Source organism: Eschrichtius robustus, chromosome X (assembly GCF_028021215.1).
Source record: "Eschrichtius robustus isolate mEscRob2 chromosome X, mEscRob2.pri, whole genome shotgun sequence".
Taxonomy (NCBI): domain Eukaryota; kingdom Metazoa; phylum Chordata; class Mammalia; order Artiodactyla; family Eschrichtiidae; genus Eschrichtius; species Eschrichtius robustus.
The window spans coordinates 132,649,960-132,722,048 of NC_090845.1; the positions used below are offsets into that span (position 1 = coordinate 132,649,960).

General features: G+C 43.5%; 1 protein-coding gene across 1 annotated transcript; it reads left to right on the top strand.

The window, feature by feature from the left end:
* The first annotated feature begins 3,559 nt into the window (after nucleotides 1-3,559).
* PASD1 (PAS domain containing repressor 1) lies at nucleotides 3,560-53,372 on the top strand. The gene is made up of 11 exons (XM_068532714.1): nucleotides 3,560-3,650; nucleotides 6,116-6,243; nucleotides 8,575-8,657; nucleotides 32,405-32,477; nucleotides 41,253-41,376; nucleotides 43,970-44,079; nucleotides 48,284-48,466; nucleotides 48,819-49,016; nucleotides 49,368-49,633; nucleotides 51,213-51,474; nucleotides 53,247-53,372. Exons 1-11 carry the CDS (start codon nucleotides 3,560-3,562, stop codon nucleotides 53,370-53,372), a joined length of 1,644 nt encoding a protein of 547 aa, XP_068388815.1.
* Nucleotides 53,373-72,089: the final 18,717 nt, after the last annotated feature.

Genomic DNA, 72,089 nt, shown 5'->3' on the forward strand with positions numbered 1-72,089 from the left:
ATTGAAAAAGTTAAGTTGAATGAAAAATATCTTTTTCTTTTGGGAAGTCAGTTTCTTACTCTGTGACTTTCATTGTCAAAATCTGTTGCCTGGAACTTCCCTGGCGGTCCAGTAGTTAAGACTCCGTGCTTCCACTACAGGGGACAAGGGTTCAATCCCTGGTCGGGGAACTAAGACCCCACATGCTGTGTGGCATGGCCAAGAAAAAAAAATCTATTTCCTGTTAATTTCATGTTTTCTTTGCTAAATTAGGGTTATATTTCTGCCCTGAATTGAGCCAAGACTTTTCTTGATAGAGACAGGATCCATCTGCTAATTTGAGCATTGGCCAGCTTGTAGGCTGGCTTCTACAAATGGGCCATAAAAATATATTTCTGAATTTTGACTGTAGATTATTAATATTAATCAATTAAAAATCATTTGAATTTGTGGTTCATCAACCAAAGCCATAATTAAGCTACAAAGAGTACTTTGTTTATTATTTTGTTCCTATCACATTAAAAACTCATTACTTAAAGGCTGATATTCAGTTTATTCATGTGTCACCATACTTCAACTATGTGGTACAGTATTGTTCACTCATTCAACTAATATTTATTGGGTGCTCACTTGTGCCAAGCTGTGTTCTAGGTGTTGAGGATGTGGCAGTGAGTAAGACGGCCAAAGTCTCTGTTCTAATGCAACTTACATTTTATTGTGGGAGACAGATAATGAATAGATAAATATATACATGTGACTATGATGTCAGGTAATGATAAGTGGTATGAAAAAAAACACAGGAAGAGAATGTCAGGGAATTGATGCTATTTAAAATACTTTTGAGTAGAGACTTGAATGAAGTAAGGGAGAAAGTCATTGCAAATATCTGGGAAAGAGTGTTTCACATTGAATGAAGAGCAAGCTTAAGGGCCCCAAGATGACTGTTTGCTTGCTGTATTTGAACATGAGCAAGGAGTTCAGTGTACTTGGAATGCAGTGAGCAAGAGGGAGGGTAGGAGAGGCTAAGGTCAATAGGCAGCAAAGAGCCAGAACATAGAGCTGTCAAGGACGTTGGAAGTATACTTTGGCTTTCACTCTGAATCACTTGGGTAGCCAGTGGAAAATGTTGAGCAGAGGAATAACTTGATCTGACTTACGTTTTAAATTGATGACTCTAGCTGCTCTGTGGAGAATGGAGTGGGAGCAAGGGTGTGGCAAAGATAGATGCAGGGAGACCACTGAAGGCTATTGCAGGATCCAGGATAAAAATGATGGCTTAAACCAAGTGCTGAGAAGTGGACCGATTCTATATGTATTTTGAAGGTAGAACCAACAGAGTTTGCTGATGGACTGGATTTGGGGCTTGAGAGAAAAAAAGCAAGTCAAGGACAAACATGTGGGTAAATGGTGGTACCATTTACTGAATTGGGGAAGACTGAGAGAAGAGCATGTTTGTGAGGGGAAAATATCTGGTGCACTTGTTTTGGATGTCCTTTTATTTTTATTTTATTTTTAAAAAATTTATTTATTTTATTTATTTTATTTTTGGCTGCATTGGGTCTTCTTTGCTCTGCGCATGGGCTTTCTCTAGTTGTGGCGAGCGGGGGCTACTCTTCGTTGCGGTGCACGGGCTTCTCATTGCGGTGGCTTCTCTTGCTGCAGAGCACAGGCTCTGGGCGCGTGGGCTTCAGTAGTTGTGGCACGCAGGCTCAGTAGTTGTGGCTCGCAGGCTCTAGAGCTCAGGCTCAGTAGTTGTGGTGCACGGGCTTAGTTGCTCCACAGCATGTGGGACCTTCCTGGACCAGGGATCGAACCCATGTCCCCTGCATTGTCAGGCAGACTCTTAACCACTGTGCCAGCAGGGAAGCCCTATTTTGGATGTCTTAAAATTGAAATCCTATCAGACATCCAAGTTTAGTTATCAAGGTGAGTTCAGGGAGAAGTCTGGACTGGAGGTGAGAAGTTGGTAGTCATTAACAGTTAGATGGTGTTTGGTGAGGTGGAACTGGAAGAGACCACAGGAGACAGGATAGTAAGAGAAGAGGTCCAATGACCAGGCCCTGAGCACTCTTGGGCCAAGTGGCCAGGAAGAGGAGAAAGATCTAGCAAAGAAACTGTGAAGGAGTAGCCTTTGAAGCAGAAGGATATCCATATGTGTATGGTGTCCTGGAAGCCAAGTAAACAGAGTATTTCAAGCATGAAGGAGAGGTCAGTTGTATCAAATGCTGAGATGTTAGGCAAGATGAGGGTTGAAATCGACTATTGAATTTGGCAATATGGACGTCATTGGTAACCAGAAAAGTGGAGTGGTTAGGATAAAAATCAGATTAGTGTGGTTTTAAGGGAGAGTGAGAGGCGAAGAAATGAGAGACAGCAAGTATAGTTCCTTTCAATGATTTTTGTTCTAAAGTGGACCAGAGAAGTAGTTAGAGATGGAGGAGAGGATGTAGTGTCAAGGAAGATTTTGGATTTTTGTGTTGTTCCTGTTTTTAAGATGGCAGATATTATAGCATTTCTGATTTAGCATTTGTGTGCTAAGGGAAAGACCCAGCAGAAAGGGAAAGCTTAAAGATGTGGGGGGTAGGGGGAGAATTTCTGAAATGATGTCCTTGAATAGTCGAGAGAGGATGAAGGACAGTGCACTAGACTTAGGTAGAAGCTTATTTGGTGCAATAGGAGAGAAAGCAGGTCTCTGGCCACAGGAGCAGATAGGTCGGTAAGATTTGGTGCAGGGAGATATTGACATTTCCTTCTCCCTTTGTTTTTAATTGAAATAAGAAATGAGATCCTAGCTGAATATGAGGAGGGTGGCAGGGGAGGGGGCGGTTTTGCAGGTTTGAAGGAGGAGAAGGCAAGAAATAGTCATATTGAAGAGTAGAAGAGTGAATTATCTAGGGAAATGTGGAATGATTTCTAGGCAGAGCTGAGTGCCCATTTAAAATAATACACAGTATGGATGTGGGGTTTTCTCCATACACATTCAGTTGCTTGGGGGAAGGTACAGGGTAGATGAAGAGTTGAAATTAAGCAGAGTTGGGATTTTCCCAGGCAAATAAGAGCTCATGGCAGTGATCAGAATGATCGACTATGGCATCTGAACTGGGTAAGGAGGGATGTGACAATTTGAAGGAGAGATAATGTTCAGTGAAAACTGGATGCGAATGGACTGGAGGTCTCAGTGGGTGGGATAATTGTTGGAGAGGTGGGGTACTTGCATGAGCGCACTGCAGAGGTAGGTGGTGATGGTCATAGAATGGCGTAATGTGAATTGGGACTTTAGAAGTATAACAGGTCTGACTGTAAGATGGCTGACGTGGGGCAGATGATAAGCTTTTTTTTTTTTCTTATTTATTTATTACTTTTTTTAAACATCTTTATTAGAGTATAATTGCTTTACAATGGTGTGTCAGTTTCTGCTTTATAACAAAGTGAATCAGTTATACATATGCATATGTCCCCATATCTCTTCCCTTTTGCATCTCCCTCCCAGATGATAAGCTTAAGTAAGGAGACAGAGGAAGTAAATATAGTAGTACAGATAACAAAATTTATTCCCTCTTTCCCTCTTCAGGATGACATCATGGGTAAAAAATTATTAAGCCTTCTGCCTGATAAAGAGAAAAATGAAGTCTACCAAAAGATTGCTCTCAAACTTCCTTTGCCAAACTCAGGTACAGACTGTTTGTTTCAAATAGTAAGTTCTTAGATTTTAAGAGACAGATAACAATCACTTACAGGAATAATAAAGACATTTCACAAATTATATTTCTAGTATTAAAAAATCTCTCCTCTATTAAATCTTGTTCTTAATCATGAACCCTGATTATTTCAGCTTTTGTATAATTGTATTAGTGTTCTATAAATTATGTTCTAGCTGATACCCAACTCTACAGATACAACATAGATAACTGCAAGTGCTAATGTTCATGAAAAGAAAATAATATTTTTGTAAAATCTAGTCTACGTAAGACAATAATCATGTGAAAGAATCCTGCAGAATATAGTTAAGTACAAATGTAAGCACGTTTTGTATCTGTTTTCTTTTAGTAGGAAAACATATTGATTTTTGCTGTCATTTAAAAAGAGGAGATGCTGAACATGGTAGCAGCCCTGCTTATGAATATGTGAAATTCATCCTGAGTATGAAAGATATTTCTAATGGTAAGCAAAACAGTTTTTAATCTTATCTAGATGGAGTTCATGAATTATGCAGCCCTTCATTGGTAATATAAATGCCTTTCTACTGTTGGTACTCTCACACTCTCTCCTACGCCTATGATCACAGGTTTTGGTGGACCACAGACCTTAATTAAACTTTAAAAAAATTAATAGCAAAATTTACAAGGTGGGGTCATATGGTAACATGGTGGACTGATCTGATAAGGATGGCTCTTTCCTTCTACAAAAAACAAGGAAATTATTGTTAAAACATAATCTAAGAAGGTTATTGCATAGCCAATCTTAAAAGAAAGGGAAATCCATGGGTGCTAGAAATTAAAGGATAAAGTACAAGACCTAGTGATAAGAGGGAGCTAATTTTGTGCTGGGCCTAAGTGAGTTTTAAATCATACATTGGCTCCATTGGCTGGGGTCTGGAGTTCTAACACTCATTCAAGGACCAACACATAAAACCTAGAGACTTAAAATGATCAGTAAAATTCTGTCCACTGGCCTAGAGGAAGAGTAAGCTTGTTATCTCTCTCAGAGTTTGAATGGAAAAAAAATGTGTCATTTACAGGAAATCAAAACCCAAATCTGTGTGTCTTACATGTGGATATGGGATCTGAATTTGTAATTTTTAAGGTTTCAGGAACCGCAAGCTGATAAATTAACATAAACACTGATTTGGGGCCATTAAAAGATCTAGGGCTTGAATCAAAGGTAAATAGCCCAACAAATATGTGAAAAGATGCTCCAACTCACTAGTAAGCAAAGAATGAAAAATTCAGAAACCAACGAGTAGCACTGTACACGCATCAAAATGTAAACAATTAGGAGTGTGAATGATACCAAATATTGGTGAGGATGTGAGAAATGAAAACACTAATACAGTGTCGAGAGGAACGTAAACTCATGAAGCCATCCTGGAAAACAGAGTGAACTGAAGTCAATTATCCTGTAACTCAGCAATCCTATCGCTGGGTGGAAATATCCCAGAGGCGAAGTTGCAGAGAGATCTGTGTCTAAGGGGACATGTTCTTTGTATGTCATAGTGTTGTTCGTGGTAGGAGGGAGGAATGATGCACAGCCTAGGTGCGCATCATTAGGGAAATGGACAAGTAAAATCTGGGGAAATATACAATATGGAAAACTTTGTAGTAGTCAAAAGCAATGAACTCAAAAAAAAAAAAAAAAAAGCAATGAACTCTAGATATACATAGTACAACATGGTTAGACCTTAAAACCGTATTGTTGATTGAGAAACAGAATGAGATCTATAGCACAATGTCACTTTTGTAAATTGTAAAAGCATATAGTACATAGAACCAGACTACATACTTTACAAAGTTATATATTAAATGTGGTAGATGACAGTGGGTACCTGTGGGTGGGGAAGGGACAGAGAGAAGAAAAAAGTAAAAACAAGAGTGGGAATTTTATCTGTGTTCATAATATGCCATGAACTAAGAATATAATTAACTCAGTTCTTTGCCACTGAGGTCTAAAGATATAACAAATGAATGAATGGGTAAATAAATAATGAAAATTAGCTCACACATGGTTGTCTGATATCTTTGTCACGTGCCTTTGGAAACCAAAGGTCAAATACCTTTAAAAAAAACTTGACTACATACACACACAAATTATACACACATTTTTGATGCCCACATGGTCTATGTAAAGAAGGGGAGCTAAACTTTTTTGGAGACTAACATGTCCATTCACAGGGTAAGGACAGAAGACTGACAATCACCCTGAACTCACAAGTATTTCCCAGTAATTACTTCATGTTTTGGTGGAGACCAGGGTGGGGAGGGTGACTGGGAAGGAAGACAGAAAAAATTGGTGGTTCGGAATTCTGAAAATTGTCAGTGGGTTGGCAAACGGCACACTGATAACGGCAGGTGCCCATCCTCTTGTGTAATCGCCCCACCTTTCTATTGGATTGTCACATGTGTATCTCTGTCTCCCTTAGAGCCTTTGGTGCTCTTCCGTAGCTTCTTCCCCAGCCAGTCCTGTGAGTCGTCTGCCACAAATCTTTCTTTGGAGAATCGGTTTTTTCTGGTGGGGACCGTTTGTATCTTCAGGGTTCAAACTCTAAGGGTGAGTATGTTGTGTGAGTGCCTCCCCCATTGTGGCCATGTGGGCTTCCTTTAAAGGGACATGCCCCCTTTGGTCTCTCAGCCGCTGCACGGCACTGCTAAAGCACCTGCTGTGTGCAGAGGGCTGTGTTAGGATACGTGAATGAGAAAAGATCAGCTCCTGTGTTTCAGAAGTTGAACATCTAAGTGGAGATCTGGACATACCCAGAAGAGACGCACACTCATTGACAAATGGTTTTGGTATAATATTAAACAGGTATACAGGGGCTGGGGGTTGGGACATAGTAAGAGAAGTGACCATTTTGGCAGGTGGATAAAGAAAGGCTTCTCTCACCCGGTGAGTTTTGAGGCAGCTCTCCTGCTCGCCCAATGCTCACTTAGTATCTTCCTAATAGAGGACTGACAGTTTCTGTCTCTAAAAAGAAAAATCAGTCTTTAGAATTCATCTGATCAATTCAGGCTAATGAATTATTCACTAAGTAACATACTTAGTAAGCACCTACTATGTGCCAGGCACTGTGCTAGGTGCTGGGGAAACAGGCAATAGACAAGTAATATTGACAAGTGTCATGGAGATGATAAAACAGAATCATGTGCTGATGACTGGTGTGAGTAGGGAGTTCAGCAGAGTGGTCAGGGAAGGTCTCTCTCTGATGACCTGTCTTTTGAACAGAGACCACGAATGATGATAAGGTGCCAACCCAGTGAAGACAGGAAGGCAATTCAGGTAGAGGGTTCAGCAGCTGTAAAAGTCATGAGGTAGTAACTAGCTTGGAGAGTTCCAGGAAACAAGGACCATCATGTGACTAGAAAAAGGTGAAAGAGGGAAGGAGTAGTAGAAAATAAGGTACAAGAGGTAGGCAGGGGCCAGATTATGTACAGCTCTGAGTGGAAAGTAGGAGGATGGCATGATCTGATTTTGTTTTTAAAAGATCAGGTTGGCTGCTGGCTGGGAATGGAGTACAGGGGAACAAGAATGGAAGCAGGTGGAGCTGTGTGAGAGGTGATAGGGGTTGGACTAGGACTGCAGTAACAGAGATAGAAGCTCACCGATTTGGGTGACATTTTGGGGGTAGAGCCCTAAGTCCTTGCTGATGCATTGGAAGTGGGCGGGAGAAGACAGAGAAATGACTCAAGGATGACTCAGCTTTTAGGCCCGAGTAGCTCAGTGGATGGAAGTGCCACCAACTGACTTGAACAAGACTGGGACAGTGTGGATTGGGCAGATGAGGTGGAGGGCATGGGGACAAAATCCAAACGTCTGTTTGAGCCATGTTAATATTGTGATGATGTTGTAACATACAACACATTCAACTGCCTTACAAGAGAGGCCTCTGGATCCAGATTTCACATCTTTCCTTACTAGCTACAGGACCTTACCTAAGTCACTTACATCTTTTAGCCTCAGTTTCTCTTTCTATAAATGGCGATAATAGTACCTCCGTGAGGGTTGTTGTGAAGCACAAATAAGACAGCACCTCTTATCAGGTAAGCACTCAGTAAATATGAGCCTTTACAGTCATGATCGTTGTCATTATTATCATTATTATTGTTATCATTACAATCCAGAGAGGGCAAAAGACCTGCTTTACTTTTCCTCTCAAGTTTAAAATCTGGGCTTTAACTGACCACATTTCAGAAGCTGTGAAGGACCCCTTTACACTCAATTTTAGAATAGTGATCTATGTCATCATTTTTCCAAATTTAAGACAGAAAATTGGTCGAGAGGAAAGCAACTGAAGGAAGCTGCTGGGTCTGATGGCCCCACTCAGTATCCCTCTCCAGCAGCTCTCTGGGATTTCAGCTCTCATATCTGCCATGAGAAGGCAGACATCCCATCTAGAGGGTCACCCCCCACATCTACTTCCTCCTCTGACAAAGAAAAATCTCATCTGACACACCACCCTCACCCTAGGCCCCCTCTTAGCACAGGGATCTCTATTTGTGATCTATGCCAGTTTTTCTCTGGGTTTCTGGGATTTTTGTTCTATACTAGTGGTCATTTTAGAGAACAAATCTCGTGAGAAAAGAGGGCTTTTTGGAGGAAGATTTTGTTCACAGGGTGGCTGTGTAACAGTGGAAGGGCAGTGAACTCAAGAGTTCAACTTTGAAATGGACCTACTTTGATCCTGCATGTACTAGCTGTACGTGCTTGACCAAATCATTCTATCTCTAGAATCCTCAGTTTTCACATCTGTAAAATCAAGTGCCTTTCTCACACTGGTATACAGATGAGTTGGATTTTCAAATTTACTACATCCTACACAAATATGTCAGGTATTTTTACTCTATAAGTACATTTTAAGTATCTAAAATGCCACTTTTTCTGCAGGGCCTTTTCACTGTAAAGGAGTCCAATGAAGATGTTCTGCTGGTCCCAGATTCGGACGAGGAACGTCTACCTGTGGCCCACAGGTGAGAGGCTAATGTTGCCATGAGTAATGGAGACCTAGGGCACAGTTTCATCAAACAAAACTGAAACAAGACAAATCACTATGAATATTTTTCCATCAAAATGAACATTAAAAAAAAACAAACAACTGAATCCAGATGAGCAATCTACTAGTTTGAATTTCCTTTCCCAGCTAGTATAATTCATATTTTTCTAACTGAATATAAATACAAGTGATTGGCTTTCTATAAAAGAAATAAAGCAATAAATAGAGCAACCTTAACTGACACAGACATTTAATTACTTTCAAATTAAGACAATACGTTTACAAACAGACTTGATTGCTTCCTTTTCTTGAAACACTTTAAATGGTAGAAGAACAAATAAGCATTGGGGTAACTGCTATTATGCAGGTGTCCCTCTTTTTTGTGAACCTAATCTATTCTTTAACATTTGTTTGTTAGCAAATTTTCAGAGAACAAAGTGACTAATTCCATTATTTTGAGTGGGAAAAACAAAAATGCATTCCTAACCCACAGGAAAATGCCAACTTGCTAGGTATCACTAAAACCCCTTAATACGACTATTTAATAATCTGCCAAGAATTTCTACAGAATAGAAATTACTTGTAGTACTATCTAATCATTGCATATTTGATAAACTCATTAGTAGGTATTTTGTATGTAGTAAGCCATAATAGTAGACACTGCTCAGTGTAGAATATTGAGAATGGATTACATTTTCCTTCTATATTACAGTGTACATGGATATGTAAATAAATAACAAAACAATACATTAAAGATGAGCGCTAGATGCCAGTAATACTTAGCAAAATAAAATAAACTAGATGATGTTTTGAGAGGCTTCTTCTGATTGAAGGCGTGTTTGTGTGAGGTCTGGTGGGAGGAGGAAGCTGGAGGCTGTGCTGTCTGTTACTCTTTGGTGGGGGGACGAGGTAAGGAAGAAAGAGCTGGTGAAGAAATGAGTTAAACAGGAAATGTCTGAGGTTCATCTGTGTCTGGATCTGAGGAACAGGGGAGAATCTTCCCTTCCTGGCAGGAGAGCTCAGAGGTGTTTGGCTAAGAACCGTTGTCTGAAGCTACACACAGAGCCATGGGATGCAAAACAGAGCTTGAGGTGGCAGTCTGTTTGCATTCCCTTTGCTGGGCGCTCTACAACTCTTGCTAACACGAGACCGAGTTTGTAATTGTGTGTTGAGTGTCACATGTCTGCTCGTGCCACCATCACACTCACTTGCCCCAGCAAGATTTTTTTTTTGCAGAATCTCAATTTCTTGTAAATATTCACCATTGTATTTGTGGTTCATAGGAGTTAGGGACATGTGCACCACCAAGCTTAAGACTAATAGCCATTCAACTCTCTTAATGTGCTTTATCATTCCCAACGGTTCTTGTAGTGTGTGTGCTTCTTTGGGCCTCTTAGGCTTACCCATTTCCCTTATTAGTTCCTCTACTTTATTAGAAGACCTTTTACTGAATAAGGTGAGAGAGAGACATCTATAAAACATAACGTGTTTAAGCAACGTGAACTCTAGGCACTATTCTGTGAGAATACCTGAGGTACAATAGCAGCCCACCATATCCTTTTCACCCAGGAGCACATGACTTAAACATATTCTTGCATGCAACCTAGAACAGATTTGTTTAGTAGGTTTGTGTAGTGAATTTTGTGTAAATTAGCAGATAATTGTAGCAAATCTTCAGAGAGTGAGAGTTCAGAGACAGAGGAGACCTACATTTTATTTTTAAGCAGAACTTAATTGGATGAAAAATATTCTGATGCAGAAAAGAGCCAGTTACTACATCTGTGCCACTTGGTCTTCACACAATACAAGAAAAGTGTTTTCTTAAGGCTTAAAATCATATCCTTTCTAATATAGTAAGAAATTATCATTATTGGGTGAATGCACTACAATTTTATATATTTTAATACTTTCATAAAATATTCCTAGTTTCTTCAAATATTAGACAATGGATTGTTTATCATGCAGACAGTAACATGGAAAAATGACACTTAGGAAACAACTGATGGATTTGATGAAGAAAATTCTGTTTAATTCCAGCCCCCTTCTCTTCCCTCTTATATCCCTCTGCTCTCCTCAACACCATGGCCGCTGTTCTGGCTCCAGCGACCTCAGCTCTCACATGATGGATTGTTGGTGGACCTGACTCGTCCACTAGTCTGAGGTCTATAAAGGAGGGCCAGTCAGCCTCATCCCTGTCTAGCACAGAGCTTGACATTGAGCAGGCAGAAATGAACATCTGCTCAGGGACTGATTGATTGATCCTATCAAAATGGTAATCCATTCCATGCCATGAGACCTCGCAAACATAGTGCAGTATTGTTATAGCTCAGTGCAAACCAGTATTGCATTATTTTTTTTCATAGACTTACTCTTTGTCTTCAGGATATTTTCAGATAACAAGAAGAAGAGATTGTGGCATGTTGGACATTAGTTTGTAGGCACCCTGAGCAGTCGTTGATAACCTGGCTCCCATTTTACAGTCTGAGGGATGGTTAAAAAAGTAATCAGGCACAAAGGTCATAGGGACCTAGAGCTCCCCAGATGCTTCTGGAACTTTCCTTGGTAATTCTCAATGTTCTTTGAAAGGGAAGAAGCATCCTGCTAAGAGGCTTGAAAGCTTTGTCTGTGCTTATGAAAGAAACACAAAGAGGGGAAGTTAAAATGTTTAAAAGAAAGGGTCTGTTTCCATGTAGGATGTCCTGTCCTTGCATGTTTCAGATTTGAGGCTAAAGAACCTTTCATTTCAGGAGAGGGACTCAACAGCTGGGTTTTCCATTAGAGCTACAGATGCACTGGAGTAGAAGGTCTTGCTTGAACATAGAAAGAAGTAAGGAACACTTCAGAGTTGGTGAGGGGCAGGCACAGAATTGAATACCGCGGAGTCCTTTCCCATCTTCCTACTGCTAGAGTCAGAGGAAGCAGCGAGCTACTCTTAGTTTGTATGTATAAGTGAGGCCCAGAGTTCTGTCATAGCATCATCTTAATAGAAATGCATCCTGTACTTGATTCTTCATGATGCGATTTCATGTTTATTGACTTACTCTCCACAAGTCAACAACATAGATTTTAGACCCATTGTAAACATGAGAAAGTGCAGTCGCAGAGGATGTATGATTTTCCCAAAGTCACGCAGTTGGTTAAGCAGTAGAGCTGGAATTGGGACCCAGATTGTCCTGGGCTCGTTTCTCTTAGGACATCAGTTTCAGGAGCTGTGGCTGGTATGGGATTCCAAGGAGAAAACTCAAGAAGTCTTTGGGAAGTACTTGATTGGGGATGTTACTGTGAGAAAACTTTTTTTTCTTTAATTTCATCTTAAATGTAGGGAGAGAGAAGAATTAGTAGGGAAGGCGATCACACTGATTAGCCCTAACGCTTTTTACAAAGATAGTATCTTTTCACCCAAAGGTAGAGTAGACAATACTGGAAAATCAAATGGCAGGTATTTCCGAGAGTTCTAGTAGCTCTTACCTTTGTTTGCAGTCTTTAGAAACTGCTACAGAGTTGGTTCCCCGGGGGGAGACTCCACCTATCAGCAACTGCACCGAAAAGAGTGTTCCTGGCTAATTCCCCTTTCAGCTTGTTTCAGAGACGCGTTATCTTGTACAAAAGTGTGAGGAGAATTTTGCAAGATGCACAGTGGTCCTCATTAGTGAGGTTTTGTTGTACAGAGCCTTGGTACTATTCTGTACTGACTTCATCCCTTATGTCTGCGTCATCTCGACCGGGGGAGGGCCCTGTACCTCACTGTATCACATGCCATTTGGTTTGGTTTCTCTAGCACTAGATATTTAGCTTGCCCAGTCTCATCACTCCAGCCCAATGAAACTTATTCATACAGCAAATATTTAGCACCTACTATGTGGGAGTTTCCGTTCTAGGCTCTGAGGATACAGCAGTGAACAAAAATCCTTATCTTCCTGGGAAGCTTATATTCTAGTGGAGGAGAAAGAAAATCAATCAATAGACCAAAATAGGTTAGATGGTGAGGAGGACTGAAGGAAAATATTAAGCATTGAAGAGAGATAGGGAGGGTTGTAGGGGAAATTAAATTGTATTAGATTTTGCCATATGCAATTGACATTTTATATTGTTTAAGAGATGATGGAATATTGGCAATTTCCAATGGTCAACATAATAGATAGGGTGGCCAGCTAAGGCCTCAACAAGAAGCTGACTTTTTAGTTAACATCTGAAAGGAGTGGAGGAGCAAGCCTTGTGGATTTGGGAGGAAATATTCCAGACAGAAGGAAGAGCAGATGCAAAGCAAAGTCCCTGAGGCAGGAGCACATTGGGAGAGGAGGGCAGAGAGGATTGGAGGATTAGAACCCACAGAACTTGGGGAGGACTCCAGCCAAGACGGTGAGAGCTGCTTTTGGGGAGGAACTGGGAGCACACCAGTTCGCCTCTGCACTGGTGGAGTAGCCCGGAGACGGCCTTGTTAGAGTCATCCGCCGTTAACCAAAGCATGGGATTGGGATTTTTAAAGCTACAATATTTGTTTTTGTTTTTTTCTTAGCTTGGCCAATTACAGGCTGTGTGATCTTAGAGAAGCCTCATTAAGTCTCATGCTCTTTATCTATAAATGGTGAGGATAATTACTGCAGAATGTGCATGACCATGAAATCAGGAAATGAGATCTATCTGTTTTGATAAGTAAATGAAAACTATATGCTTTGTAAAATACTATACAAAGTCAAGTTATTATCAGTTAGGAAGTACTTCCAAATTATAGAATAGTTACAGTTTTTGTTTGAATAGTTAAAATTTAAAACTGTACTCAATCCTGGGAATTCCCTGGTGGTCCAGTGGTTAGGACTCCATGTTTTCACTGCCAAGGGCCCGGGTTCAATCCCTGGTCGGGGAGCTAAGATCCCATAAGCCGCGTGGCCAAAAAAGCAAACAAAAAACCAAAAAAACTACTTAATCCTTACTGAGCTATAAAGACATTATTAAGTGCAAAGGGCTACCTGTGAACCCGGCTTACGGACATGATTTGAAGTCTATGTTTGGTGATTTCTTCAATACTCTTACTACTTTACTGTTAATTTAAGGTTGTTCTCCTTTTCTGTTTCAAGCCAGCATCTTTAAACCTCCATCCTTATGAGACGGTTCTGTATTCATTAACACCCAAATTGTTCCATGAAAAGTGTCCATGCCTCCTCGCTGGGTGGAGGAGGTGTGACCCAGTCTGAACGTGATGGAATTCTCAGCTTGGAGGCCACATGCAGTCAGATGATTCCGGGCCCTCACACCCACCTGGGAGGCACGCTGACAGATAAGGAAAGGAGTTGGGGCTTTCCAGCAGCCTGGTGGCAAAGGAGATAGCCCCTGAGCTATTTAACTTGTCCTATTGTTATGTTCAGGGTCTGGTCCGTAAGAAGGGCAGACATAAAACAAAAGACAGAAGAAGGGGTGCCGTCTCAGGATTCTGGGTTTTAGATTTCATCGTGTTTCTCTGACCTCTAGCCAACCGGTATCCCATCTTCAACTACATAACAAATTATTTTGATCATCTAAAAGCATAAAATCATTAGACAGTCTTATTAGATTTACGATTGATAAGAGTAGTTTCAATGTTAATATTTCTATTTATTTATTTACTTATTTATTTTTGGCTGCGTTGGGTCTTCGTTGCTGCACGCGGGCTTTCTCTAGTTGCGGCGAGTGGGGGCTACTCTTCGTTGCGGTGCGAGGGCTTCTCATTGTAGTGGCTTCTCTTGTTTCGGAACACGGGCTCTAGGCGCGTGGGCTTCGGTAGTTGTGGCTCATGGGCTCTAGAGCGCAGGCTCAGTAATTGTGGCGCACGGGCTTAGTTGCTCCGCGGCATGTGGGATCTTCCTGGACCAGGGCGCGAACCCGTGTCCCCTGCATTGGCAGGCGGATTATTAACCACTGTGCCACCAGGTTAAGTCCCTCAATGTTAATATTTTTTGAAAAGCTCAAAGTAAGTTTTGTACTCCAAACTCATGGAAGCAACCCTGAAATCACTGAGGGTTTAGACCCTAATGAAAAGAAGTCTAATAAATATCAAAGTTTAGAAAAATCTGGGTTGAATTATCTGAGTATTAGCCTATTTAGGAAAAGTAGTTTTGGAGAAATATGCTGGCAGCTGCCTGTTCTACTCAGACAATTAACAATGTAATTTTCTTTTCCTGATGGTATGCATTTGTCATCCTGTAATGAAGATGTCAGGCTGTGTATTAGGTATCTGAAGAAGTGGGATAGGATCCTGCTCTCTTTCAACTTAATACTTTTTGCTTTACCTTTTTTTTTAAATTGAAGTATAGTTGATTTACAAGGTTGTGTTAGTTTCAGGTGTACAACAAAGTGATTCAGTTATGTGTATATATGTATATATTCTTTTTCAGCTTCTTTTTCATTATAGGTTATTACAATATACTGAGTAGAGTTCCCTGTGCTATGCAGTAGGTCCTTGTTGGTTATCTATTTTATATACAGTAGTGTGTATATGTTACTCAAACTCCTAATGCTTTACCTTTTTTTAAATCCCAGGATATTCTTTTGCTTTAGCTCCATTAAACATTCTTTTTTCACTTTTAAACTTTTTATTTCAATCTGACAGGAACTACCATATGCATCCTCCTTTACTCACAACTGTTTGCATTTTGCCCCATTTGTTTTATCATTATTCTCTCCTTCTCTTCCCCCTCTGTCCCACTTCTGCCCTCCCTTTCCCGTCTCTCCCATCTCCTCTCCTCCCCTCTCACCCCCTTTTCTCCCTTCTCTTCCCCTTCTCTTCTTTCTCTCTCTCCCCTCCCCTCTGCCTGATTCATTCATTCATTATTTATTCATTTGTCTATTCAGTGGATTTTAATCTTTTGCTATTATTATTTATTTCAATGCTCTGATTGTCCTAGTATCGACCAGTGACAGCCCCTTCAGTCTGGCTCTTGTGTCATTTTGATACTTCACACCATTCTTGGAGCATTCCTTCCTTTCTGGCACTATGTGATGTTCCGGGTTCGTTTTGTACTATCTCCACCTCAGCCATGAAATCAGCTTGTTCTCTAAGACTTAGTCAAAGGGGAATCCTGGCTTCCTTAAGGGCAGCTATTTAGAAACTCTCGGTGCTACTTGTACTCATAGTTACTGATTTGTTACTGCTTATAGGTGCTTTTCGAACTGGGAAACAAATACACACACAACACACATACTGTATACATAGGCATAAAGATCTATATCTATATTTATTTCCATATCTACCCATCTATATGTACACATACCTTTGTGTAATGTGTCTGTATCAAATAATACATGCCATGACTTCATACCGATACCTCCAATCCTGAGCCAACACTACAAGGCTCATTCCAGTCTTCCCGTTTCCACTTTTGCAACACTCTTTTCCACTAGTCAGAGAGGCTTGGGCTCATTATTCTCCATATATTTACTTACTTGCTCAAGTCAGGAATGCACAGAGAGTAATTGTAGGGTTGCCATGTCATGTCATTGTGAAAAGCGAACCTCCTCAATTAAGTTCATATTGCTTACATTTTTTAAGGTGAAATTTACACACAATGAAAGGCACAGATCTTAAGTATATTTGACAAATGCATAAACCCATGGGACCCACAGTCCTATCAAGACATACAGTATTTTCAACACACTAGATAGCTGTTCTGTACCCCTTCCCTGTTATCCCCACACTTAGAGGCAACCCCTGTTCTGATGTTTTTAACCATAGATTAAATTTTCCTTTACTAGAACGTCATAAAAATGGAACCATATAATATATAGTCTGTTGAGTCTGCCCTTTTAAACTTGGCATAATGTCCCTGAGATGCATCATGTCACATGTATCAGTAGTTCATTCCCTTTTGTTGCTGAGGAATATTCTATTCTATGGATAGACTACAATTTGTTAGGCATTTTTCTTTCAATGAACATTTATGTCTAGTTTGTGGTTACCATGAATAAAGCTGCAATGAACATTCTTTTACAAGTATGTTTGTGGACACTTATTTTCATTTTTAAGTTATTAAACACATTTGTTCAATTATACAGTAAAATTGATTTGTTTTCTCTTGGTGTACAGTTCTGTGTTTTCTAACACATGCATCGATTTGTGTAGCCATGAACGTAGTCAAGATAAAGACCAGTTCTATCACACCTCCAAAAGTTCCTCGTGCTGTCCCTTTATAGTCAGTCCTATCTCATCTCACCCTTAACCCCTGTCAACCACTAATTTATTCTGCAGCCCTATAGTTTTGTCTTTTTGAGAATATCATATAGAGTCATACAGTATATAATCTTTCAAGATTGGCTTCTTTCCCTTAGCATAATTCCTTTGAGATTCATCTGAGTTGTTGCATCAGTAACTGTGTATTGTTGAGTGGCATTTTGTTGTATGGATGTCTCACAGTTTAGTCATTCACCTGTTGAGGGACATCAGAGTTGTTGATGGGTTTTGGCAATTATTAACAAAGCTGCTGTAAACATTCGTGGACGAGTTTTTGGTGTGGACGTACGTTTTTATTTCACTTTTTTAGGGTATTGAATTATGCTTTTAACTTGCATTCCAGGACTTCCCTGGTGGTCCAGTGGTTAAGACTCCACGCTTCCACTGCAGGGGGCACAGGTTTGATCCCTGGTTGGGGAATTGAGATATTGTATGCCACACGGCGTGGCCAAACAAACAAACAAAGAAACAAAAACACTAACTCGCATTCCACTAATGACTAAAGATGTTGAGTATCTTTTCATCATTTGAATGTTCAAATGTCTTGCCTATTTTCAAAATTATGTTGTTTGTTTTCTTGTTATTGAGTTTTGAGAATTCTTTGTATATTCTGGATACAAGTCTTTTGTCAGATATTTAATGTGCGAGTACTTTCTCTAGTCTGTAGCTTCCTTTTTCATTCTATTAACAGTGTTCTTTTGCACAACGAAAGTTTTTAATTTTGAAGGGGGATAATTTTACCATTTTTTTTTTCCTTTGATGGATTCTGCCATGTCATGGTGCCATGTCTAAGAATTAACTGCCAAAGCGAAGGTCACATAGATTTTCTCCTATTTTTTTCTAAAAGTTTTATAGTTTTATATTTGGGTCTATGATCCATTTTGCGTTCATATTTTTATAAAGTGTGAGTTTTAGGTTGAAGTTCATATTTTTTAGCATATGGATGTCCGATTGTTCCAAAGCCATTTGTTGAAATATGATCTGGTCCCTCTTCTGCTCAAAAGCTTTCAATGGTTTCCCCTCGCTCTTAGAAGAAAATCCACAGTCCTTTTGTATGATCTGTAAGGTATGCTGCTGTCATGCCTGTCTAGTCCTCAGATCTCATTTTGTGCCACACTCCCTCTTATCTATCCTGCTCCAGATGCACTGGCCTCTTGTCCTCTGTGAATTCTCCAAGCTCTTTTCCAGTGCAGTGCCTGTGCACATGCTTAGGTCCTCAACCTGAAACACTCTTCAACTCTGCTGTCACGTGGTTGGCATGATACTCTCCTAGGTCCATTTTGAGTTCTCTTCCCATGGCACCCTGCCCTTTTACTTTGTCATGCTTTTTGCAATTTGTAAATGTATAGTTATCTTTGGACTACTTGTTCATTGTCTGGATTCCCCATGAAACTATAAACTCCACAAGGCTGCATTCTCAGTGTCCAGCACTGTGCCTGCCCTCAAAACTTACTGCCTGGTGTGGAGATGGACAAGTAAACCAGAAACGATAATAAAGTCACCATTCCATGGAAATGCCGTCGAACCCCTTTCACTGTACCTCTGTTCCTGTTTTCTGCATGGACTAAAATGTCTCTTCCCTCTGTGCTTTGTATGCTCACACCCTCCTCACCATTCAGGAACCAGTTCATTCCTCCTCTCAGAAGCCCTTCCTGCCACCCAGGTTGGAAGAGCTCTCCCTTCTCTACTTTCTACTTTCCTACTGACACTCTCCACTTTGCCTTGCAATCACAGGGACTGGCTTAGCTCTTCTTCTAGAGAATCAAAAGCTCTAAGAGGGAAGTATCCAAATTGCGTTCAGCTTGTGTCTCCCTCAGTTCAGAGAATAGGTCATCTTCTCCAGTTAACTCACTTTCTGATTTCTAGGAGACAAGCGTGTGATAGGCCGTGTGTCCACCTGGCCACTAGAAGCTAAGGGGTCTAATTTGCAGGATGAAAAAGGAAAAGAAGGCCCAATTTAAAGTCATATCTCATATCTACACAACCAACACTTAGGCCACCAGTGCTTTAATAAGCGGCAAAGACACATAAAAAGTTTTTTTTCTTTAACGTGTGTTGGGACTTGACTGATTTCTGTTGCTTTATTTCCACAACCGGCTCAGTACTAGTCCTATAAAAGTAACAGAAGAAACACACAGAATGTCACCTTTGAGAAATGACTGAGAGAGTGGATTTTAAAGTAGGAAGATTGGGATGCCAAATAAAACAAGGCTGTTTGGCAAAACCTTACCATGAACATATGTCCCCAGGCCCGGCCCTCTGGAGCCACTGGCTGTATTAAAAAGAAGTTGGTCCTGCTCTGTTTTGAGATGTACAAATGTTATGTGTGTTTCCTTCCTTTGAAGTGCTGTGTCAAGGGAGTCATTTTGACTGAACAGTGATGGACTTCAATTATTTTTTTAATTAATTAATTTATTTTGGACTGTGTTGGGTCTTCGTTGCCGCGCGCGGGCTTTCTCTAGTTGCGGCGAGCGGGGGCTACCCTTCGGTGTGGTGCATGGGCTTCTAACTGCGGTGGCTTCTCTTGTTGTGGAGCACAGGCTCTAGGTGCGCGAGCCTCAGTAGTTGTGGCACGTGGGCTCAGTAGTTGTGGCTCATGGGCTCTAGAGCGCAGGCTCAGTAGTTGTGGCGCATGGGCTTAATTGCTCCACGGCATGTGGGATCTTCCCGGACCAGGGCTCGAACCCGTGTCCCCTGCACTGGCAGGCGGATTCTTAACCACTGCACCACCAGGGAAGCCCCGATGAACTTCAATTTCTAAAAAAGTTTTTAGAACATTTCACGGTGGAAGAAATATTTGATAGTAGATCAAAATTTTTGATCATCAAATATTTGATAATATGAAAATAATGACATCTGCAAGTAAATATGGTAGCAGATGAACTATAAAAACACATCTGAGCTGTCAGTTCTAGTCTTTCAAATACTTTGTTCTCTTGGAGTAGGAGATGCATCCGTATAGAACTCTCTGTCCTCTACTGGAAGGCTTGGCCTAATAGGCTTACTAGTTAGTGGGAACAGAGCAAACTCTCTTTATATCTTACCACACAGTGCTGGTCTTAGTATAGTCTCTAGTCTGATTTATGAATTTCTCCTGGAATGAATTTTCCACAAATATATGATGGAGAACTATGTAGCCTTGACATTCATTCTGCCTATGAATGTCTTTAGTGTTAGCAGCTGGCATCCAGGCTGGGTTCCAGGCATGTTCCAGTGACTCACCAACCAACACTATATGTCACCTTCTCTACATTTGAAAGAGGAGTAGACCACAGAACACTAATCAGATTCTAAAGGTGCCTTCTTATTTGCTTAATATTTCTACACTGTTCAGAAGAGGCCAATAACAGCAATATTCTTTTCAAGATGATAAAACCTTGCAAAAAAATATTTTGGTAATTGATGGCCTACCATTATTTTCCTAGCAATAGGGTTTTTGTTTGATTGGTGTTTGTCTGTTTTCTCTTGATTCTTTGACATCAGAGCACTTCTCATCATAGATTACTTGCCCTTTGAGGTACAGGGGACATGAGACTAGGATTCTTACCGTGTTGATGATTTGTATTACTTTCGAAGTGTTATGAATGTTTTGCATTTCTTGTTTTTCCATTCTGGTGAGGAAATACCACTGAATGCCATTAGATGTTTTTCTACTTTTGATGTGTTTGTGGAAAACTGGCGTAACCAAAAAGGCACATTAAAGAAGTTCGCACTGGCCCTTTAGAGAGTGATGTTTTCTATGAAATGGATGGAGTAAGCCTCTGGTGGAAACTTTCCCATTTGGACTCCATCCTTTGTAAAACATCGAAATATATGAGGGTTGGAGCATTTGAGTTTTGTTCCTTTTTAGTTGTGTATGAGTAGTGTTTTGAAGCAAGTCTATTAACATACAACTAAGACAGGGATTGAGTTTTCTTAGCTGTGTGATAAAAGTAATTACCTACCAGATAATTTTAAAAGCGACTCCATATTTTAAATAGTTTAAGCTCAACATTTTGTTTTAAATCTTCATAATCTAATATGTAAAATCATCTGGACTATTCTATATAAGTTCAGTTATATATCAGCTTAGATATATTAGCTTCAGATCAGATATATATCAGCCCACACAAACAGTACGATTTTTAAAGCCCCAAGAATCTATGTCCATGGCTTGAGCAGGAAGAATGGAAGGTGCTATTGGTAAAGTACATTTGGCTTGCAGACCTGATGTCATCCTCTAATGGGCACCAATCCTCTCTGCACTTTGGTCAGGGAGCAGTGAGGGATGTGGTGCTCATAGTAGGGAATCTGAGAGAAGAGCCGAGTATTTTCCCAAGCCATCTTATTTCATTTTCTGCCTGTCTCCCAACACACACACACACACACACACACACACACACACACACACACACACACACACACACACCAAACATTCTCCTGCTCTACCCTTTTTGACCCTGGAGTAATGGGTCAGAAAATGCATATTCTTTTTGCCAGAGCTTGAACCTAAAAACTGCCAGAGCCTTTAATATCAGATAGTCAACAGTATGAATTTCTCTATTGAAGAAGAGTCTGGTAGATTCATATAATGCACTCCTTCTACTCAGAATATCTGAATAAAATATCATATTTTGCCCTCCCTATCAAAAAAAAGAAAGAAAGAGAAACTTTTTGAGACTGAAAATGATCATTTAATCCAAAAATATTTCTGGAAGCAGCCACTCAGAAAGTGTTTGTATATTCAAATTCTAAAATGTTTTTTTTTTTAAAAAAGGGAGGGTGGATTTGTTGTCTCTTTGTTAGCAGGAAACTATAATCTTTAACAATTTCAGATCCTTCAAGATCTTTCCCAAGTGAGAATAGACGGGGCTTCTTTGATGGGACTCTGAGTTTTCCACTGGCTTCCATAGTCATTGGGGGGAAAGAAATCTTTTACCTACTTGTGTTTTTTGAAATTGTGATATGTTTATTCAGTGTCTTTCATTTGGGAGAAGTCATGACCAGCTCCAGGTGAATTCGTCAAAAACAAGTTCTTAAAAAGCTTTCTGCTAAATGGTCAATTTGTCCAGTGGCCAAATTGCCAAAAATTAATTTATCCAAAAATAATCCATAGAATGACCAATGTAAAAAATTTACCCAAATTTATTGATTCATCAAAAAGCATGTCTTAAGAAATACTCTTCCTGAATGTATTTCAAAGATTGAAAACATTTTTCTGAAAGGGACCAGATAGTAAATATTTTAGGCTTTGTAGACTACATAAAGTCTCTATAGCATATTCTTTGTTTGTTTTACAACCTTTTTAAAAAGTAAACATCATTCTTACCTCTTACAAAAACAGGCTGCTGCCAATTTTGGCTCACAGGCTGAGCCCTTATATATTCAAGTAATTTGTATTTTTTCATATGGATGTTATTCTTAATTATATGCAATGACTACATTCTTGAATATATTCAATGACTATATCCTTGTGTTGACCTAAAACAAATAGACTGCCAGATGTTTCTCCAGCAAAGATGCGTTTATTTGGGATCAGCACTGAATTGCAATTCAGGGTCTGCAACCATGACTAGCCACATGCAAGTCCCTGCATATCAAGGAAAGGGGAGCACATTTCTAGAGAGGAAAAGGAAGTTGGGAGGGCCATAGTAAACATAGTCCATGGCTTCTCATTGGCTGAGTCCTTGCCAGGAAATAAAAGGAGTCTTTCTTTTCCTGTTAGGCTCTGTTATTGTCACAGGGCATAACAGGTCTCCTTTCTGGTCTCCCAGTTCTATTTAACTGAGACTTCTGTTTGTTAATTTTTTACATTCTCTGAAAGCATTGCTGATCAAGAGTCGGTTTTTTTAGTTACAGCTACTTTTTGTCCCTCAACGTCAGGAAGGACCTTTCCTGGGTGTAGTGTCTCACGTCAGAGGGAAAGTGCACAGAGTGGACACATTAATTTATTAGTAATGTTAAACCTATTAACATTTGAGTGATAAAGGTGGGTAAGAGGGAGAACTCTCAGACACTTTTTATCTGAAGTCCATATGTTATCAAGATCATAGATATTGAAGATCATCCAAAGCCTTATGCCATCATCAAAGGTTTGGCAACAAACTTCCAACAGGCCTGGTCTGGATATCTTGGGAAAGCTGTGACATCAGATGTTGTATGCTTCAGTTCTGGTAAATCTTTACTTTCAGGTCACCAGATGATGTGCAGATTCAGTCAGGGTTTGATGTTTTCTTTAGGTGTGTCACGTGAATCCAAGAGTCTATTCCTTTCAGTCTGGTGGCACAAGGGTTGGTTAGCAGTACTTCATAGAGGCCTTTCCAGCAAGGTTGAAGAAAGTTCTTCTAGAGTTGTCTTTTCTAATAGATAAAATCTCCACATTGCAAAGTATAACGCTTAAGGTCTTCATTTCCCAAGGGTGCATGGTAAAAAGATTGCTTGAACAAAACATGGATATTTTTAATGGAAACAACTAGGCCTTTGCAGTTTTGGAATATATCTCCTTTTATCCATTGTGAGTTAGAAGAAGCAAGAGCCAAGTGCATTGGGTGTCCTGTGACTATCTCAAAGGGTGAGAGTTTATATTTCCAAAAGGGATGGATCTGAGATTTAGAAGGACCAGCAGCAGTGCTTGTGGCCAAGGTATTTGGAGGGCCTCTACATATTTTGCCAATTGAGTCTTAATAATGCTATTAGTGCATTGGACTAAACCAAAAGATTGAAGGTGGTAAGCACAGAGAAAGTGTTGTAAAACCAGCCAAACAGCACAGACTTGTCAAAGCACCTGGCCAGTAAAATGGGTTCCCCAATCACTATGAAGTTCAAGAGGAGTTTTCCAGGTAAGGATAATCTTTTCCAAAAGAACGTAAGCCACCGAGATAGGAGTAGCCTATCTTCAAGGGAAGGCTTTAGTCCAGTGTGAAAACATACAGACCATGCCTAAAACATGTTTATATCCATCAGATGGAGGAAGTTGTGTGAAATCCATTTGCCAGACCTCGAATGGTCCGTTAGGCAGTTTAAAATGTCCAGGAGCAGTACGAACAGACTTCCCTGGGTTGGACTTAGAACAAGTGGGATAAGTGAAGTGTAGGCACTTTTTGTGACCTTATTGATGTTTCTCCACCAATATTGGTTCCTGAAGACTTATCATTTTGTTATTAGACCAGTTATTTAATCCATGTACAGTGGTGAGCAGTGGGAATTTTAGAGTCTCCAGTAGGACTGGGTCAGTATTTGGTCCAAACCCAGAGCTTTCTCTTTTTATCAAACCAACGACTGTTGAATTTCCAATCTTGTCTTTCCTTTTCTGAGGCCAATTTTGGGGCTTCTCTAGCCAGTTTTTCTAAATTTTCATTTGGGAAAATATCCCTTTGAACCATGACAGAGGTTTGGCTGCTGTTGGTCCTTTGAACGGCAGCAGGCCTTGCAGAAATATCAGCAAGCTGATTTCTCCTAGCTTCCAGAGAGTCAAGTTCAGAATGCCCTGGAATCTTAATAATAGCTAAACTGACAGGTAAAAATATTGCAGTGACTGTGATGGCTCTAAGGCAAGGGGTGTATCCCTGTGACTCAGGGTCCAGTTGCTGTGGGTTAATGGTCATCCCATGTTTTGGGGTGAGTTCCCCAAGGGCATTCCCTTCCTTTTCATATAAAACAAGGAAAAAAGGGAATCTGATAATTGGGATGCCCAAGGGCAGGTGGCTTCATCAGACTCTAAGGCTTTGAAGGCTGTGCCATCCAGTTCATCCCATAAAATTGTGTCGGGGTTGTTAATTGTTTAGTAAAACATCCAGAGGTTTGACCATAAGAGAGAAATCTGGAATTCAATTTCGGCAACAACTGACTAGCCTGTGAAAACCTCACAGTTGGTGCTTAGTTTTGGGTTTGAGGAAACTTAGGACACCATGCAGTCTAGCTGGATCTAGGTGTAACCCTTGTTCTGAAATGAGATGTCCTAAATATCAAACTGGGCAAACTGTAATTTTTCTCTGGCGCCTTATGTACCTTTAAGGCTAAAAGCTTTAGCAAGTGGATGGTGTCCTCCTGTGAGGAGACTGGAGAAGGAGAATAAAGAAGCAAATCATCCACATAGTGCAACGAAGTAGAACCTCTAAGGAAATTCATATCATCCAGGTCAGCCTTCAGGATCTGTGAGAAATAAGGACTCTCAGTAAAACCCTGAGGTGTTACTGTCCAGGTGAATTGTTTCTCTTCCCCAGTGAAGGCAAAAAGGTATTGGCTAGCTTCATCAACTGGAACACTAAAGAATGCACTGCATAAATCAATTATAGTAAAGAATTTACTTCTGGTAGGAATGTATGTTAGTAATGTATGAGGGTTAGGAACGACAGGGTGTCAAGGGATAACAGTGTAGTTTATTGCTGGGAGGTCCTGGACAAACCTCCACCCTCAGCCCTTAGGTTTTCTCACTGGTAGAATGGGAGTGTTACAGGGGCTAGAACAAGGGATAATGAGGCCTTGAGCCTTGTAAGCTTCTATTATGGGCTCTATGCCTTCGTGGGGTTCTTTACTTATAGGATATTGGTTAATTCTGAGAAGAGGTTTTGAGGGGTCTATTTTAATTTTGATGGGAGGTGTGCTGTGAATTTTGCCAACATCAGTTGGAGATTTTGCCCATAAAGAAAGTGGTAGCTGATTCAACAGGGATAAATGATCAGTGTTTCCAGAATCTATTTTATTATCATCAGAGATGAAAAATAAAAGATGCCAAAGGGTCATTTAATTCATCTGGTGAGTTACTTTGATGACCGCTATCAATTTCTAGAATTATTTCCCCCTTTTGCGAGACAGAAATTCTAGCATGATACTTCTCTAAGAAGTCTCAGCCTAGTAAATGGATAGGAGCAGAGGAACTAAGGAGAAAAGAGTATGTATCTCTCAAAGGGCCTAAACAAAAGGGAAGAAATTCAGAGACAGGAACCTCTTGAGGTTCATTAGAGATGCCCGCTATTTGAATTGTTTTAGTACTCTGAAGCAGAGGCTGTTTTACAGCAGTGGAGTTGAACACTGAGAGTGTAACTCTGGTGTCAATTAGGACTGGAAGAGATTCACTCCACATCTGAAGAAATATTTCTCAAAGATGATTAAAAGGCCTCCCTCTTAATGGGATTAGGAAGAGCTCCTGTAGTTCCTCAGAGCCCATCACTGGGGGTTAGGAGAGCATTGAAAAGGCTGGTTAGAGGGCTAAAGGCGCCTAAAATGCTTAAATTTGTAACAATCTGTTTTCCAATGTCCTGGCCCTTTGCAATAATAGCAGAAACTAGGAGGGTTTTGGTTTCATTTAGGAGCCTTCATTTACTTGAGTTGAAGATTAAGAATTTTGGTGGCCTTCCTTTTAGGTGACTTATCTAGAGTGTGAGAGAGCTGGTTTGCCAGATTAATTAAATCTGGAGTGGACATAGTTTCGCATTCCATCCTGGTCCTTTTTACTAGAAGGAAAATGTCCCAGTTCAGTCCATTGATAAACATAGAATTAAAAGCTACCCAGGTGGAATCGACATCTGAAGGAAGACCAGAATTTGTTTTTAATAATCTGAAGTCAATTATAATATTCATGAACAGGTTCATCATATTTTTGTGTTCAAGCCTGAATTTTGTTCCAATAAACAGGCTTTAGCAAAGCCCTAGGAATTGCTCACAAAGTTGCCTAGTGATTGCCTGAGCCTGATCATATAATAAGTCAGTGGGCTGGTCTCCCCGTTGTAATTCTAGAGATCTTTCAGGATTTTCCCCATTAGTGGTTTTCATCTAGTGCTGGGCCTGGCCTTCACAGACAAGCATATGAACTAGCTCATGTAAGCAAAGAAACCAGGTTGATAAGTTTGAATGACTATATTAAATTCTTCAGAAAATCTGTGAGGATCTTTGGTTACTTTGGGAAAGTCTTTGACTATGGCTCGCAGTTCAGCTTTAGTCCAAGGAATATGAGAAATAAATGGTTTAAGCCTTTGTATCCTCAGAAGGCTTAACTTTAAAGGGACAGGTCCTGACAAGTTCAGAGGAGAAGAGAGTGGAGAGAGTTTCAGAGAAAAGGGAAAGTTTGGTGGGAGAATTGGTATGGGAGATTTGAAGGTATAGAGGAGGCATAGGTGGCGTAGAAGGGAAGGAGGAAGATGGCGCTGGAAGTGAGGCTATGAGGCAGTGAGGGAGAGAGGCAAGATGGTGCCAAGGCAGAACCTAAGACAAAGAAGCCAAGGAAGAAGAGTCCGAGGCTTAGGGAGCCATTTTATCTGTCCATAATCCTTTGTTTGCCTCAGTTAATCTTAAAATCTTATTTTGCAGAGAGGCAATTTTAGACTCCTGATAATATTGGGAAGCCTCAAAATACCAATCGAAATCAGCATTCCACTCAGTCCTGGAAAAGTTTTGAGCTACTATAGTCCAACTCAGTTTTAAGGAAATTAAGTTTGGGGATTTCAAAAGTTCCCCATCATGGCCATGGATTTTCTAAATTGCCTTTGGTCAGGTCAGTCCATTTAGTTAGAAATGTGCATGAGGAAGGACCAAAGGTTTTTCAGCATAAAATGGGGCAGAGTTCCTGTCGGTGGGGGGGTGCCCACAAAATACTTAGATAACTAGGACCCATTTCCCAGAGGTTTTTCCTCTAAAGAACAGTTTTCAAACAGCTTAAACAGCTTACAGCACAAATGGCTCAATGGCTCAGCTTGCAAGCGAATCCCAGCCAATCTTGAGGAAATAGCTTGGTTTTGGAGGAGCCACGCTGAAGGTTTTTTTTAAAAGCCAGTCTCCAGAAGACAGCCCTTTCAAAGGAATAGGCTGAAGGCTGAACCGGCACAGTTTTATTTGAAGCAGCCCCTTCCCGATGGAATTGGGCCAAAAGCATTTTCAGCCAGCTTTGGTTGAAGCAATCTGATCTCAAGGTCAGACCTAATTGCCAAACGAATACTCGCATACAGAACAAGGCCTTTACCAGAAAAATGAAACCTTAATATAGATACCGAATAAAGCCTGGAGAGCTTCAAGCGCAAAGAGGCTGTGAACCCAGATCCAGGAGAAAGACATACCTTCAAACTCCAGGGTTGGTGAGAAGAACAGTGAACAACAATGGGCTCAAAGTAGGTACCACACCGGCTTGCTCACCAGTCCTGGAGCCGTTGTGAGTATTCTCTGGTCCCTGCAAGGGCAAGCAAAGTGTTGACCTGAGACAACTAGACAGCCAGATGTTTCTCCAGCAAAGATGCATTTGTTTGGGATCAACAGAGAATTGCAATTTGGGGTCTGCAACCATGGCTAGCCACTTAGAAACCCCTGCACGGCAAGGGAAGGAGAACCCTTTTATAGAGGGGAAAAGGGAGTTGGGGGGGCTACAGTAAGCAAAGAGTCCCTGGCTTTTCTTTGGTTGAGTCCTTGCCAGGAAATAAAAGGAGTCTTTCTTCTTCCTGTTGTGCTCTGTTGTTGTCACAGGGCGTGAGTGCGCCCCCTTCTGGTCTCCCAACTCTACTTAAATGACCTTTCTGTTTATTAATCTTTTACAGACCTTATACATTATTCACCTTATGGAGCTTTAGTTTCCTCATCTGTAAAGTGGGAATTAAAACAAAACACATACCACTGGCTTACTTTAGGATCCAAAAAGATAATATGTGTAAGATACCTACCACAGGATAGGAGCTCAGTAAATGATGATATCTCCCCTGCCAGTCGGAGGTGAGATTGGTGGTGGGTAAGGAGTAGGGTTAGTTAACAGTTACCTTACGATAACTGAAGGTGATGGATGAGCACTCACTTCAAGTTATTGATTTTCTGAACTGATCAAAATCATCTCCTTTGCCTATCTGCCTTTGGATAAGGTTCCTGAAATAAACTAGTTCAGTCTTCGGATCATGTAAATCTATTAAGATGACATTTTCTAATGATTTCTGTACTGAAAGAAGCTATATTGAAAGAGAAGAAATATTTAAAAAGCAGAGTAGTTATTTTTCATTAGGGGGGATCAGTTTGTACATTCAGTCAGGGGGTATTGACAAGAGTGAATTGTATGCAGAGCCCTGTAGCCATAAAACACCCCTCTTCCTCCCTCCATCCCTGCCCAAAGGAGAGTACTGGTCTAGGTGGTGGATAGCAATATCAACTCTTGATCCCAGTCTGCTTACATGAGCACTGGAGAGTCTGCTTCTTGGCTCTGAAGGAATAAATGATAGCACATGCAGAATTCATCTCTGAGGAACACATTTTCTCAAGAAGAGAATTAAAATCATAAAAGAACCATTTTGAAGCAAATTACAGTATTATACGTCCTAAATCATATATTTAAGTGGAGAAGAAGCTTAGAGGGATGGAGCGATCAAAGGGAGAATGGCTAATGAGGGCGTTTGAGAGGCTCATGTTGGACGGTACAGATTACCAAGCACTTTTTCCCAAACACTATTTTATCTTTACAAGACACCTAAAAGGTGTGTATTATGAGTCTCACTTTTAAACTGGGGCTCAGGGAAGTTAAGAGACTTGCTCTAGGTCTCACAGCTAGGAAGTGTCAGAGCTGAAGTTTGAGCCCAAGTGTGTGTGACCCCCAAATTCTCTCCATCTTCCATGGCAACTCTGACATAGTAGGCACAATGGTGGGGGCTGGGAAAAACAGGAGGCCATTTCAGGCATGATCCCTAAGGAACCACTTAAGTGCATAGTGACTCCTGGGGACAGGTAGGCTCTGGAGATGCTAGTACTAATGCAGTTGCCAGGGATGGCTGAGATGCAGTTGGGCCTGAAGGAGAAAAGGATACATACAACTTGACTCAAGATTTCACATTTCAGACATGGGGTGGTAATGGGTTTCCTCTGTGAGCCTACGGAGTAGCTTTCGTTAGAATAATCTTAAAAATTAGCTCCTTAAACTTTGGTCACAGCCTTCCTTCCATCGCTTCAGATTAGATCATCTCGGCTGTAAATTAAACAAGCAGAGACATTTAGGATTATATTTTTACTGTCATCAGTTTCCTGACTCTGTGCCACAACTGTTCAAAACACACCTTAGTTTGTGCCTCATTGACGTATGAAAGGACAGTATTCATTGGGGCGTCTTTTTCATATTTACAGTTTCATTTATATAGCAAGTAGAAGTAGATGCTTTTCTGAGCCAAGAACAACCTTCCATTAAAGTAATTCAGCAGCGTTGACTACTTTACCAATGAATATCAAACCTTGGGGAAAGATTCAAAAAGTAAAAAACATTAAGGGCCCAATTTAAGAGTAACATTTTGAGATTTTACATAATGAGACAGAGGTACTTTTCTTCGTAAAATTAGAAACTGTTCTTTTCACGTAAATATAGCTAGGAGAGTGTTCTTTGATCGTTTTCTTTCTTTTTGAACATTAACTGATGCAATTTGGAAAAGGAAAGTTCTGTTTGTATCTGTTCCTAACCAAAGACCAGCAATGGATGTGACTGCAAACCCTCTATTTTATACATGCATAGACTGGTTAGGTATGAAAGACTCCTCAATACTTTTCATTAACAATGTATGTGTTTATTGGTTATTTGTACATTCTGATTTTAAGTCAAATATTTGCCATCTATATTGACATATAGAGGAGTATGAAATGTAAATTCATGGAAGAATTTGGAAAACTTTGCTTTTCTTTATTTTATATTTTCAGTATTCAAGCCAGTGGATTTAAAGCAAAACCTAACTGCCTCATAATGTTTTCTTGTCAAAGTTAGTGTCTTGTCCAGTAACACCCACTGCATCCTTTGATATAACACTGTTCAATAGAACATTTTGTGATGACAGAAATGCTCTTTAATCTGTTCTGTTTAATACAGTAGCCACTGGCCACGTGTAGCTATGGAGCACTTAAAATATGTCTGCTGTGACTGAAAAACTAAATTTTAAATTTTATTTAATTTTGATTTTAATTTAGCCACATGTAGTTAGTGGGTACCATATTAGACATTCATTCACATGCTGTTTATCTCAGGCATAAAGGTATTTAGTATTTAGAAGTCAATATGGAGTCATTTAATTGCTCTTAAGGAACAGATGGAAGCCTTAGCTGGTCTTTGAAAATAATTGTGTCAAGCTGAGCAGGCCTGGGATGAGGGATGTGCAAATAGTTTAATGAACTAACTGGTCAGTTTGTTTATTCCTTTATGCACTCAGCACATATTCATGAAAACACCTAGTAAGTGCTCTTCACTGTGGTATGTGCTGGGGATACAAGAGGTTCAAAGGAAGCGCACCGCCTTCAAGAAATACACCAGGTAGAAAAGGCAGACAGAAAGTAATAACAAACTTTCATACAAATCGGAAGAGAGTTGAGAAAGAGGGAAAAGTCAAAGATAACTACCATACGACCCAGCAATCCCACTACTGGGCATATACCCTGACAAAACCATAATTCAAAAAGACACATGCACCCCAATGTTCATTGCAGCACTATTTACAATAGCCAGGACATGGAAGCAACCTAAGTGTCCATTGACAGATGAATGGATAAAGAAGATGTGACACATATATACAATGGAATATTACTCAGCCATAAAAAGAAAGAAAATTGAGTTATTTGTAGTGAGGTGGATGGACCTAGAGTCTGTCATACAGAGTGAAGTAAGTCAGAAAGAGAAAAACAAATATCGTATATTAACACATATATGTGGAATGTAGAAAAACAGTACAGACAAGGCAGAAATAGACACACAGATGTAGAGAACAAACGTATGGACACCAAGGGGGGAAAGTGGCTGGGGGGGTGGTGGTGGGATGAATTGGGAGATTGGGATTGACATATATACAGTAATATGTATAAAATAGATAACTAATAAGAACCTGCTGTATAAAAAATAAAGAAATAAAATTCAAAACTTCAACAACAAAAAAAACACTTCATTCTAATGAGGGTCCAGATGATTTACTTTATTATAGATATGGTGCAGAACAACTTTCTCTGTAGGAAAAGCGACACGTCAAAGATTGATGATGTTATGTATTAAGAAAAATAAAACAGATTTTTTTTTCTTATTTGAACTGTTAAAAACCAAAATTTAACTGAGTAAATTTGAAAATCGAATTGGCTTTATTAGGCGATTCATGAATTGGTCAGCGTCCCATCTAGCAACGGGAAGAGTGCTCCAAGGGGTTGTACAGAATGGAAGGTTTTTATAGGAAGAGGGGTGGGGCCAGGGAGTTATTAGCAAAAGAAAAGAAAGGATTATTTTTAGGCCAGGACATCTTTTGGGGGAGAAAAGTAATGGCAAAGGTTTAATCCTGCAGGTTGCCTCTTCTTCCCTTGGGGGATAGAGAGGACCCATGTGACAGATTACTTAATTGGTGCTGACCAGGAAATTCCAGACTGTAATTAAGATTACATTTGTGGTGAAGGTTGAAACTGCAGTTAAGTTAGGTATTAAATCTGGGTTTGGTATCATGGACTTTAGCACAAGTGATGCCATATTGGGCCTATGGTTTTTCTCTTTAACAGAACCTCATTTTTATTGTATTATAGAGAACTTAGATTTAAATGGCAAGTGAGATGTGTTTACCATCTCTCTTTTCACTTATTTATAGACGCGTTCAAGGCCAAAGAAGACGTTCTAGAATGGAACTCCTGCATGCTGAACCTGATGCTCCTGCCTCAGAAGTACGTACACTGAGTACATAGAGGAAAAGCTTGGACCCTTATTCCCATAATGTTGATTCTTTAGTTAATGTGTGTTGCCAAGGTGGGGGAAGAAAACAAATTTCCCTCTACGCTTCTGGGTTCTTGGCTGAGATGCCCCTGTAATAAAAAGACAGGATTAACGGGAGAAAAACAAACAGATGTTTAATAACATGTACATCTCCTTGTATACGTGGGAGAGATCCCGGAATACTGAATAACTCTTCCAAATGGCTCAAGCTACCAGCTTAAATGCCATTTTCAGCTAAAGATAAAAGAAGATGTTGGGGGCAGGGAGTCAGTTGTGGGGAAGCTTGTTAGGCAGATTTGAGTCCTGGATTTCTGCATTGATAAGAGTTCCTAGAAATTTCGACTCATCCTTTTCTTCCCTGTGCAAAGAGGGAGACACACTTACAAATGGAAGTATCTCTTACAGTAGAGTAACTTCTGTTGGTTTTCAGAGCTTCTCCTCTGTCTGCTGTTTCTTAAACATAACCAGCTCAAAGTAATCCTTATGCCAAGGAGGCATATTTTGGGGTGGCAAATTCAGCTTCCCTTGTCCTACATAGGTTTTAATTTCAAGAAATACCCCATATGGGCATAGCACCTGAGCGGTGTTGCACAGTTGCCTTATGGTGGCCATTTCTTATTGGGAGCCAGTAATGGCCATGCTTAGAATGATCCCTGTAGTAGCTTTAGAAAGAATTAAGCTGTGCTCTACGCCAGACATTGTTCAAGGTCTTTTTGACTTGTGAGTGCATTTCGAAATGAGAGGTTAGTGACCTGCCTGCTACTGTAGGCTATGTGAGTAGACTCATGAGATGGCAGAGTCATCTGCCCATTATGGGCAGAACCCAATTCCTAATTAATCTGGATTGTCCTCCATCCTTTCCTTTTCTTTTTTATAAACTTATTTGTTTTATTTATTTATTTTTGGCTGCGTTGGGTCTTCGTTGCTGTGCCCAGGCTTTCTCTAGTTGCGGCGAGCGAGGGCTACTCTTTGTTGTTGTGCTCGGGCTTCTCATCGCAGTGGCTTCTCCTGTTGCGGAGCACGGGCTCTAGGCACACAGGCTTCAGTAGTTGTGGCACGTGGGCTCAGTAGTTGTGGCTCGTGGGCTCTAGAGCGCAGGCTCAGTAGTTGTGGCGCATGGGCCTAGTTGCTCCACGGCATGTGGGATCCTCCCAGACCAGGGCTCGAACCCGTGTCCCCTGCATTGGCAGGCGGATTCTTAACCACTGCGCCACCAGAGAAGTCCTGCCTCCATCTTTTTCTTAAGCCATTAAATGTATCATCCAATTATCCATTCACCAGACGTTCCTCTAGAGAATCCTATAGGGACACACATTAATAGAAATATGAAACCTAGTTCTGCCCTCAATGATCTAAATTCTAGTCTGGGAGATAAGATCAAACTGCAAGAAAAATAGATATAGAAGAACAGAAAAAGCATCCTAGGAAACCTTCCCAATGGATAGTCTTTCACCTTACCTGTCACTCCATGGGTGCATGTAACATGGCTGCTAGGCTGGTTCGCTGCGGTGGTGACAGTACTACAGAGAGAAAAGATGACCTAGACATCAGAAGATAAGGGTTCAATTCCTGATTCAGCCATTTGCCAATTATGTGACTGGGGGAATGTTATTTTACCATGGAGAGCCTCAGTTTCATTATCTGTAAAATGGGAGTGGTAATAATCTCTGCCAGGCTACCTCATAAGGATATATGATAATGCTCAAAGGAACCTCATTTATTAACATATTGTCTGTATTCATGCAATAGAATGAAACTTCTGTGAGAGCAAGGGTACTCTTGTTCATCAGCATATCACCAAATACCTTGAACAGGGCTGGCCACACATAGTAGGTGCTCATAATAAACATTAGATGCACAAATGAATATTGTATGTTAAAGCACTATTATTTTTATAGCACTCTTTAAATATCTGGTAAAGGGATTTCAAGAGCAGTATCAACAGGTTGGATGTGTAGACTCTCACTTTGGTTTTCAGGCTTCCATGTGATTTTGCTTGAAAGGATTTTCATGTTCTGTGGACTATGCAGGTATTTAAGTTCTTCTGTAACATGGAGATGCTGTGAACACATATTTTCAATATGAGGTGCTGATTTTTCTATTGTATTTTCCAACTCTTGCTCATTCAACAAGCTACTTCTGTGTAGATAAAACTTTCTCCCTTCTGAAGACGTACCTCTGCTTAACCTAGCATTCTGTTCAAGACAGTAGGAAACAGTGAGGAAATTAGGTAGAAGAAGGTTAATTTAAATAGAGCAGTGCTCTGTTTACACACAAACTAATTTTCAGCTATCCTAGGATAAAAGGCCAAGGCATCCATATAGCTCTGGCCATCAGTCTGACATCTACACGGCTGACAGCCGGACTTCCTCAGTCAGTCAACAAATATTTACCCAGGATCTGTAGTGTGCTATGTGTGAAGAATCCATTCCTTCAACTTAATGTTCTGAGGAAAGTTGGATTAAAAAAATTCTCACTTTATAAAACCTAAGTAATTTTAACATTGAAAGATAAGTTTTTTAAAAGAAATTCATAATCTTATCACAAGGGCACATTTGCTATTTAATTTTGCTAATTTCCATTCAGTATCAGTCTACCATCGCATCTGTTTTTTACTTAGTTATAATGATAGCTTGCCTGCTACTCCATTCCCTTTGGCTTTCACTTATCACTAAATTCTACCTTTGTACAGTCCCAAATTTAATCATTTCGGTAACTGTACAATATACTATGGAATTGGGGGACTTCTGTTTCCAATCAAGATGGAGTGACAGGGACCAGATTGACTTTCCTGCCCAAAACAGCCAAAAATAAAAGGCAAAAATATATGAAATAACAGTTTTCAAGATAATGGACATCAGGCAACAAAGGACAGGGACTCTGAAGAGATGGGAAACGAATCAAATGAGCCCTGCAATTGCCCTAGCTTATACCTAGCGAGTTTCCAGGCCATGTAGCCAAGAGGGAGAACACACAGGGATCCAGTGGAATTCCTGAGCTGAGGAGATTGACATGAGACTAGGTAGTCTAAAGTTGCTAGCAGAGTACCAGAGGGGAGAGGGCTGCATGGGTAGAGGATGCCAGGGATCTGTGAGGAGAAAGAACCACCCAAGAGGATTAGAGGGAACAGTGCCAGCATTCACACAGGGCTGGTGGTACTTCCTGTCTCTACCAGCCACACTGGAAATCCTCATAATACTCAGGACATGAGGTATAAAAGTACACAGAAAGGTCTTGCCTTAGTTATAGGGAAAAATTAGCCCTAGGCTAACTATTGCTCTGGTTCTGACTATCAAATCATTAAGGCAACACCAAAGGGATCAAATCAAGCAATTTAACTACATTCCAGAACAAAGATGAAGAATGTTTGTAGGAACGCAAAATTATCCAATACCCCCAGAAGGTAAAATTAACAATATTTGGCATTCAGTCAGAGATTACCAGGCATTCAAAAAAAGCAATAATAATATGTAACTCTTATTGAAGAGAAAGCCCAATCAATAGGAACTCACCCAGATCAAACACAGGGTTTAGAATTAGCGGACAGGAATATTAACATATGTGTTACGTATGTTCAAAATTTTAAGTAGAGACGTGGAAGATGGGGAAAAAAAATCTCAAGTTGAAATTTGAGCAATGAAAACAACACCAGATGGGACTGATGGCAGATTAAACATTGCAGATTTAGTAGATTGGGGGATTTAAAGACAAAGCAATAGAAATTCTCCAAAATTAAACACAAAGAGAAAAAAGTTTTAAAAGAACAAGAAAAAAGAAAAGAGCATCAATTAGCTGTTAGAAACTCTTCAAGTGGCCAAATATATGTGTAAATGGAGTCTCCAAAGTGTAGAGGGAAGTACAGAAATATTTGAAATAATAATGGCCAGAGAATTGTCCATATTTGATAAAAGCTATAAACCCAGAGATTCAAGGATCTCAACTAAACCTAAGCAAAAGAAACACGAAGAAAACCACACAAAGCATACACTGACCCCTGCCAGGGATCATCATATTTTGATCTGTCAGCTGTTACTATGGACAATGCTGTATTCAAAAAAGGCATGTTCTGTTGAGAACAGCTGTTAACTGGCAAGGAGTTGAGAACAAGGCAATGTATTGAGAACAAAGTTCTTTCCACAGAACCACCACCTCACCATTTGAACAGCAGTGGCTTTAAGTAGTAGCATCAATGCCAATCCAAAGCAAATTCTTCCTAATTGACTCTGTCCCAAATACTTTATTTTAAATGATGAGTTTAGGTGACTCGTGTTGCCAGCTTCTGACATTCTGTCATCCATCCCTAGAGATCTGTTGTTCCTGGACTGTGTTGCACTACGCAGGCATTTTGGCAAAATTGGAGCTTGTACGTTATCAGGTTGCTTTTTCACTCAAATCCATTGTACCTGGAGCTGGTAGACTGTTCTTTAGAAGGAGCTGGCTTTGAGCATGTACCAGGGGCTGGGTGGGGCAGGAGAGCCATAGTATATATCAGACTCAGAAGCCCTCTGCCCAAGCTGATTATGCGTTAATGAGGAGGACAGGACAAACCTGAGTTAGGGAGCAATCATGAAAGCATCTTCCATTGATTTTACACCTACTGTGTGCTAAGCACTTAATCATGTGTTCATCCAACAGTTACTTATTGTATCCAGAAAGTGGTCTAAGAAGGTCAGCCCTAACTCAATCTAGGGGTGTGGGGAGTGGGGGGTGACATGGTACTTAGGATTAAGTTTTATTGAGGACTTACGTGTCAAGCATTGGGCTAGGTGCTTGACCCCCACAATAACTCTATGAGGCATTATTATTCCAGTTTTACAGATGGTGAATCTTGGATTCTTGCTATTGAAAAACTTGCCCAAAGTTACATAATAAGTGGCAGAGCCCAGATTAAAACCAAGGCCTGTCTGGTCCCAATACCTATGCTCTTCCTACACAGTGAAGCATCTGCCTTCAAATCAAAGCTCTTTGTTTTCTCATATTGTCCTATTCTTTGTTTTATGACTTCCTTTTCTTTATATTTTTGAACATTTTAAACATACCTATTTTTAAAGGCCATTTTAGATTCATTTATTAATTCATTGACCAAATATTTATTCAACACCTACTTTGTAACATACACTGTTTTAGGTGAGGGGAGTAGATACATCAGTTAACAAAATTGAAAAATTCCTGTTCTAGAGGAGCTTACATTCCAACAGGAGGAGATAGACTTAGATAAATAAGATAAGTATAGTAAATAAACAAATCATATATTAGAAGGTGAGAAGAGCTATTGAAGAAAGTAGAGCAGGAAGCGAAGGATTGGAAATGCAACAGATGGGAGAGTGCAGTGTTAAGTATGAGCAAAGATTGAAGGAGGTGAGAAAGCTAGCCATGAAGATATCTGGGGGAAAATTCAAGAAGAGGGAAAACCGGTGCAAGGCCTTGAGGTGGAAGTGTGCCTGGTATTTAGAGGAATAGCTGGAGCAGAGTGAGCAAAAGTGAGAGTAGGTACGGATGAAGTCAGAGATGTCATGGCAGTCGGGTCAAGTAGGGCCTTGGAAGCCATTGTATGGATTTTGGATTTTACTCTAAATGAAATGGGGAGCCATTGGAGAGTTATGAGCAGAAGAATGATGTGATATGTTTGGTTTATTAAAAAGAGTCACTATGTTGAGAATAGACTGTGGGGAGCAGAGGCAAGAGTGGAAGCTGGGAGCCTAGTTAGGGGGTTATCTCAGCAATCCAAGTGAGAGATGATGACGATGGCTTGCACCAGGGTAGTAACAGTGGAAATTGTGAGAAGTGGTCTCTTTGTAGATACATTTTGAAGATAGAGCCCTTGGATTTGCTGACATCGGATGAAATGTGTGAGAAAGAGAGAGAAGTTAGGGATGACTTTAAGGTACTTGACCTGAGCAACTGGAAGGATGGTATTGCATTAACTTTGAAAACTGTGGGAAGAATTTGCAGGCTTAGGAGTGTTTGTTGGAAGGTGTAATACAGGGAGGGTCTCAGTTTTGAAAATGTTTGAGAAGCCTACTACATAGTTAATTGGAAATGCAGAGCGGGCCTGGAGATAAGGATATGGGAATCATCAACATGGATGGTCTTAAAGCTAAAAGCTTGGATGAAGTGACCAAGGGAGGAAGTAAAGATAGAGTTAAGGACGAAGGACTAAGCTTGGAGCACCCCCAACGTTAAGAGATCAGAGAGAAGAGAAGGAGAGACCAGTGAGGTAAGAGGAAAGCCAAGTGAAGAAAGTAGTTCCAGGAGGAGGGAATGATGACAGTGCCAAACACTGCTGATAGATTAGGTAGATTGATGACTCAGAAGTGACCATTAGATTTAGGACCTGGAAGCCATTGCTGACTTTGAGAAAAGTTTTGGTGGAGTGTAGATGGGGGCAGGGAAATAACATCTGATTGAGTAGGTTTAAGAGAGGATAGTGGAACTGGAGATGTTGAGGACTTCCCTTTGAGAAGTTTTGCTGTCAAGGGAATCACATAAACAGGGCAGTAGGTGGAGAAGAGGTGGGATCCAGAGAGAATTTCTAAAATTTATTTTTATCTTGTTTTGGCTTAGTTTTATTTTATTTATTTATTTTTTGGCCACACTGTGTGGCCTGTGGGATCCTAGTTCCCTGACCAGGAATCGATCCCGGTCCCTCGGCAGTGAAAGCACCAAGTCCTAACCACTGCACCACCAGGGAATTCTCCAGAGAGAATTTTTTTTACCCTATTTTTAAAGAAAATTTATTTTATTGCCATAAGAGTCATAACATGAGATCTACCCTCTTAACAAATTTTTAAGTATACATTATTGTTGACTACAGGTACAATGTTGTCCAGTAGACCTCTACTCTCTAGAGCTTATTCATCGTGCTTTTGATCATTCCTATGACTTTTAATTTATTTCTGTCTTTTTTTTTTTTAAAAGGAGTGCATTTGTAAAATTCTATTCTATTTTACCTAGGGTTTTTCCCATGGCTATTCAATCTGTCATCTTGACTGGAAGCCCTATGGCACTTTTTTTTTTCCAAAAAGTAAAATGCAAGCATCTCTTAAAAATTAGGCAGAGCACTTTTGACATTAAGCTAATCAAGGGGAAAATGTGAAAATCGGAGGACATACTTCTGGAGTGCCGCCCCCGCAATGTACACTCCTTTCTAGGTCACAAGAGCATCAGGTATTGGAGGCTGCACTGGAAGCCTGCTCTGTGTCTAGCCTCAAAGGCCATGCTTCTCTTTAAAATCCTTTAGTGAATTGTTCATGGAAACTGTTACGGAGTAAAAGTGAATCCAAAACTCCTCTTGAACTTGTAAAAGCTTATTGATTGCCTCCCTGCCCCCATGTATGCATGTTCATTTCATCTTTCTTTTTAGCTTCTAGCTGCCTCTCTTGAAAGACTGTCTTCAGGCCTTCGTCCTAATTGTATTTTAAACTGGAATCTTTTAGCTTTCAAAATAGTTTCTTTGCTTTGTTTTTTCCCAAGCCATTTACTATTACTGCACATGATTCCATCAGTTGAGATCATTTAAACTCACTGCATTTATATTGATGGGCTAAAAATTATGAATGCACAAAAATGGACATCTTAACACCCAAGTATATACATTTCTATTGAAAAGCATCCAGGAAGCAAGGAGCTAGTGATTAAATTGACATATGGCTTATGATAAAGAGCAGAAGCAAGAAGACAGAGAAAGAGAGGTCATATCCTATCTCAATGAATACCACCCCAGCAGAATAGCTTTCTAAATAATGAAAAGATAGCCACATCCCCAGAAACATATTGCTTATTTTGAAGAGTACAAAACACAGTGTACTTGAACAGTGAGTCCCAAACAAACAAACACACAAACAAACAATTTTTTGGCAGAGATGTACAAGATTTCACTGATAAACCAGGTACTTAAATTTCATATGAGCAGTGAGCCCCAGCCTATTCAGAAAGGATCCAGTTATTATGGAAATGGAAGTGCATCACTAAATGGGAATATAATGTATATGGTTTAAAGCAACAAATGGCTTAAATTGAGGTACCAGGGTTAGGGAAAGTGGTGCTGAGTTTGAAGTCACTGGATTGTATCACTCACTCTGCTCCTAACTTGCTGTATGACCTTCTCCTCTTTGACACTATCAAATGGGGAAGTTGCACTAGAAGCTCCCCAGGGCCACTTCCATCTCTCTGCTACTATATATTAAAGGTACTTTTGCTACTAATACTTTCAACTTTAATTTGTGTAAAAAACATGAAGTGGTTAAACAGCCCCCAATCATCCTCTCCTTTCTCTAAGCCTAGCCTGTACGTGCAGGACCTCTAGAAAAATGGCCCCATCAGTGGGGGTAGTTCTCCTACAGCCTTCCCACTTCTCTGAACCGGCATGCTACCAACACCTCTGCAGTGCATATATATATATATATATATATATAGCCACGGCCTTTGGTTGGCACACATTTTTCTTATGCTTGTGCTTTTAGCACATCTATACCGTATTTCTCTTCTGAGTTTTGACGTTGGATAGCATGTGGCACCCATAATCTTTGCTTGTTGTTATCTTCCAGCAATTTTTTTCAAGTACGTGTTTCATGATGGTTTCGTGTTAGGTATTCAGTTTATTGAAACAATGTTAGAAATGAAGTGAAACGCATCAGAGTTTGTGTTCTGCCAGTTTCTTGTTGTTTTATATATCTTTGTCGCCAAATTGAAATGTCATCTTCTCCGTCCCCTTTGGAAATTCCTAGGGTCAAGTTGATATTGTAATGGCTGACCAGTATGGACAACAAAAATCTGTTCGTGTCATTAAAAGAAAGTCTGTTACATCTTATGACTCCACATCCACCTTGGAAACCATACCTGAATCGCCAGGTGGGTACATTTGGACATTTGGATGAGGACTCTCAGAAGAAAAATAGTGGCCTACAGAGTAGTTACAGTTTTTCAAATGAAGATAATGTTCTATTTATAATGGTGTGAAATTGCAAGAGTGATTTCTAACTTTCTTCATCTTCTGTAAATTTTTTGAGATGATGATTTGAGAGCAGTGACAATGAATATCTTATCAATGGTTCAAGTGCTTGGGAATGGTATTATTCTCTCCCACTTAATTTTTTAAAGTTTTAATTGAAATATAATATGTGGAATCTAAAAAAATGATACAAATTAACTCATTTACAAAACAGAAATAGACTCACAGACATAGAAAACAAACTTATGGTTACCAAAGGGGACTGGGGGGAGAGAGAAATTAGGAGTATGGGATTAACTGGTAAGACACCACTATATATAAAATAGATAGATAACAAGGACCTACTGTATAGCACTGGGAACTATACTCAATATCTTGCAATAACCTATAATGGAAAAGAATCTGTATATATACATATACATATAACTGAATCACTTTGCTTTACACCTGAAACTAACAAAACATTGTAAATCTCCCATTTAATTTTAATCTAAAGGTTGGTGCTAGATCTCAGTCCTAGGAGGCGTAGCATCTTATCTTCTCATACTTGTGCAGCCTTTTCTGCTATGGCATAGTAGTTGCAGTCCAAAGAAACCTCTTGTTTTTTAAAAACTGTACTATAAAAAGAATTGTTAGTAAAGTCTCTCAAAAACAGTGACACTTACTACAGGAGTTTCAGTATTAACGACATTTCATAAATATAATTGTATAAAAAATACAAAACTTAAAGCAGTGGTGGATACATAATGCAAATCATGTCCTCCAATTAGCTGACCTTATCATACTTGTATTGTGGAATGTCCACATATAGAAGTAATGCTTCTATTTTTGAAATATTCTAGTTAACAATTCTTCCATTATTGCTGTCAATCTCAAAGCTTTGTTTAAAAAATCCTTTCAAAACAAAACGGGAACAAAGTCCATGAACCCATGATTGTGATTTCAAAAATGTATAAGAGCAATTTACTTTACACACAGTAAAATCCACTCTTTGGGGTGTGCAGTTCTTGACAAAGGCAAAGAGTCATACATCCATCACCACAGTACCAAACAGAACAGTTATGTCACCCCCCAAATTCCTTTGTGCTGCCTCTTTGAACTCAAACTCTGTCCCCTATCCTCTGGCAACCATTGATCTGCGTTCCATCTCTGCTTTCCTTTTATCAGAATGTCATGTAAATGGAATCATACAATGCATAGCCTTTTTTGGTCTGGCTTTGTTAAGAAAATAAATTTAAGATTCATACATGTGTGAATCAATGGTTCATTCCTTTTTTCTTGCTGAGTAGTACTTAATCTTATGAATGCACCACAGTGTTTTCTGTGTGTGTGTGTGTGTGTGTGTGTGTGTGTGTGTGTGTGTGTGTGTGTGTTTAACTCATTCATCTGAAGAAGGACATCTGGGTTGTTTCCAAGTTTTTGGTGATTATAAATAAAGCTACCATAAACATTTGCATAGAGGTGTTTTGTGTGCCTATATATTTTTAATTCATTTGGGTAAATTCCTGGGAGTGGGACTACTGGGTCATATGGGAGGTGTGTATGAAGAGAACTGACAAACTCTTTCCTGAAGTGACTCTATAATTTTGCATTATTCAAATAATGTTCTCCACTTTGCTTTCTGTGGCTGCCAAAGGAAAGTCATGTCACAACACCTCCAAGAACGCTTCAGGCACTCCCAAGATCCCACATTCTGGGGAACCTAGGTTTACAGAAGTGATTTATGAGTAGGTTTGATTTGGTTTTATCAGTTGGAAGGTACCAAATTCCAGAAGCAGAGCCAAAAGAACTTTTATAAAGAAAAGACACAACACGAATGGGTTGGGTGCCCACTTATGCTTGGATGGATGGAGGTAAAGTGAGACATTCCCTTCTTTTACTTCATTTTCAAATATGAACAGATTTTTTTTAACAAAATTTTTTAAATTAATTAATTAATTTATTTTTGGCTGTGCTGGGTCTTTGTTGCTGCTTGTGGGCTTTCTCTAGTTGTGGCGAGCGGGGGCTACTCTTTGTTGTGCATGGGCTTCTCATTGCGGTGGCTTCTCTTGTGTGGATGGAGCACAGGCTCTACGTGCACAGGCTTCAGTGGTTGCAACACGTGGGCTCAGTAGTTGTGGCGCACAGGCTCAGTAGTTGTGGCTCGTGGGCTCTAGAGCTCAGGCTCAGTAGTTGTGGCACACGGGCTTAGTTGCTCCGCGGCATGTGGGATCTTCCCGGACCAGGGCTCGAACCCGTGTCCCTTGCATTGGCAGGCGGGTTCTTAACCACTGTGCCACCAGGGAAGTCCCTCAAATATGAACAGATTTTTAAGTAGTGTTCTGTATTACTCCTGGTACCTGGCACACCTAATCATTAATATGGAATAAAACTGGGCTTTCCTGTTTTTATAATTTATAACAGGAAATAAACAGAGATATCTGTGTAATCTGTTTGATAGTGTTAGTACTTTTGCTTTTTTCATCATGAATTCCACTGTCTTTTCTTCCTCAGCAACATCATCTTTGCAGAGCTTTGAACTCGAACCTGAGGTGGGACATGTGGAGCAGATGGACCAGATGGGTGAGATGGAGCAGGTGGATGAGAAGCAAGAGGTGGACCAGGTATTCTGCTCTTTTCATTCTTTTTTCTTTATTCTGCTCTGCAGTAGTTATTTCCACTCTTTTATCTTCCAGGTCACTTATCCGTTCTTCTGCCTCAGTTATTTTGCTATTGATTCCTTCTAGATAATTTTAAATTTCATCTATTGTGTTGTTCATCATTGTTTGTTTGCTCTTTAATTCTTCTAGGTCCTTGTTAAATGTTTATTGTGTTTCTCCATTCTATTTCCAAGATTTTGGATCATCTTTACTATCATTACTCTGAATTATTTTTCAGGTAGATTGCCTGTTTCCGTTCTATTTGTTTGGTCTGGTAGGTTTTTACTTTGCTCCTTCATCTGCTGTGTATTTCTCTGTCTTCTCATTTTGCTTAACTTACTGTGTTTGGGGTCTCCTTTTCGCAGGCTGCAGGTTCGTAATTCCTGTTGTTTTTGGTGTCTGCTCCCAGTGGGTAAGGTTGATTCAGTGGGTTGTGTAGGCTTCCTGGTGGAGGGGACTGATGCCTGTGTTCTTGTGGATGAGGCTGGATCTTGTCTTTCTGGTGGGCAGGACCACGTCCAGTGGTGTGTTTTGGGGTGTCTGTGACCTTAGTGTGATTTTAAGGTCAGCCTCTGTGCTAATGGGTGGGGTTGTGTTCCTGTCTTGCTGGTTGTTTGGCATAGGGTGTCCAGCACTGTAGCTTGCTGGCTGTTGAGTGGAACTGGTCTTAGCGTTGAGATGGAGATGTCTGGGAGAGCTTTCGCCGTTTGATATTATGTGGGGCCGGGAGGTCTCTGGTGGACCAATGTCCTGAGCTCGGCTCTCCCACCTCAGAGGCTCAGGCCTGACACCCGGCCGGAGCACCAAGACCCTGTGAGCCACATGGCTCAAAAAAAAGGGAGAAAAAAAAAGAAAGAGAGAAGGAAAAAAAATTAAGTTATTAATATAAAAAATTAAAAAAATTATTAAAAATAGAAAAAAGAAAGAAAGAAAGAAGAGAGCAACCAAACCAAAAAACAAATCCACCAATCATAACAAGCGCTAAAATCTATACTGAAAAAAAAACAAAAACAAAAACACGGACAGCCAGAACCCTAGGACAAATGGCTAAAGCAAAGCTTTTGGGAAGTCTAAGGTCTTCTGCCAGCATTCAGTCAGTGTTCCATAGGAATTTTTCCACATGTAGATGTGTTTTTGATGTATTTGTAGGGAGGAAGGTGATCTCCACGTCTTACTCCTCTGCCATCTTGAAGGTCCCTCGTTTGTTTTTTGATGTTGAATTGTATCAGTTCTTTGTATATTTTGGATATTAACCCCTTACCAGATATGTCTTTTGCAAATATTTTCTCCCGTTTGGTAGGTGGCCTTTTCATTTTGTTGATAGTTTCCTTTGCAGTGCAAAGGGTTTTTAGTTTGATGTAGTCCCATTGGTTTACTTTTCCTTTTGTTTCCCTTGCCTGGGGAGACATATCAAAAAAAAATATTACTAAAGACTGATGTCAAAGAGCATACTGCCTACGTTTTCTTCCAGAGGTTTTATGGTTTCAGGCCTTACATTTAACTCTTTAATCCATTTTGAATTTACTTTTATGCAAGTTGTGAAATTCTTTGGCGTGTTGCTGTACAGTTTTCCCAATACCATTTATTGAAGAGAATGTTTTCTCTCTGTTGTATATTCTTGCCAACTTTGTTGTAGATTAATTGCCCGTATGAGTGTGGGTCCATTTCAGAGCTCTGTATTCTGTTCCATTGATCTATATGTCTGTTTTTGTGCCAGTACTATTCTGTTTTGATTACAGTAGCTTTGTAGTGTAGTCTAAAGTCAGGGAGCATGATACCTCCAGCTTTGTTCTTATTTCTCAAGATTATCTTGGCTCTTCAGCGTCTTTTGTGTTTTCATACAAATTTTAGAATTATTCTACTTCTGTGAAAATGCCATTGGTATTTTGGTAGAGATTACATTGAATCTGTACATTGCCTTGGGTAATATGGTCATTTTAACAACATTAATTCTTCCTGTCCGTGAGTACAGTATAGTTTTCCACCTATGCATGGCATCTTCAGTTGTTTTCACCAGTATCTTATAGTTTTCAGAGTATAGGTCTTTAACCTCCTTAGGTTTATTCCTAGGTATTTTATTCTTTTTGATGCAGTTGTAAATGGGATTATTTCATTAATTTCTCTTTCTGATAGTTTGTTGTTAATGTATACAAATGCAACAGATTTCTGTATATTAATTTTGTACCCTCAACTTTACCAAATTCATTTATAAGTTCTGGTCGTTTTTTGGTGATGTCTTTAGACTAGGTCCTGACAGGGCAGTCTATGGGGCTACAGTGGTCCTGGAGCTGGTGTCTGCCTGCCAGTGGGCAGGGCTGGGGCCCAGGGGGGCTTGAGGCTAGTGCCAGCTCCTGGTGGGCAGGTCCATATCCTGAACCCTCTGGTGGATGGGGTCAGGTCCCAGGGTAGCTGGGAGCTCAGGTGGTCCTAAGGCAGCCAGCCTGCTGGTGGTTGGGTCTGAGTCCCTATCCGGCTATTGGTTTGGCCTGAGGCATCCCAGAAGTGGCACCTATAGACTGTTGGGCCAGGGCTAGGCTGGGTCCTGGGGCTAATAAGCTAGAGGGAGGCCTCCAAAATGGCTCTTGCCAGCACCAGTGTCCTTGTGCCAGAACGAGCTCCCCACCCATGGCTGCCACCAGTTTCTGTGTCCCCAGAGTGACCTACATTTGCCTGCTGCCTCTCTGGGAGATTCTCCAAGATCAGCAGGTGGGTCTGACCCAGGCTCCTATCCAATTACTGATTCTGCCCTGGGTATCAGAGTGTGTGAGAGTTTGTGTGCATCCTTTAAGAGTGGAATCCCTATTTCCTATGCCCCCTGGCTCTCCTGAAAGTAAGCCCCACTGGCCTTCAAAGCCAAATCTTCTGGGAGCTCATCTTCCCAGGGCAGGACCCCCAGCCTGGGGAGTCTGATGTGGGGCTCAGACCTCTCACTCCTAGGGGAGAACCTCTGCAATTGTAATTATCCTCCTGTCTGTGGGTCACCCACCCTGGGGGTATGGGTCTTGACTATCCTGTGACTCCCTCCCTGCCACCCATCTCTTTATGGTTCCTTCTTTATATATGTAGCTGTAGAAGATCTTTTCTGCTGGTCTTCAAGTCTTCTGATCAACAGTTGCTCTGTAGACAGTTGTAATTTTGGTGTGCCCATGGCAGAGGGTGAGCTCAGTGTCTTCCTACTCTGCCATCTTGGACACTCCCCTGACCCTTCCTTTCTGTTTCCTGTCTCTGATCTGTTTTAGGCCCCTGTTATCTCTACCTTGAATTACCTCTACAGCCTCCTAACTAGCTTCTCTCTGACTCTAAACTTACTTCCTCCTGTCAGTTCATCTTCCACACAGCTGCCAGAAGGCATGTTGTACAACATTGATGTGAGCATGTTACTTCCCCAATCAGATTTGTGTTTTAGAACACTCCTCCTGGCAGCAGTGCAAGGTGGCTGATGAATAAAATTCAAGTTCCCCGGCCACCTAAATGTGTATGGTTTGCACAAGGCTCTTTTCCTGGCTTCCCTTCCACGTGTGATTTGCCTCATCCCTCCTTTCCAGCCAATCCGAAGCATTAGTTTCTCCCCCAACACATTCTCTAATCTTATCAACCTGTACATTTGTTTATTTCCAGATCTGAGGCTGGTACTCAAGTTAAAATTAGATTTCTAGGGCCAAGCAGAGAGTATTCCACCAAGTACTATGGTTGTGTATGGACAGTACCTACTTGATCGGGGATTGTGAAAATCGGATCTGTGAATTCTGTACAGTGCTTAGACGAGTGCCTGGAATAAAGGAAGTGCCAGTTGAGCATCCTTCTTCTTCCTGCATTGCTAGCAGAGGCATCGATAGGTGTTTCCCCATGTCTCATTTGTGATCTGACCTGCTTCACTCTGACTCTTTCACTAAGGACTTTGGGAAGGTTACTTCATGTCTCTGGGCCAATTCCACAGCTTTATGTTTAGGGGGAAAATTAGACTAAACGATCCCCATAATCCATTTCTGATACAGAATTTCTGGATTCCCTAACCATTTCTTTAAACTTTCTAGTAGCGAATGAAATCAGGGTTGGAGTGTCATTTTTCTCATTCTCAGTCTTTCAAAACTTGGAAATAAAGCAATATGGTAGAATTTGGAGAACCCAATGGCCCTGTATATGAACCATAAGTGATTCCTTCCCACAGTCACTACACCCACCACCATCCATCACATGGTACATCAACAGATGGGAGATGGAGCTGATGAAGAAGCTCCGGAAGCAGCAGGAGAAGATGACGCAGATGCTGCAGGGTGAGATCCGGAACCAGAGCCACACGCTGGAAATGTTGAAGGAGCAGCTCCAGGCAATGCAGGATTCCAAGTTCCAGGTCAAAGGCCAGTTCTATGTAAGTGGCGGGAGGGAGAGGAGAAAGGGACCTTGACAGTCTTAAAGGAGTTAGCCAATAGGGCCTGCTAATAGTAACAGCTGCTGCCTCCAGGGTAGCATGGGACATCTGGAACGATCTTCAGCAGGGACTTTTGGCTTTGCCCCTTTTCTCTTGGCTGCAAGAGCTGAGATGGGCCCAGCCAGGCCCTGGCAGTGGCAGATGTGGCTCATGTACAGCCAAGGCTTCCTGTGGGCTGGCCTGTAGGCAGTCTTGCTCCATGACCAGCATGTCTTGTGCCCTAAGGAAAGCTGTGGCCCCTGAATAAGACCTTTGTGGTACTGTGTCCTTACAGATGCAGCCGTCTACCTCACGCCACATTCACAGTCCTGAGCCCCAGTCTTTGGAGCCAGTGCCCAAGAAACAACTCATTGAGCCAATGAACAGGTCCTTCCCAGACGTCAGGGAGGCCAAGCGTTTCTGTGGATCATATTCATCCCAGTCCTTCCAGTTCCCTGAGGAGCTTGAGGAGCCCTGTGACACCTCTTCCCAGGTATGGAAAGCCTGTTTCATCTGTGTAGCTGAAAGGGGATTTCATTTTCATGAAAATGTGGGCTCAGCTGTTTCTCCTTGAGGAGCCAGTGGCTACCCAGTTGGCTGCAATTCGTTTGCCTGAGATAAAAAAAATATCCTGGCCAACCAGACCTGGACACGCACGCACATGTGCGTGTACATATGTGCTGCACCGCAGCTTCTCACAGCTGGGAGCACGACTGCAGCTCGTGCCCGAACAAGCAGACAGTCACCCAGAGAGGCGGCACTGCTATTGTCTTCCACCTTGGGAGAATGGAGCGTTCGTGTTCCATTTCTGAGAGGCTCTGTTATCTCTTTTCTTTTGACACAGCAGCCCGCTCAGGAGCTGGTGCAACGCCCGCCACAGCAGGAGAGGCTGCAGAAGCAGTCACAGCAGCATAATGTTACTGTGGAGAACCCTGTGCTGCAGATACTCCTGCCAAGCCAACCTGGCCTCTCCTTGCCCCTCAGTGATAACACCCATATGTTTATGCCGACCCAGCCCACCACGGCTCCTGTCCAATTAGTAGCTGAGCAACAGCTCTCTGGCGACGATCATGGTGAAAGCCTTGGGGGCCAGGAAGACAGGAGTCATAGGTAAGAAGTGCACGGAATGGTAATAAGGGCTGAGGTCACTGCTTTCCCCTCGTGGCTGGACACCATACCTGAAACCGTGGGTGACTTGCCCACGGGCACCAAAAGTCCCCTCATCCCAAGCAACATACGCCCACTCATCCTGCTCTGTGGCCGCTGAACCCCGCCTCCGCAGGCATGGTGCATAGCCGAGCATGCCTTGGTGGAACAGAGGCACCTCCGTGAAAATAAGAGGACCAGATCAGGAAGTCTCCAAGCTAGGGAATTAGCATGCCACTCTTTTTTTTTGTTGTTTATTTATTTATTTATGGCTGTGTTAGGTCTTCGTTTCTGTGCGAGGGCTTTCTCCAGTTGCGGCAAGTGGGGGCCACTCTTCATTGCGGTGCGCGGGCCTCTCACTATCGCGGCCTCTCTTGTTGCAGAGCGCAGGCTCCAGACGCGCAGGCTCAGTAGTCGTGGCTCACAGGCCCAGTCGCTCCGCGGCATGTGGGATCCTCCCGGACCAGGGCTCGAACCCGTGTCCCCCGCATCGGCAGGCAGACTCCAAACCACTGCACCACCAGGGAAGCCCGCATGCCACTCTTGAAGTCACTTGACTTCACCCACCCAAGCCCAGTCTCACAGCACAGGGTGTCTATGGTAAAGTCTTGAGTGTCCCAGGTGAATGACTCCTGGCTCCTAGCTTCCTTCTTCCACTTCCCTGGGATCCAGTGGTCACAGTAGACCAGGTGAAGGGGTCTCCAGGGCACTGACGATCTCTATGGGGGAAGCAGGTGTGAAAGAGTTGCTAGATTGCCATTGGATGCCTAAAGAGCCAAGAACACAGAAGGACCAAGTCCTGGGAGGCAGTATGAGCACACGAACACATTTTCTGCTCAGGGATAAAATTTTTGGTCCCAAATGCCAGAAAAAGAAGGTTCTGCTCAGCAATGAAGGGTTGTGTAGCACATTCTTGGCACCCAATAACTATTTTTGAATGAATGCCAGTTCTCTGAGCGGGTCTCCCAGAGCTCTCTGGATTTTCTTCTGGGCGTTCCTTTAGGATCAGTGTCCCTGACATGTGGGGTGGCTTAGTGCCATGTTTCCCACTGGCCTGATCATCCGAATCAACCTGAAGAGGTTGTTGACAGTACAGATTCAGAGTTTGGGATGACGCTCAGAAATCTCTGTTTATCACAAGACCCCCAGGTTTAGGGTGATAGAGGGAGCCCTGGACTTAGAGAAGGAAAACAGACCTTGCAAGCTCCTCTCGGCCGTGAGCTCCTTCAGCGACCAAGGGCAAGTTTCCTGAATTTGGGGTAGGTGAAGCGACACCAGGCCACAGAGGTTACCATCGTGGAAGAACCAGGACTGTCCAAGTAATAGAAATAAAACCACTTGATATAAATGACTAATTTTTCTTAATGTTTACATTCGCTTTACTTTGAGACTTATTCGGGCCAAAGTGAGAGTCCAAGCAACTGAATCCTGATTTAGCCACTCAAAGCAAATGTTCCTTGAGCACCCAGTAATGAGCAAGACAGTGTCTCCGGGGCCATCGTTTCTAGACCCGTGTCACTGTAACGTGTTTTTTCTCTTACAGTTTTCTTCCTGAGGACCAGCAGGGGCCCTGCCTGGGTCCAGTGATCCTGGCACAAACCCCAAGCTCTGAGATGATTTCTTCTACCATCATCCCTCAGTATCAGATAAATTCTGACTCAAACATAGTCACGCTGCAGGTCCCAGAGGATTACATCCAACTTTGGCAACAGCCGGAAGACCCAGAGCGTCACCTTTACCTCCAAGTTAACACTTGGCCTTCCAGTGAGCAGGCCGCCCTGCAGGACCAAGTTACCTGGGTCCAGGTATACACCCCCTTCTCCTCTGCCCCCTGGCCCAGGTCAGGAAGTTCTGCACCGAGGCTGGACCCTTCCCCATATGTTCCGTGTGTGAAATCCACACTTCAAAGCTCAAAGAAATCTGAGGGTGGGTACCCACATGGGGTAGCAGTCACGGCTGAGCAAAAAGATTCTCTAGGCTTCCATGAAAAAGTGAGCTGTCCTCGGTGATATTAAAGGCGATCTGATTTGGAAACCTCTCACAAATATGTTTCCTGGGCAAAATGAGTCCTGCCATATGCTGAGCTCAATGCCCCAGCCCAGACCGCTTTCTGAACTTCTGGATCTTTAGTTGTGCTACAGAATCCAAGGCCTGGTGTGGCATGTTTCCTTGTACTGATGATAAACCAGGAGTCCTTCCACTGAATGAATGTGCAAGGTATCCATCCATGGGGTGCCCCGTATTTGGCAGGGCAGACCCCACCTTGGGGACCATCTGTCTTGGCTGTGTTGCTAGGGCAGTGGCGGGAGCTGGTCCAGATGGCAGTCACATAGCAGGTTTTACTTCCCAGGTACACTCCCAGCAGGCCCCTTGGGGACCACAAAGTCTCAATCTGACTAACAGCATTTACAAAGGGTGTTTGGATTCTTAAAAAAAAAAAAAAACTAAAACTAACAACAAGAAAAAAACCCAGTAAACTAAGGCAGAATGAAGGGGATTGGATATTTTAAATGGCTATGATTAACTTCACGTAGACCCGTTGACCAGCTGGGCCACCAGCCCTCCAGAAAGTTGGCCCACTAGAGGGACTGCCCACACGAAGACATCAGATGGTCAGTGGATCCTGTGGTTCAGTTACCAAGCCAGGCTCTGGTGAGAGCCTTCCTCATGCCTGCTCTCAAGGCACTTACCCTCTGGATGGGCCCTGAGAGGCAGAGCAAGCTGAGCAGATGTCCCGGGGAAGTGGGGAAGGGAGGACCCCGCAAGGTTGCACAGATGGGAGAGTGCAGTGGACCAGCCAAAGGTAGGACTGTGTCGGAGGCTCCCTGTCCACGAGACTTCAGGGGCTCCCCACACCCTGCTCTGGTTCGTCTTCTCCACGCTCTGGACCCTCCCTCTCACCGGGTCCCCAGACACCTTTGGCTTTCTGCCCATAGTGCAGCCCTGCTCCTTCTGTCTCCTCTACCTTCTCCTCCACCCTCTTGAGTTCCACTTGTTGAAATCTTATATCACCTTCAAAACCCAGCCCAGGGGGTCCCTCTTTCTCCAGCAGAAAAGATTCGCACAGCCCACTCCTTGGAACACCATCTGTGTGTCTGTCCCGCCTCCCCTGTCCACAGCCCAGAGTGGGTTGTTACCTCTCCCTGTCTCGTTGCTCCAGTGAGCCTGGTAGCTGCCAGTCAGGCTCAGTGTGGAAGTCGCCTAGCCTGAGCAGAATGGTGAGGGCCAAAGGTAGGGGCAGGGAGAGACCTTCTGAGTCCTCGGCTGGCCGTGGCTGGTAGGGAACTAGACCGGGAGGGCCAGACACGGGGCCCAGTAGCCTTAGGCATTCAGACAAGTTTGGGAGAGCCCAGGACTGCTTCTGCTGGTCTTTAAGGCAAGATGCCATTGGGAGAGAGAAACAGGGGCGATCCCATTTCCTCAGCTCCAACTTCTACCAGCACTTTGCAGGCTTGTGTTCCAAAGACTTGCTTCTCACTGGCTTGCTGACTCGGACTAAAGGGATTCTCCCACTGCTGCAAAATGGACGCAGGAACTCTAGCAAAGGACTCCACTTTGTCCCCCTTTTTCCCAGCAGGCACCAGCCCCTGAGGCAGAAGTCCAGGGCTCTTCAGGTCTACAGACTTCCCAAGACCGCGTGAAATATGAGCCAGACCAAATCTGCTACTTCATGTCTTCAGTGCAGTCCGACCTGCACGAGTAGCAGCATCCACCTGTATTTTCCTCTCTAGCCTCGAGAGGAGAGGGGGAGACAAGCTGATGAGGCCTGCATGACCAGGGGACCTCCAAGGCTCACAGAGTCCCCTGGAGTAAGGGGTAGGGGGTGGGGTGGATCGTTCATTTTCTTTCCTGACAAGTTCTTTTTGTAATTGTTAGTTGAGCACAACCTGTTTCTTTGAAGTCGTGCTGCAGAGGCAGCCTGTGATCCCTAGCGTGCGCTGCCCAGCCTCGCAGACACCAGTTCTACCATGGGCAGGCAGGCTGCGGAGTCTACTCAGGGTAGAATAGCCTTTTTCTGACAAGAAGTATTTTCCAGTATGGTTTGCAATCTAGTAGAAGCTGTTCCATATCAGGCTGTGAAAATTCCAAGGCCTTGGCCTTGACAATCAAGGCCGGCACCTCCTCCACAGTCAAGCTGGGGAAACGCATGGGGAGCAGCAACCCAACTGTGGGAAGCTGAAACCAGGTCAAAAGTTTTGTGCTAAAGTAATCACAGCTTTGCTGTTTAATAAAAATTGTGTTTTACTACAACTCTCTGTGAACTTATAACTGACTTTTGGAACCTAGAAATGGTACCTGCCTTCCCGAGTGGCTGTGTGCCCAAGTCTTCTGGGTAGCTGAGGCCCAACACAGTTGGCCTGGGGCTACCCACTCTGTGTTGACTGTGCCAATGCCTAATACAGCCCGTGAGAGGTGAGCCTTGTTGCTCAAGGGCACAGTGCCCATTTGCTTTGCGTGCAGGTTCCTTCTCTTCTTTTGGGCAGGAGTACTTCCTGGAGGAAGAGTGATTTGCTCTCAGTCAAGCACCAAGGAGAGCATCTTCCCAGCTGTCTGCACAGAGGCGGGGAAGCCGGGGTAGGGGGGGGGGGCTTGGATAACCTAACCTGAAGTCATCATGCGCCTTGAATGTCAGTCTTAAAAGTAATGAGCCATTGCAGGAAGAAGGCAAAGAAGCCCCAGTCCCCGGTGGCAAGTTACAATAAAGGGGACAGTGAGGCCACATACCCACAGGAGAAGCTTGACACTCCCCAGGTAGCCTGATCTCTACCAGGGTGCTATGGACTGAATGGGTCCCCCTCAATTCATATGTTAAAGCTCTACCGCCAATAGGACGGTATTTGGAGGTGGGGCCTTTGGGAGGTGATTAGCTTTAGATGAGGTCGTGGGGGTGGTGCCCTTATAGTGGAATTAGTGCCCTTAGAAGAAGAGACACAGAGAGCTTGCTCCCTCTCTCACCTTGTATGCACAAAGAGGCAGTCATATCAGCTCACAGCAAGATGGTGGCTACCTACAAGCCAATAGAAGAGGTCTCAGAATAAAACCTACCTTGCTATCACCTTGATCTTGGTCACCCTGACAGCCTCTAGAACTGTGAGAAATAAAAATCTGTTGTTGAAGCCACCCCCACCCCCCAGCTGTAGTATTTTGTTATGGCAGCCTAAGCTGAGCAAGACACAGGGGGCTATTTGATTTCAGGTACCACCCTTCGCAGCCATTGGGAAGAAGCAGCTGCAGGCCCAGTCACTTGTCAGAGTGCCTCCTTGGTAGGTTCAGGTACATCTCCCATTGTGTCAGCACGTGCAGAGCATTTCCAAGAACCAGTTCTCTTGGGCTGCCCCACAGAGACGGAAGCAGAGGTCAGGGTCATTCTTGGTACCCTCTTTGACTTTGGATGGGTAGAGTTGGAAGCGGCTGGTGTTCTGGGATGTTGGCAGGGACGCTGTTGCCTCCTTGTCTCGGGAGGCCATGGGACCACCATAACCCCTCCTGCCCAACACTACAGGAAGGACCACATATGTGCACGACCACGCCACACTCATTAAAGAGAGTGATAAGAGATCACAAGGGAGCAAGAGGCACTGCTTTGCTGGCATGCAGAGTGGCCCAGGCTCGGGGTCAAGAACTACCTCTAGACCGTGGGGGGGGGGGGCGGGGCGGGGCATTCGGGCAGGCAGGCTCCTTCCAGCTACTCAGCTGGTAGCATTCCAACCTTGGGGACAGCTCGGGGGCAGCTCACAGGCTGACTGTGCAGCATCAGTAGTCTCCATAGCCAGATCTGGTATTTCTAACAGAAGGATTTGGTCCTGCTCTGTTTTTCCCTTTACATGGAAAGGAGAGGTGGTCCGACAGGCCCTAGAGTAGCACACTCCCGAGACACGCAGCTGAGGCCACTTTGTACCGTGGACAAGTCACTGAAGCTCTCTGGCCTCTGTTTCTCCATCAGAAAAAAAGGAGAGAGGAGGAGACAGTGCCTTTCCTACGTAGCTCCCAGAGGAGATGATGATCAATGGCCTTGTAGAGCCTTCAAGAGAGGCACTATAAAAGCTGACTAGGCTGGATGCATTCAGTTGGGGTTATTGTTTGAATTCCACGTTTACGATTTGTCCGATCTGGCCCAGCTTACTCTGGCTTCACCACCCTCTGGGTTTCAGACAAGGATCCTGAGCTGAGGAAGTCTGTGGTCCCCTCAGGCTCTGCCTCAATCACCAGCTTAACTCCTGGCTCAGCCCCCAAGCCAGGTTGCCAGAGGGTCAGAGGGGCCAGCTGCCCAGCTCTGCTTTTTTCCAAGGGTCCCCACAGGAGTAACTACAAGGCTGCCCCATCTCAGGATGGGGAAAGTTGAGGGCACAGGGGCTAAAAGCCCAGAACCAGTGCTCACGTGCGGCAAGTCCCATCGTGAGTTTGGATACGACTGAAGTCAAAGCGTGGTGTGTTCTCTTAGTCAGTTCTGATCCCAGCCCCTGCTCCGAGGCATTCTTGGTACTCCTGGCCGAGACCTTAGACTTGGCTGCCTGGGCAGACCAGTGGCTTTAACTGGAATCAGTTGGTACTTTCTTTTCGCTTATCTTCCCAGGCACGAGCCCTAATTCCCCCAGCCCTAGAGTGTCTCCTGATGATTGTAGCCCGGGAGAAAGTTGTCCACTCTCAGGCTCTGGGAGAGGCAGGGCTGACCAGGCCAAGAGATGCCAGTGTCCTCAAGAGGGTCAGGGATGGCTTTAGCAACAAAGAAATGAGAAACTGGTGACACTTGCACGCACTCCAGATCGTGAACTGAGTGAGGGGTGGGTTCTGTCCCAGCCTTGCCCAGGGCAGGAGAGAAGTCTGGGCATGACTTGTGTCAAGAAGACTGGTCATGGGACAAGCTTCCAAGGCCACAGTTCCACCTGGAAATAGCTGTGGCTGTCCCCATGGTCTGTGCTAAACTGCTCCAGGAGGTTCTGGGGACTCTGCAGCCCATACCGCAAATGGACACTACACGGGGAGCTACTCAGGACAGAGGTTTTCTGTCCATCACGCTCCCTCCTGGTCCCACGGGCCACACACACACAGTGCACAACTCACACAGCCACCTCGCCTTTACTCTCAGACTCTTTTCAGATGACGGAAGACTCTCCCAGCAGCCCGAGAGCAAGCAGATCCCCAGGAAGGGGACGCCCACTCCTAGCACCCCAGCCTCGGCCACCTGGCTCCCCTTCCTGGGTGGCCTCAGAGAGGCAGCAGCGTTCAGCCTCAGGCCCTGAGCACCGTGACCCACATAGGACTCGATGGCTGGGCACGTGGCTTGGGACACAAGGGCTGCTATCCCCAGAGTTTCCTGGCCTTGCTGCATGCATCTGCTGGACAGCCTTGCCCTCACCCCAGCTGCCTGCCCCGCACCAGCTTCGTCCTTGGGAGAGGGAGGGGCGGAGAGACAGAGTGCCCAGAGCATCACGATCTTGTGGGCATGGGGCTCCTACAGCAGAAGCGGGCCCAGACACAGTCCAGGACCCCAGACCTTAGCCTTCCTTCCCTCGACACTGGCACCAGCAGCCCCAGGATGCAAAGCGGGCAGCCCCTCGCAAGGAGGTCAGCAAGGTGGACCCTGACCCAGAACATCATCGCCTTACCGTTACCCCACAGGACCTCAAGGTGGCTTGGTGAGGATTTCTTTACCCCTCTAGCATGAAGCCAAATTGGCATCCCCTGTCTGGAAAATTATGGGAGTTGCATTTCTCTGGGGGTTGATAGGGTGGAGGAAGTTGGAGGAACACGACAGAGCTGCCCCTGCTGCCACACGTGGCAGACCTTCCAGACACAGCCGCCGTGACCCCCGCCCCCATCAGCTCACCCCCAGGTGGGCAGCACAGCCTCCTCACTGAGCAAGACTCAGTCAGGACGTAATAGAATATTCCAAGCACAGACTTTAACGGCTGAATATTCATGTGGTTTTTATGTCATCAAATATTTATAAATGTTCCTATTCCCAAACGACTTTGATAATAAAGAAGGAAGAGTCATTAAAACCCCAGCCCTGATCCATGCTCTTCCTTGCCTGCATCGGCAGGACACAGCACAGCACCGGCCAAGGCCCTCCATGGTGTCTCGAGTGTCCCAAGTACTTTGAAGGCAATGAAAGTGAAGGCGGCCTCTGAACGTTCTGGGCTGTGAGTGTTGTCCACTTCCGCCAAAATCCCTGGGAAGGAAAGGTTGAGGGAGAAAGGTCGGGCAGAAGAGAAGGGGCTGAGGTGGGCCTGAGGGCTTAGAGCTGCCGCAAATTCCATCCCCATCTCTCAAAACGGGTCCCAACAAACATAACGAAGACTCCAGTTTGTAGCTAGGACCCAATTAAATGTTCCATAGGGCATGCGAAATCATTGGAGTGTTCTTCTGTTTTCACGGCTAAGCAAGACAATGTTGAATGGCTCTCCATTGCTTATCAAATAAAACCCGAGTTCTCAGCCTGGCGTGGCCCAGCCTCACCCTTCCTCCACAACTGCACGGCCCTCTGCTCGTCACACACTGCCCCTGGCCTCGTGGAACCGCAGGGTTGGACACAAGCCAGGGCTTTCCTGCCCTCATGGATTCGTCTCTCTTCTCTACACCTGGAATGTCCTCCCCTCCCGTCTCTGCATTTCCGATCTTTGCCCATGAGGCAGAGCCTGGCCAGAAGGCTCTCTCTGCTCCCTGCCTGGGCTTCACCTGGAGCACGTGTGTCCCTGCTCAGCCCCTGCTGCACGTGTGCCATTGCCTCTTCTCAGCTGAGCTTCAGCGGGCAGAGAAGCTGGGGCCCCCAGAACACGTTACCTGGCAGACCGAGCCTTCTCTCTACACACGTTCCAATGAGTATCTTCAACCAAGGTCCTTCCAGCTACCTGGAGAACGTTTCACAAAGAAAAACAGCTGCTTGAGGCAGGATCTTCAAGGGACAAGCCAAGCTGGTGAGGCCCTCGAGCCTTCTTGGGCAAACTCCCAGCAGGCCGTCCCTGGGGCCAAAAGGCAGCCCACCTTCTACTGAGCTCAGGTGTAAGTTTTCTTAAGCTCCTGAACATTACCCTGCCATCTTGCCGCCCTTCCTCAGGCTTCGTCCTCAGGCAGGGACTCAGAGATGAGGGCGGGCAGAACCTGCCATGGGGCCACAGTCTTGGCCCCTGAATCACCACTTTCCAATGGGACTCAGTGGAGGGCCTGGTGGATGAGAGAGCCGGGGGGAAGTCGTGAAGCACGAAGCATTGCCCTCGAGTTGGCACGTCCCTTTGTGGCCCAGGCGAGGCAGGAATACTGCAGGGAGGTGGGGGGGAGGAGCGCAGGGCGGGGTGGCAGTGACAACTAAATGCCAAGAAACTCCCGGAGCCGTGGATGTTTCCTGCCCAGATGGAGGCCCTGACCCCAAAGGTCAAAGGGTAATTAACCACACGGTCACCTTGTTGATGAAACAAAACCCACAACCCTGGAGAATCAAAACATGTCAAAGGCATGGAGGCAAAGGTCAACAGACAGGACAGACAAATTGTAGTATTTAGTACTGCACATGCAAGTGTTTGTGCAATCTATTTAGAGGTTAGCCTTGCCAGCCTGGGGAGAGGGTAGGTGGGAGAGGGGCTGGAAGTTCAGCTGAACTGGGGTGTGATTTCGGCTGACAACAGGGTGCAGGTCTCTGGGAAAGAGCTGGGCTCACGGGGAGATTTACACCCAGAACCTTGGAGCACGTGGTCCACCAGAAAAGCCAGACTTCGTGCATAGAGGGGCGTCTATGGACAGCGGGGCTCCTGGGAAGGACAGCAGCCCCCTGGCAGCCACCCTTGAGACCCACCTCCACCTTGACTACTGCACTTCCCCCTCCCCAGCCCCTAGCCCCCACTTGGGAAATGACCATGACTCCCAAACCCCAATACCCCACCCTGCTTTCCCCGCTGGCCACCGAACCCTTCGATCCAACTGCATACGGGACGTCTCCCTGTGGATGTCTCCTGGGCACCTCAAGGTCAATGCAGCCAAAAACCGGCTCTTCAGCATCTCCGGAAACCAGCTCCCCTCTCAGGGACAGGCACATTCATCCTCTCAGTTACCCACGCCAGGAGTCAGACATTGGTGCCACTAACACACAGTAGGGGGCAGGGAAAGTGTGAATGAATGAACAGATGACTGGATAGTTGACGTTGTCTTGTGTTCCCAACATGAGCTGGGCACACAGGAGGTATCAGGGAAGATGTGTTGAGCAATGGGCTTCTCCTCTCCTCCAGAAACTTCCCAGGCCCCTGCTTCAGCAAAACACCTTTCCAGGTTCTGGGTACGTAGCTCTACGGTCCTTCTAGGGTCCCTCTAGGTCAGGGCCAGCATGTGAGGCTATATCCCATGGTACTAGTCTCAGAGGGAAGGTGGGATGGCTCCACAGGGCCAACACATAGGTTGGGCTTCTTGGTACCAGTTTTCTGTACCTTAGGGTGCCCAAGAACACTTAGCGTGTGATTGCTCAGGGCTGGGGCATTCCCCAGAGCCCAGACATGGACCAGGAGCGCAGGACAGGAACGCACGAAGGAGGTTCCTTTATCTCTGTCTTAAGGCTCATGGTTTCTTCAGTTCCTGCCCCACACACTCCACCACCAGCCACCTGGTGGTGCCTACAGTAGACTCCAGCTTGGGTAGGCGGCATCATTTACCCCCGAGGCCTGAGGAGGCATAGAGCAGGCAGGAGGGCCTCTGGCCACACAGCCCCCAAACTTTAGGCGGGGCTTGGTCAGACTCATTTCTTGTCGTCTCTTGCCCCCTGGCGTATGGTCACAGTATTGCCGCTCCCCAGTGGGCTCCCTTGTGACCAATTCAATTAATATTTCCTGAGCGCCTACATTGGGCCAGGCTCTACGCCGGACAGAATGCTATTCTCAAGATTTCAGTCCAGCCCTTGGTCAGCTCCCTGGCCAAGAGAACTGGTTCTTGGAAATGCTCTGCACGTGCTGACACAATGGGAGATGTACCTGAACGTACCAAGGAGGCACTCTGGCAAGTGACTGGGCCTGCAGCTGCTTCTTCCCAACGGCTGCGAAGGGCGGTACCTGAACCCAACTGTTTGTACTCTGTGCGCCTGCACTTAAGCATCTCTGTGTTGCTAGAGAGAATCACACAAGCTGGCAGATTGTACAGCCCTATAGATTTGTGATCTCCAGCCTCACCCTGGCACACCTCACTGTGCAGAAGGACTTCTGTGTTTTGTGTTTTTCCAGTCCATTCTCAGAATGGTGATTTGCTCTCTCCTCCGAGTCCCCATGTCTTCCCACTTCCCTGCTGCTTGCCTTGTCCATATTCAATTTAGAAATGAGAACATATGGAATGGAAATTCCCTCACCATACCGTCACCAAGCATATTAACCTGCCTTCCTCTATAACCAACATTTCCTCCTCTCCTCAAGCTAAAACAGTGGACATCTCCCTTCTCTTTTCTAAGGCTGATGCCTTCTCTGTACTCTAGATCCCATCCCCTCCCACTTGCCACTCTGTCCAGCCTCACTGGATTCCCTCTCTCTACTTAACTAGTCCCCTCGCCATGCAAACGTGCTGTCATCGTTCCCATCTTAAGAAAAAAGAAAAATCATCTCTTGACTCCCACCTCCTTCCCCAGAAAGTGCCACATTTTTTTCCTTCCTTTCAAGGCACTTGTCTGCAGGTACTGTCTTCAATTCCTCTCTCTTCCCAGTGTAGTCATCAACACACTTGAATTCAGCCTCAGCTGCCACCCCTCCACTGAAATTTCTCTTACCACGGTCACCTATGAACTCCATGTTGCCAAGTTCACCCTTCATTTCTCTGCCCTAGTGTTACTCTGGCTCTCAGCAGTGTTGATTCACTGGACAACATTTCCTGTGAAACACTCCCTTCTCTAAGATTCTAGGACACCTCACTTCTGTTTACCCCACCTACTATCTCACTGGCTGCTCCTTCTCACTCTCCTTTGCTGGTTCTTCCTCCCGACTCCTAAACTTGGGTCTTGGATTTTTCTCTACCTCCTTTCACACACTACGTGATCACATCCAGTCCCATAACTTTAAATCACACACACACACACACACACACACACACACACACACACACACACACACACACACCCCACACCACACCACACCACATTTCTTCACCGAACCAGACTCATATATGCAACTGCCCCATAGTCTTCCCTCTTTCAGTAGATGGAACCCTTCGTTTCCCCAGTTCTATAAGGCAGCAATCTGATGTTATGGGCTGAGCTGTGTCCTCCAAATATTCATATGTTGAAGCTCTGACCCCCAGGACCTCAGAATGTGACCTTATTTGGAAATAGGGTCATTGCAGATGTATTTAGTTAAGACGAGGTCATACTGGGGTAGGGTGGGTCCTTCATCCACTATGACTGTGTCCTTATACAAAGGGGAAATTAGAGCACAGACATACAGAGAGAGAACACCATGTGAAGATGAAGACAGAGATCAGGGTGATGCTTCTACAAGCCAAGGAACACTCAAGATGGCCAATAAACCATCAGAAGCTGGGAGAGAGGCCTGGAACACGTTCTCCCTCACGGCCCTTAGAAGGAACCAATCCTGCCCACACCTTGATCTTGGACTCCAGCTCCCAGAACTGGGAGACAATACATTTCTTATTTAAACCACTGTTATGTACCCCCCTCTAAATTCATATGTTGAAGCCCTAACCCCCAATGGGACTCTCTTTGGAGAGGAGGTCTTTAGGGAAGTAATTAAGGTTAAATGAGGTTGTAAGGGTGGGGAACTGATCCAATAAGACTGGTATCCTTAGAGGAAGAGGAAAGGACACCAGAGATTCCCTCTCTCACCGCGCTCACACAGAGGAAAGGCCATGTGAGGACACAGCGAAAAGGTTACCATCTGCAAGTAAGGAAGAGAGCTCTCAGCAAGAACCAAATTTGCCAGCACCCTGATCTTGGACTTCCCAACCTCCAGAACCGTGAGAAAATAGATGTCTATTGTTTAAGCCCCGCAAGCCTGTGGTATTTCATAATGGCGGCCCCAGGTGACTAAGACAGTCACCCAGTTTATGGTACTAATGCTCTTGGGATCAGCCTTAACTACTTTCGTTTTCTAAACTCTCCATATCCACTCAATAGCCACGTCTTGTTGGCTCGACTGCCAAAATCCATCTGGAATCCATCTGCTGCTCTTCACCTGCCAACTTCCCACCGCCGTCTCTCCCGTGTCTCACTGCGAGGACTTCCTCACTGGTCTCCTTACTTCCATTCTTGCTCCTTACCGTCCATTCCCTACACCACTTCCAGAGTGGTCTTTATAGAATGTAAAACTGATCACATCACTTGCTTGCTTCAAACCCTCCAATGCATTCCATTGTACTTAGAGAGATTGTGAGCCCCTTGCAAAGTCCTCTAGGGTCCCTGCCCTCTCTTTGAACTCCTCTCCTGTCTCTGCCCCACCCTTGCTTTCCAGGCCCCAACCACGCCAGCCTCCCTTATGGCCTTGAACAGCAAGCACTCTTCTGCCTTGGGACTGTGTACTTGTTAGTGCTTCTGCCAGAAATGCTTATCAACTAATACCCCCTTACGTGGCTCACTCCACCTCTCCCTTTAGGTCTCAGTTTAAATATCTCCTCCTCAAAGCAGAAGTTGCTACTGTGAGTGGGATCTGTTTCCATTATATTTTCTAGCTGGTTATCGCTGATTAATAAAACAGTTGGGTTTTTTTGGGTAAAACTGTCTTGTATCCATCCGCCTTGCTAAAAAGATTTCTTAGTTAATCATCTTTAGCTTTCCAAGCAAGCAATCATAGAATTTGCTATTAATGATACACCTTTGCCATGTATCATTTTCCATATGTATGCCTCTTGTTTCTTGTTCTAATGTTACTATATTATTTTAACTATAATCCTCTCCCCTCTCATAAATGCTCCTAACAACACTAATTATATCCATGTGTACTTATATATTATTTTGTTGAATAAATAAGTGAATTAATGGACTTAAACATATTGAATAAATAACTATTTGCCTTCTGCCCCTGCTTCTGAACAGCAAGTATCATAGAGTGGACTCAAGGCTGATTTCCCACTCTCTCCAGAGCCCAGGAAACAGGGTGGACAAGCATCAGATGTATATTGAAGAAAAAAGTGGAAGACGTGGAGACACTGTAATGGAAGCATGTAGTAGTTTGCTGAGTGGAGGTAAAAATGATGACAAGACCCTTTCTAGCTAGAAGGGGAGTCCAGGTGCAGGCCTCTACTGGATCTCAGCTCCAAATGAATGTCACCAGTTGGAGAAGGGGGGCTGGTGGACATTACAGGGAGAAGAAATCTCCACAGCAAAGGCCTGGGAAATTTATTTTTTTCCTGAAACTATAAAGCCATAAAAAAAAAAAAAAAAACCTAAGAAAAAAATGTATGAAATATCTTTCTGATCCCTGGATGGATGAGGTTTTCTATGTTTAAAAGAAATGGAGGGCTTCCCTGGTGGCGCAGTGGTTGAGAATCTGCCTGCCAATGCAGGGGACACGGGTTCGAGCCCTGGTCTGGGAAGATCCCACATGCCGCGGAGCAACTGGGCCCGTGAGCCACAACTACTGAGCCTGCGCGTCTGGAGCCTGTGCCCCGCAACAAGAGAGGCCGCGATAGTGAGAGGCCCGCGCACCGCCATGAAGAGTGACCCCTGCTTGCCGCAACTAGAGAAAGCCCTTGCACGAAACGAAGACCCAACACAGCCAAAAATAAATAAATGAATAAAGTAGCTATTAATTTAAAAAAAAAAGAAATGGAAAGAATCACAAAGGAACAACAAGAAGATATGCAACAAGAAAAGGCAAGCGAGAGTGTAAATATGTACAAAGGGCATATGTGCATCAACGAGAAAAAAAAGAAGATTGCAGTAAAAAAAATGAGAACATACAGATAATTCATGGAAAAGAAAAGGAGAATGGTGAAAGAACGTGTGAAAAATTGAGCATGATAGAAATGTAAAATAAAACTATGAAATATTTTAATAAACTTTGCAAAGAAAATTAAACTACCATATTTTTTTTGCCGGCAAAAGCAAGGTGAAAGGAATACTTTTACACACTGGGATCTGGACCAACCTTGTTGTATAGCAGCTCAGCTCTTCAGGATCAGACCCTGTAAAGGTTTATATTTTTAACCAATAATTTTACTGCTAGGGACCCATAATTCTACTTTTTCTTTTTGGCCGTGCCTCGCGTCTTGTGGGATCTCAGTTCCCCAAGCAGAGACTGAACCCGGGCCACGGCAGTGAAAGCCCGGAATCCTAACCTCTAGGCCACCAGGGAACTCCCCATAATTCTACTTTTAAGAAACAGATGCATATTCTCATTTACATGAGGACGTGGTGACCAAGAGACCCTTAAAGGCAGAGGCTGGGTAGAATCTGCCTTTAATCCACACCTTCCCTGATTCACAAGAAGCACTCAGTGGTTATTTATTGAGCTAAATTAAGCTGAAAAATGAATAGAAGTCTAAAAAAATAGACTCCTCGTTCTGTGTTAGCTACCTCCTACTCATTTGAAAATTCACCAAAACTTAACTGCTAGAAGTGTCCCCCAACTAATTTGAGCATGGATGAATCAGAAAGACCAGCAGACTTGACACACCATTCCAAATACCAGATCCATAGGCGATGCTTGACAATCTAGGTCACTCACTTTTCTTCCTCCTCATGTAAAAAAAAAAAAAAAAAAAAGATGCATATCTATATTTTTAAAGAAAGATATTCATTTGCAGCATCATTTACAATAATGAAAACTAGAAACAACCTAAGCCTCCAATTCCCTGAGGAATGGTTAGGTACATTTTGAAATCTCCATGCAATGAAATTGTATTCAGTAAAAAATATGGCAAACCAACAAAAGTTATTTAATAAAATTCAACTTCTATTTCTGATTAAAATCACAAATACTAGTGAACTAGGACTAAAAGGATTCTTCCTCAACATGATATATTAAATGTATCTGAACCAATGGTAAACGAAACATTGGTATGCATAGTGAATCCCCAGAGGGGTTGCCATGAAGGCCAAGGGCAGGACATTGCAGTGGGATCAGAACAAGAAACAAATGGGAGGCATATTGGAAAGAAAGAGATACATTTATCATCATTTGCAAATTCTATGATCACCTACTTGGAAGACTACACCTGATTAAGAAACGTTTTTAGCCAGACAGATGGATACAAGAGAATTTTACAAAAATCAGCACCTTTCTCATAAACCAGTAATAACTAGCCAGAAAAAAGATTCCATTCACTATTGCAACAAATACATATACATTACGTATTATATAATATATGCTAATATATCATATGTTATGTGAAATGTATAATATATACAATAGACTAGATATAACATTATATAACATATGTTAACATATACGTTATGTATTTATACACACACACTCTACATAAAATATTAAAACATATGTAGGGCATATAAGAACAAAACTCGAAAACCTTACTGAGGAACGTGACATAAGATTTAGGAAAATAAAGAGAAATACCATGAGCTTGATTGAAAAGATTTATATTGTAAAGTTATCAGTTTTCTCCAAATTTAATGCATAAATTTAATGCAGTTACAACCATGATATCAATGCTATTATTTTTCTTTTGTAACTTTATGAAACTATTCCAGAGTTTCGATAGAAGAGTAAATAAGCGATAATGAAATTATGGGGGGAGAGAAGTACATATGATTGGGCACAGAGGGTAAGAGGGTACTTGTCCCAGCCTATATTACAGGCGTGTTAGAGCTACACTGGTCTTAACAGTGTGTGGCTGACATAGGAGGAGATGGGCTAGACCAGAAACGGAGCCAAGGATATATAAGGAGGTCATGGCAGGACTGGCACCTCAATCAGTGTGGCTTCAGACTTGCTTTAGAGATGAATCTTCAGGGCGGCTCTCTGGTCAGTAGTGGCGGGTGATTCTTGAAGGCTGAGGGAATATTAACTGTCTATATCAAATATATGCTGGGGAGGGGAGGTTAATTAACATAGCTATTATAGGGGCCCAAGTCCCCTAAGCCACCCCTTCTCTCCAACCCGGATGGAGAAATGACGATGTTTTACAAACAGATTAAACAATTAGAAAAAATACAGCTAATCCCTAGCTTAAGTATTAAACCAAATTCAATTCTGGACAGATTAAAAACTGACATGTTAAGTAATGAAAACATAAAAATGGTGACATGAGTCATTTTTAAAAAAAAATGTTGAGGGTGGAGAAGGCCTTTGCAAGCATGAAAGCAAAAGGAGAACATGGTCAAATGCCAAGGATGAGTGTACCAGTGAGGCCACAACAGCGTTGTTTACAATGGAAAGAGAGCAATGGGAATTGGAATCAGAAAGAAGTGGGAAATCAGGAAGCTTTGGTTCAGTCATACGCTTTGTCAGTGCAAGGGATGCCCACAAAGTCATAAGATCTTGTCAAGGGGAAAAAGCAGTGGAAGAAAGCATACAGAAGGATAAATCCCAAATACTAAAATGATTCTCACCAGGCGGTGGGATTATGGGTGATTTTTAACTCTCTATTTTACATACGTATGTTTGCCTTAACGTTTTTATAATGTGCATACTATGACTTGTATAATCAGATAAAAACCAAAGTAAATTAACAAAAACCTTTACATTGCATAAACTAAATGATGTAAATTTGGATTTATAGAGTGAAAAACAGGATGGCAATATATACAAAGTTTAATAATGGCTTTCTCTGTGAGTGGTTCTTTCTAAAATTGCCACAATGGGAGCATATTATTTTTATAATCAGAACTGAGAAAAATATGTACATTTCCTGGGCTAGATGGTAGGAAACGAGATGAGAAAGGCAAGAAACCAGGGGTTGGGAAGGAACCCAGAGTGGGGAGAGGTGGCCTCATCTGAACTTATCTTCTCCCACTGCTCCACACTGAGCTCCTGTCACCTCCTCGTGGCCTCAGTTCCACGAGGATCAGGTGACCGGCAGCGCAAGACATGGAGTGCTGTGTCTGGAGGAGACAATTCCATACCGCAGCCAAGCGGTCGTATGGCTTGAAGCTGCGCCCTGAGGTGGGGAGGGGCATGGTGGAAGGTCCTATCCCTCATCACAACCTGGAAAGTGGATGAGAGACTCCTTTCATTTCCAGGAACCAACGGCCGTGGGGACCGGGTGGGGAGGTGGTGCCGAGGTAGTTAATCAAATGTGATCAGCTAGATGAACTACATTTCCCGAGCGGCAGTCCAAAGTGGGCTAGCCTCTGGAAATCACAAAGCCTGCTTTAGGGCTTGCAGGCTTTTTTTTTTTTTTTTTTAAACCAAAACATTATTTAAAGAAAGGCCACCTCCCCAATATTCCTGATGACTCAGAGGACGATGGTGTGTGGGAAAACAGTGCTGTCAGCAAGTCTCAGTCAAAAAGTGATTCAGGAGAGTTGGCCTCAGAAGCAAGTTTACTTTAATTAATTAACTTTACTTATATTTTTCTTTTTCTGTAAACACCAGAGAGATCTATGATAAAAAATCAATGTCTGATGACGTCTAAAATAGCTCTTTCAGTAAGTACAAAATAAAAATTGTGTGTGCTAAGAAAGCATTGTATCGTGTCCTAATAGGCGGCATGGCTTAATTGCTAGTTCGTGCAATTGGTGTCATCTTAGATTTGATGGAATATGGTCTATATCGTGCTTATTTACTAATGCGCTGTCTGTCTTCCCTCGCTGTAACGTCTGTGAAGATGAGGCCTTTAGTTGACTTGGGTCACTGCTGTGCCCTCAGCCTCCAGAACATACCTGTGCGTAGTGAGTGCCCAATAAACGTTTTCTGTAAACTTTGAACAGAGAATTCCAGGCAGAGTGAACAAGAGGTGCAAACATCCTGAGGCAGGAACATGCTACTGGTGCTCCTAGAACAGCAAAGAGGCCACTGTGGCTTGAGCAGGGTGTGGTCTGACCACCACAGTTGTCATTCGACCTCTCAGATCCTTCATCGGCGTCCTCTTCCCTAAAGTGTCTACTGAAGACCAGAGGCTGGTGGCTCGTGGCACCTCTGATTCCTGGTGAACATTCCTGTCAAGGCAGTGGCTCCAGGAGGCTCATTCCCTTCTGAAAACATGATTCTGGTGCCCCAGCCCCAATCATCAGAGTCAGGGACAAGGAATGTATTTGGACTTGAATTTGGAGCCCTCAAGCGTGGTCGTCGCAACTTGTGTGATCATGGTATCCAGAGAGGAAAGGAGGGTGCTTGCCGGGGACCACGGTTGCAGCCATCATGCCCACAGTGTCCAGGAGAGGGCAGCAGGGGAAGTGAAGTGCACGGGGGCTGATCGCCTTGGGAGCTTATCTGCTTAAGCATCTTTTCCTGACTTAGGCTGTGTGCGTGTGTATGTTGGGACAAAAGGGGCGTGTGGGTATGATGAGCTATATAATGGCCACCCAGCCCTGGCTTTGGTTCCTCAGCCCTAGACAACCTGGCTAGCCCAGGTAACCCTGCTCAGACCCCTCAGGAGCCCTGTCCCAGGTCTTGAGATGCTCTTGCTGGCTCCTAGGCTTTCTGAGGACCTCATGTGCTGGCTCACTTGACATCCCAAGTCTGAGGTCGGGCTGCTTCCCGTTACAGTCTATCCTCTGGGAGTCCTCTGCTGGGGGGGGGGTGGGGGGGTGGGGTGTGTGTGAGAAAGGGGGAGGGCACTTCCCGAGCCGAAAGTCAAGATCAGAGCAGTGTTTCTGGAAGTGTGGCTCACCCGGGCCCCACATGCACATCACAGAGCCACCAGCACGCTGGATATTGGGTAAGCACGCAGACCTCAGGCTCCCCGTCAGGCCTATTGTTTCTGTATGGGATACAGAGCAAGCCATGAGAATTGCCATGATTAAAAAGCGTCCCAGAGGATTCTTGTGCACCATAGTCTTTGAGAAATACCGGTCTGGGGTTCTTCTACCCCTAGTCAGGGCAGATGGCCAAAGGGAAAATGATTGGTCAGTGAAAGGGAGGAAATTCCACTGCCAGGGCAGGGGTGCCAGGGACCTTTCAGCCACTGAGGGATCTTTTCTTCCTCTTTACAGAAGGACCGACCTCTAATCTCAGGCAGTTCCTCAGCTGTCCTCAAACCCCCAGGACCCTGGGCCCACAGACCCTGGCTCCCCAAGGAACACTCTGGGCCACATGGCAGGGGATTCTCAGATTTCCAGGCTGGATGAAAGAAATCAACCCGGAAGCATCCACTGTGCAAGACCATTTGCCCAAGACTAGTGTAATTTTGTAGTTAGCGTTGACTGAGACCCCTTGAACCAGGTGCTGTGCTAAAGTCTTGGCTTGCCTTGTCTCGTTCAGTCTCCGCACGGATTTTTGAAACTGAGATCTATTATTATTCCCATTTTTCATATGAGAAACCTGAGGCCTGGAGAGGTAAAGTCACTTGCCCAAGGCACCCAGTTAGCAAATAGAAAGGCTGACTTTGAACCTAGATGGTCTGACTCCAGAGCTTGTGCTCCTAGCCAGAAATGGTGGAAGACATGGGGATGCAGGAAGCGTAGAGATGTGTTGTGTGATCAAGGATGGGGTTGTGAGAAGATGCAAGATGAAGTGAGGGGCAGGAAGGGGTATTGAGGGGGATGTAAGTGGTGGAGAATAGGAGCTAGAGTAGGAGCTGGGAGAGGAGGAAGGGACAGACAACAGATGGAGTCCAGTCTGAGTGGGAGGATGGGTAGTATTGGAGTGGGGCTCAGGAATAGATCATGAACCAGCTGACGGTTGAGGAATAGATGAGGGATGTCATCGGGGGCTGTTCTGAGGTCAAGGCCAGGAAGAAGGTGAAGGTCAGTGCTGGGGTTGGAGTGCGGAGACTCTGGGGGAGTGATTGAAGCTCTCTATTGCCACCATGAACTGGCCTGGGGTGAGAACCCCACCAGGCTGGGCTTAGAATCAGTATGAGGTAACAGTCGGTGTTCCTGTCCCCCTTCCCAGCTTTGCACCTCTACCAACTGCCTTGTTATGTCTTCTCCATGTTTGCTAGTTTATTGTCTCTCTCCTCCAACCAGAAAGGAAGCAGGGCAGAAACTTGGTCCATTTGATTCATCTTTATGTCACCAGCAGGAGGCAGAGTGCCTGGAACATAACAGGTACTCAATAAATGCTCAGGGGCAAGGCTCAGGGAAGGGATGATGGATTAGCACAGGGGGTGTGGCTCTCGCTAGGGTGTAGGCTCAGGAGAGGTGACCTCCAGGACAAGTGAGTTTGAAGGAGGGGTGAGGTTCTGGGAAGAGGTGAAGCTCACAATGAGGTGCCCCTCCGGTTCGCAAAGGGTCCAAGGAATGGAGTGAGGGGTCGGGGAGGAGGTAAGGCTTCAAAGGGTCTGGTACAAGAGCCGCTTAAATATGTGCCTTCTCGGTGACTTCAACATCCACGTAGATGATTCAACTCCTTGGTCTCTCAGTCCACTGACCTATTCTCCACCAATGCTCTTTCCCTTCTCCCTACCCACCGCAGCCACTTACTCCTCTGGTCATATCCTAATACCTTGCCTTATCTGTCACCACCACCCCTCCATAATCACCATTACATCCTGCTTTCCGAAAGCCAGCTCATTCCTTTTAGTACTACAAGAACTCCAACAAGCCTCCAACTCCAACCACCCCCAGGACCCTTCAACCAGCCCCACTGTTTTTTGCTTTTTTTCACTGTCTTTCACCAGACCTTGACTCTATCCTTCCCTTCCCTCCTTACACAGCCCCAAATCCACGATCAATCATCATCATTTCTCTCTAGAATCCACATGAAACTCCTATGTCCCACTGCCATTTCTTTGTACTCAACTAGCAAAACTCAGCCCTGATAAAATCCAACTTTCCACCTACTCTGGATCTGCATCCGTGAGGTTGAACATGGCTGGAGAAAACCATGCAGACATGCCGAGTAATTTCACTATAAATTAATGGCCGTTAAGCTTCAAGTGAGCCCTTAGCACAGCCCAGAAATCACGTTATATTTCCATAGAACATCCAGCCTCTCTGTCTCCCAGAAGACCATTTCAAGCCTCCTCTCCTCAAACTGCTGACACCCCTCTCCCACCCTCACTCCCAGCTGGTAGCCTGGCTTCCTGTTTCACTGAGAAAATAGGAGCCATCAGAAGAGAGCTGCTCCGAGCTCCACCATCACCTCTCCCACCTACCGGCATCTGGGCATCTCTCTCCTGCATCATCAATTTTTCCCTCTCTACTGGTTCGTTAGCACACACACGTTACTACGGCGTAGTCTCTCCCATATTAAAAAAAAACACTTTCATCTTGTCCCCACGTGTCCCTACAACCACCACTCTCCCACTTCTCTGCTCTCCTTTACAGCACAACTCTTCAAGAGAACTGCCAGTCGCTACTCACTGGCATTTCTCTTTTCCCACTATGGCTTGAAAACATTCTCACCTGCCTTTGTGCCCCCATGTCTCCCTGGAAATTGCTCTT

What these genes read in the sequence shown, in the direction of transcription:
- PASD1 (XM_068532714.1), top strand. Translation starts at nt 3,560, where the DNA reads ATGGGTAAAAAATTATTAAGCCTTCTGCCTGATAAAGAGAAAAATGAA. An exon ending in AACCATACCTGAATCGCCAG is followed by an intron (nt 41,377 to 43,969) that starts GTGGGTACATTT and finishes TTTCTTCCTCAG; the next exon opens with CAACATCATCTTTGCAGAGC. An exon ending in CAGGAAGACAGGAGTCATAG is followed by an intron (nt 49,634 to 51,212) that starts GTAAGAAGTGCA and finishes TTTCTCTTACAG; the next exon opens with TTTTCTTCCTGAGGACCAGC.